Source organism: Ranitomeya imitator, chromosome 1 (genome assembly GCF_032444005.1).
Source record: "Ranitomeya imitator isolate aRanImi1 chromosome 1, aRanImi1.pri, whole genome shotgun sequence".
In the NCBI taxonomy this organism is placed as follows: Eukaryota; Metazoa; Chordata; class Amphibia; order Anura; family Dendrobatidae; genus Ranitomeya; species Ranitomeya imitator.
Window position 1 is genome coordinate 117,013,251 of NC_091282.1, and position 72,089 is coordinate 117,085,339.

At 47.5% G+C, this 72,089-nt stretch overlaps 1 protein-coding gene and 1 long non-coding RNA gene across 2 annotated transcripts; one reads left to right on the top strand and one right to left on the bottom strand.

Annotated features, from left to right (window-relative positions):
• Positions 1–3,292: 3,292 nt before the first annotated feature.
• LOC138657635 (uncharacterized) lies at positions 3,293–42,086 on the bottom strand. Its single transcript, XR_011317103.1, has 3 exons — positions 42,033–42,086; positions 38,959–39,095; positions 3,293–3,431 (listed from the first exon to the last, which is right to left on the bottom strand). It is a non-coding gene; the product is annotated as an uncharacterized lncRNA (long non-coding RNA).
• LOC138657495 (proteinase-activated receptor 1-like) lies at positions 39,557–40,514 on the top strand. The gene has a single exon (XM_069745274.1). The coding sequence runs from the start codon at positions 39,594–39,596 to the stop codon at positions 40,512–40,514; it is 921 nt and encodes a 306-aa protein (XP_069601375.1). The 5' UTR covers positions 39,557–39,593.
• Positions 42,087–72,089: the final 30,003 nt, after the last annotated feature.

Genomic DNA, 72,089 nt, shown 5'->3' on the forward strand with positions numbered 1-72,089 from the left:
GTACAGTAGGCTCATTATACTGTGCATGAGGAGGCTAATGTGGAGGAATTCACCATGGGGGTATCATACAGTGTTTGAAGGCCACATTTGTTTGCATCATACTTTATGGGGGCAATGAAAGAGGAATCTAGGACTTCAGCGGAAGGAAAATTAGTATGTAAAGGCTGGAAAGCAATTATTTAATTTTTTTTTTGGCACTCGTGTATGAGCGGATCGCAGCATGAGACTTGTAAGGACGAGCCCCCACTTCCTGCAATCCATCCTGCCTGTGTATAATATAGATGGGTCAGTCTTGACAAGAGAAATATGCTAAGGGAGCCATCGAGTGGCGATAACTTTAGAGTAATTTTTCATATAATAAATAACATTGTTGGCAATGAGGGTATAATACACTTTTCATAGTGGCTACATTGGCAATCGTGTAAGCACAAATTTCTTGCAGTAACAGTAGCCATGTAAATTGACACCAAAACATGTTAAACATTTTTACACCTTTTTCATTTAAGCTACAACATGTGAATGAAGCTTTACCAGTAAATAAGACCTTTTTATCTTGCAGCCATTACTTTTCCTAATATTTTCTGTATGTGTTATAATGTTTTGCAGGCTTTATGGACTCTTTACATTTTTTTGGAAGCGTCGCAGCAATGGATGGTATGAATAAATATGCATGGCTCCACACATTTAAAATAAAATTATATACACAATGGGTATGCTGGAGGACAGAAACTGCTTTAGTAACATGACGCATCTACTGTAGTTGAAACGTATCAACTTAGCAAGTTATTACCTATCCAATGCCCACTGCTAAGATCCCCTTTGATCCTAACAATGAGGTCTGAAGTTTCTATTAGAACTGAGTGTTGACTGTGCGCGTGCGTTACTGCACCCATCATACAATACTTATCTTGTACATTATGTATTATAGTCATTTGTCAGTTAATAATTCTGTTTGTCATAGGACAGACATCGCCTTCACATCCCATGACGGATATATCATAGAGAGCGTCTGGGACCTTAAAGCGAGCTCAGAAGCCGAGACTTCACACAGGGCAGATGTCAGCTACATTATTACAGCAGTAATTGGGTTCTTGCTGACTTGTGCTGTTAACCTCTTAAGTGCTGCAATCCACCCAGACATTAGTTCTGGTGGCCATTGGCTTCCCTGCAAAGTGATCTCAGGGAGCTGATGGATTGCAACGACATTCGGGGGCCAGTTGAATGTGCCTGTACCTGTCATTTGATCTCTTCTATGATGTCTAGCCTGTGATGTGATGTATTTTATATACAGTGATGCTGCTTACTATATTGCTGAATATAGTACAAGTGATCACAAGATCACAGGTTCAAGTCCTCTAAAGTGGACTAACAAATAACGTAAAGAAAATGTTTTTTAAAATTGTAAACAAAAAAAATAATAAAGATATAAAAATTCAAATCACACCCATTTTCCACAGTTAACAGTAAAGTGTAAAAACATTAAAAAAAAACACATATGGTATAAACATGTCCAGAAAAATCCAATTTACTGTATATACTCGAGTATAAACCGACCCGAGTATAGGCCGACCCCCCTAATTTTGCCACAAAAAACTGGGAAAACTTATTGACTCGAGTATAAGCCTAGGGTGGAAAATGGAGCAGCTACCGGTTAATGTCAAAAATAAAAATAGATACCAATAAAAGTAAAATTAATTGAGACATCAGTAGGTTAAGTGTTTTTGAATATCCATATTGAATCAGGAGCCCCATATAATGCTCCATACAGTTCATTATTGCCCCATAGATGCTCCATATAAAGCTGTGCCCCATATACAATGCTCTGCACGGTTCATTATTGCTCCATAGCTGTGCCATATAGTGCTCTGCACCGTTCATTATTGCCCCATAGCTGTGCCATATAGTGCTCTGCACCGTTCATTATTGCCCCATAGCTGTGCCATATAGTGCTCTGCACCGTTCATTATTGCCCCATAGCTGTGCCATATAGTGCTCTGCACCGTTCATTATTGCCCCATAGAAAGCTGTGCCATATAGTGCTCTGCACCGTTCATTATTGCCCCATAGCTGTGCCATATAGTGCTCTGCACCATTCATTATTGCCCCATAGCTGTGCCATATAGTGCTCTGCACCGTTCATTGTTGCCCCATAACTGTGCCATATAGTGCTCTGCACCGTTTATTATTGTCCCATAGCTGTGCCATATAGTGCCCTGCACTGTTCATTATTGCCCCATAGCTGTGCCATATAGTGCTCTGCACCATTCATTATTGCCCCATAGCTGTGCCATATAGTGCTCTGCACCGTTCATTATTGCCCCATAGCTGTGCCATATAGTGCTCTGCACCGTTCATTATTTCCCCATAGCTGTGCCATATAGTGCTCTGCACCGTTCATTATTGTCCCATAGCTGTGCCATATAGTGCTCTGCACCGTTCATTTTTGTCCCATAGCTCTGCCATATAGTGCTCTGCACCGTTCATTATTGCCCCATAGCTGTGCCATATAGTGCTCTGCACCGTTCATTATTGCCCCTTTGATGTACCATCTAGTGCTCTGCACTGTTCATTTTTGCGCCATTGATGTACCATAGAAAGCTGTGCCATTGCTGCTGCTGCAATAAAAAAAAAAAAGCCATACTCACCTTTCTTGCTTGCAGCTCCCGGCATCTCGTCCCGGTGTCTCTCCGCTCTGACTGATCAGGCAGAGGGCGCCGCGCACACTATATGCATCATCGCGCCCTCTGACCTGCACAGTCAGAGCGGAGAGACGCCGGGAAGATGGAGCCGCGGAGGGAAGATGGAGCGGCGCCCGGCGTGTGGATCATGGACAGGTAAATATGAGATACTTACCTAGTCCCGGCGCTCCTGACGCTGCCCCTGCCTGTCACACTGTCTTCGGTGCCGCAGCCTCTTCCTCTATCAGGGGTCACCGTTACCGCTGATTAGAGGAATAAATATGCGGCTCCACCCCTATGGGAGTGGAGTCCATATTCATTTTTCTAATGAGTGGTCCCACGTGACCGCTGAAGAGGGGAAGAGCTGCAGCACCAAAGACCGTGGGATGGCAGGGGGAGCGCCAGGATTGCCGGGACTAGGTAAGTATGCCTCAGCGCCCTCTCCCCCTCACCCGCCGACCCTGCCACCCACCGTGACTCGAGTATAAGCCGAGAGGGGCACTTTCAGCCCAAATATTTGGGCTGAAAATCTCGGCTTATACTCGAGTATATACGGTATCTAAATATAAAATTATTTACCATATTTTTCAGACTAGAAATTGGGGTGGAAATTGGGGGTGCGTCTTATAGTCTGAATGTAGCCTGGCTTGCTTTGGGGGGAGGCTGCGATGGAGCGTGGTCACAGGAGCAGGCGGTGTCACTGCAGCTCATGATCTGGACTGAAGACCACCCACTTCCTCCTGTCCAGCGTGGCTGCAGAGAACCAGAGAGGCAAGCATTACTAAGTTATAATAATAATAATAATAAAAAAGTAAATAAAAGCACAGTACCACTTCTGTGATGAACTATAACTCCCAGCATGCCATAGGAGCTACAGGTCATGTTGTGAGTTAATGTTCTCCTCAAAGGCAAAAGGATAATGGTCAACCACTTGACATATATGGCACCTATGGTATCTTAAAGGGGACCTGTCTGCTGATGATACAGGCAGCGTTTATCAGGTACTGACTGTATGACTTCAGCCAGGTATGTTTTTCCCTGAAACGCTGAGGCATTTCAGGGGAAAACATATGGTACATTAAAAGTCACTGGGACCAAGCTGCACTGGAGATTAGCTGGATAGCTGGTTTCACAGCGGCTTCTCCCCATCCACTCCTATTAAGTGACAATATTCTCCCTGTGTGCATGTACAGGAAGAGACCGGTAAGGGTATGTGCCCATGATCAGTAAACGCTGTGGGTTGGATGCTGTGTGCTTGTGCAGCACTCAACCCGCAGCGTCAGCTGTTACAGCATAGTGGATGGGATTTCAACAAATCCAATGTCCACTATGCGTCCAGAGGCACCCGCAGAGACGGACATGCGACGCGCCTCTCCAGACTGCAGCATGTCAATTTATCCCATAGAATGTGTTGGATGCAGTGAATCCGCATGGTTCAGTGATCACATGCGGATTCACCTGCGTTCAATAGACGGCAGCGTTTTGGATGCAGTGAACATGCGCTGCCTCCAAAGCGCTGCCACTTCCGGATCGTGGGCATATAACCTCAGTCATTTCAGTAGGAGAGCAGAAGCCAAAGCACGGTATGTTTTTCTCTGAAATGCTGCAGCATTTCAAATTGAACATATCTGGCTTATATCGTACAGCCAGTGTCTGATACTTGCTGCCCGTGAATTATGCAGCATGTATCGGTTGTCAGGTTCCCTTTAAAGTGTTTGTTCAGTGCTGCTTCCGCATTGGGAGGTAAGCAGCATTGAGACCATCAGGTCTACAGATATCTGACGGGTGCTGATTTGCAGCTATCATTCAGGTGTCTTGGTAGGTTTGCTTTGATGGCCGGAAATCAGCATCACAAACTTCCCAATCAAGCAAACGGTGCCATAAAAACCTTTTAACTCATCAAAAAATACAAGATTTCTCCAAACTGTGCACACCATGATTTATTTTTCATCCCGCTGCACAAAAAAATAAAAAAAAGTGATTTAAAAATCATACATACCACAATTTGGTGCCAATAAAAACTCCTGCTTGTTTTATTAAAAAAAACCTTCACACAGCTCTAAACAGAAAAATTAGTTAGTGGTCAATTATCATCGTACTTATTTATTATGCACTGCTTACAGTATATAGCACTATCATATTCCGCAGCGCTTTACAGACATTATCATCACTGTCCCCAATGGGGTTCGCAATCTAAATTTCCTATCAGTATGTCTTTGGAGTGTGGGAGGAAATCGGAGAACCCGGAGGAAACCCACGCAAACACTGTGAGAATATACAGAATACTTGCAGATGTTGTGCTTTGTGGGAATTGAACCCAAGACCCAGGATTGCTGTCCCAATACAAGAGTGTTTCACAATATGTGGCTCTCTAGCAGTAGATCTCCACCATAAGGGTATGTGTCCACTTTCAGGATGGCCGGCGGTATCGCCGGAGCGGCTTAGCCGCTCTGCGGTAAGCCCCGCCCCCTTTCTGGGACGCGATGATGCCGGATGTGTTCACAGCACACATCCGGCATCATCGCTCCCCACCATAGGGCCCTGTGCTATATCTTGCGGCGACGCAGCGTCGCCGCAAGATATACGGACATGCTGCGATCTGAAAAGACGCGCAGCATGTCCGGAGTCGCAGGGCCGCCGCGTGCGTGTTACCACGCATAGTGGAGACGGGATTTCATTAAATCCCCTCCACTATGCTGTAACATCTGGACGCTGCGTGTCTGACGCTGCGTCCCTATGCAGCGTCAAACACGCAGCGTTTACTGCACGTGGACACATACCCAGACAGTGTCAGCAGACCACTCTCATAACAGCACATCAGCAGCAGAACCCCCCCATATCAGTGTCAGCAGCAGATCCTCCATAACTATGAAGTCCTCATAATTCCGTCATTACTGTATTTTGTTGAAGATAGATTTGATGGCGTACCATAGTCTCCTGTTGAATCTACCATAATTGTGGATAGATGTCAAAGCAGAAAAGGATTTCATGTGAAATCCCTTTTAAACTGGAAGTAGAAAAGTATGCCAAAGAACATGGGAATAGAGGAGTGGAAAGACACTTTGGGTCACCTCAAACCAAAAAAAGATACAGAAATGGAGGAAACAGAAGGATCAGCTGCAAAAAATGAACAAACCAAAAAAATGTTTATTTGGACATGCTACAAAATTGCCACAGTTAGAAGTGGAGGTGAAAGAGTGGATCATGCTTCACAGGAACAATGGCTTTTCAGTATCTACAAAAATGATCATATATGAAGCCAAATGTCTTGCTGCTGAGAAAGGCATTGTTGAGGACTTCACTGGATCACAATCATGGCGCCACAGATTTATGAAGAGAAGTGCTGTTCGCACCAAAATTAGGATTGCACACAAAATGCCAATAAATTATGAATCTTGTCTTTTCACAAATTTGTACTGGATGCAAGAAAGAAAATGGATTTGAAATAAGCCAGATTGAGAACATGGATTAAATCCTGTTAACCTTTAATGTTCCAACAAACAAGACTGCTGATGTGAAAGGTGACAAAACCATAACTGTGAAAACCTCAGGGGATGAGAAAAACCCATTACACGGTTGTATTATCCTGCTGTTTAGATGGCACCAAACTGCCTCCAATGCTGATTTTCAAGAGAAATAACATGCCAAAAGAGGCAAAACCAAGAGGAGACAAAGAGGAGACAAAGGATGGATGAAAATGTCATGAAGATATGTATAGAAAAAGTGTGATCCAAACATCCTGGAGGGTGTAAAGCTAGTGGGTGTAGACGGGCCGAGCTTACTCTGAAGGGGTGTGTCTAAGCGACTATCTGTTTTTCACTAGAGCCTTTGATGGTGAGGATAAGCTGGGCCACAAACAGTTGCCAGGTACCTCTCCAGCGCAGTCCCCTGGTCTGCAGCAGCTGACTGGAGGGTCAGAGGCACGGGTGTGTGTCAGGTCAGGGCAGGCAGCACAGGGTTAGTGAGAATGGCCAGTGTTAGTATTGGAGAGGTCAGACAGGATGGAAATCTAGCCAGGGTCCTTAAAGAAGAACAGAATACAAAGACAAGTACAATAGTGGACTTAATGGGCAGGAACAAATGTTTGGCAGAGAGTGGTAGGGGGAGCCGCCTGATAAAGGCCCTGCTAGCACAGGATAAGCCAGGGAAGCTAATCTCTGCAGGACCCAGCAGGGTTAAATTCCTGCATAGACCATCCACATCCGCCTAAGGCTAGATAGAAACACCATGCTGTAGCAGCCCTGTGGAGGAGTGCTGCAGGAAACAGCCTCAGTGAACCGAACTGATGCAAGTAGATACCGCACGGTGATCACAGTGAGTAGGGCGGCGCCGAGGAGGCCCGCAGGTTGCTGCTGGATGTCATATCCAGGATGACAGCTGCACAGTTATTATACACAGGTTCCCAGGATCTCTCTTCAGGTCCAAGGCCCGTCCAGTCCACCAGATAAAAGGTCCTCCATTGAACCTTTTTTGTATTTAGGATGTCCTTCACCTTAAAGATGTCCATGGACCTCTCAGGAACAGTGGTATAGGTCAGAGTAAGAGGCTTGGAGAAATGGTTAAAACCACCAGTTCATGGAGAGACATGGAAGGAATTGGGAATACTTAAGCTTACTGGGAGCTTAAGAACCCAATCATCCTGATGGGCAGAGATGAACTGTCGAAGGAAGCCTTTGAGGATCTAGTTACCTCTTTCCACTTGCTCATTGGTCTGCAGATGGTACGTGGAGCAGAAGTCCAGCTGGACATTCAGCAATTTGCACAAGACTTGTCTGTGCCACATTGTGAACTTACAGTTATGAAGTCCTGAACATCCCTGACCGTCGAGGGCCACCAAAAACAGCAAGTAATCAGCATGGTGGACTTACGTATGCTCACATGATCAGCAAACTTGGACCCTGCCCCCAGGACAGATTTTTTTTTCCTTCTAACAGAGTGGACAAAAGGCTATCCTGGAGGAATGTCCTTTAAATGACGGGGGAAGCCTCAATAATCCTGACCTGGTCGATTGATATGCTGAGGCTTCTCCAAGGAATCAGTCACATCAAAGTATCGAGAAAGGGCCTCTACCTTAACATTATTCTCCACAGTGTAATAATGCTTCTCATTTGGGAGCAATCTGAGATGTCACAGGAACCGTTTTTATTTTAAGATCGGCTGGCTTAATTCAGTTCTCATAAACCACGTCACAGGAACCTCAAATACAGCCGTTGCCTGGCACAAAAATAGGGAAACTTGGTTTTAGCCACTGGCTTCCCGTTTATGAAGGTTACCTGTTATGATCCGGTGACCTTGGAGCCGCATGGAACTTTCTCTGGAGTTGGTGGAAATTATACTGACCGCAAATCCTGAACTTAACTCCGAAACTAGAAGTAGCCGTGGGGTGTGCCTAACAAATCCTAGACACCTCGACAAAGCCGGAGGACTAAATACCCCTATAGATGGAAATAGGAATTCTACCTTGCCTCAGAGCAGAACCCCAAAGGCTAGGCAGCCCCCCACAAATATTGACTGTGAGTAGTAGAGGAAAAGACACACGCAGGCAGGAAACAGGATTTAGCAAAAGAGGCCACTCTAGCTAAAATAGGAAAGGATAGGACAGGATACTAAGCGGTCAGTATTAAAACCCTTCCAAAAATATCCACAGCAGAAAATACCAAAAAACTCCACCATCTAACTAAAGATGTGGAGCGTATATCTGCAACTCCAGAGAATCCAGCAAGACTGAGAAAACACTGACACAATCTAAGCTGGACAAGAGAAAACAAATGAATAGCACAGAATTATTAAGCACACAGCATGTGTGCCACAGAAACAAAAACCAGACACTTATCTTTGCTGAAATGGCAGCAAGGCAGGAGGAACCAGACAAAGATCCAAAACCTCCCAGAACCATGGACAACTGGCAAGGACTAATGAATCCTGCAAACCTAAATACCCCAGTCAGAGCTGCAATCAGCAGATACACCTGACCAGGACTGCAACTCAGGGACAACAGCATTACCACCTACAACCACCGGAGGGAGCCCAAAAGCAGAATTCACAACAGTTACCATGTTGAATGCTTTTTTTAGAATTAGGTCCCTATCTTGGGCGGACTCAAAATTTTCTTCCGTCACCCTTACCTCAGGAATGTTGACCTCTATGGATGCTATCACCGCTGCTGTGCCTGCCATCACCGCTGTGTCTCCCCGCCGGCCTGCCATCGGTCACTTGCCTGGTCCACCGTTGTCCGCCCTCTCGCTGCAGGTTCTGGTTCCTCCGGCTTCTCTCCTGGGTCCCGGTGCGTTCTCCTTCCTCAGTCCCGCCGCGTCTTTTCCCAGCTTCTGCTTGTGCGCTCTCCATGTGTCTGCACATGCATCGGGTCCCTTAAAGGGCACCCGCACATTTCATCTCTAAATTTATACTTTTTCTTGTTTCTGCCCAGTACTCCCAGGCAGCCAATCCGGGTGAATCCTTAGGTATTTCTGGACACCTCCTCCAAGGGGAGCTGCATGGTTATTCACTTGCTACCCGCTCTGAAACCCTGGCCTGAACTTGCTGTCTTTCGCTCATGCTCTGATTGCCATACGTTTACTGTTGCTCTGCCCTGTCCACTACCGCACGCTTATGTCTTGAGTGTCATCTCCTGTTCTCCATACACTGGTACCCCAGTACTCAGTGCTTGCAGTATCCTCTTCCCTTTTTACACCGTTTCTTTTCCATTATCTCCGCTTTTGTCCTCCTGTAGTCCCGTTCTTACGTCTGCTTCTGGTTTTCATCCCTTCCCGTCTGTATCCCAGTATCCATGTTCCCCGACTCCCATTGCTCTGGATCCTCCTTCTCCTGTGACTCCATTCTGCCCCGGCTCCTGTTCTTTGCCTGAGCCGTCCCTCTTGGTATCTGTTACTGTGGTTCTAGTGACCTCTGGGCCTGCTCCTGACAATCCCTCTATAGGGTTGGTCTCCACTAGGTCAGCTCGCCCATGGGTAGGTCTGTTCCATGGTCCAGAGGGTCCACTCTTAGCATTCGCCTTCCTGCGGCGTCACAGATGCTACTAACTCACCCATATTACATAGAAGGGAAAGCCGTTGGACTCTGGGGTTGGTGAGACTTCTTTAGAGCCAACCTGTCTCTTCCCAAGCAATTGAGGTCTCTGCCACTCCTGAACAAGTCTCAAAACAACACATAATCGGGTGCAATAAATCCTGGACCATCTTATCACTCTGGCCACCGGATAGTCTTTAGCATCCCCATGAATGCAGTGGACCCTCTTCCCAGGGATCAATTAGAGAGGGAGTGTGGCTCTCACAAGAGTCACCAAACTCCCTAGTCTACTTGTCCAGTCATTTGCAGACCATTCACTGTTACAGGACAAGCTTGGGGCCTCTCGCTGGGTGGACAGTTCACACTGCAAGCCGAAAATGCGTAGAATAAACACCGGCATCCCATGCTACATTCCATTTGCTTGGTGGTCGGGGGACAATGGGAAGCTATATGACCTGGGCTGAGACAGCACATTACATAAAAACAGTGATCAAAAATATTGGTTAAAAGTAGGTGCCCCGAAAGGAAATTACAGATGTGGACACTGTTGTTTTTGTTCGTTTCACGTAACAGGAAAACGGTTACAGAATGGCCCGATTTCACACTATGTTCGATTTTATCACTTGCAGAATTAATTTCTTAGTCTATGTCCTATTTTGTCCATGTAAATAGTTTTACATTAGAAAAACGTTATTTGTGAGGTTTCGGGAACATTATAACTCTATTGGTACGGGAAAAGGAGTCCCGCGTTTAATAAAACACATGAGAGACTGTCACGGGGGAATGCAGAGGCATTGCGGTTTGCGGGTTTAGAACTGGTCGCTTTACCTGAAAAAGGCGGTGATCTTCATAAGCTGCTATTAACCCCTTCCCGACCCATGACGCCACGTAGGCGTCATGAAAGTCGGTGCCAATCCGACCGACGCCTATGTGGCGGCATGGAAAGATCGCGTCCCTGCAGATCGGGTGAAAGGGTTAACTCCCATTTCACCCGGCGTGCAGGGACAGGGGGAGTGGTAGTTTAGCCCAGGGGGGGTGGCTTCACCCCCCCGTGGCTACGATCGCTCTGATTGGCTGTTGAAAGTGAAACTGCCAATCAGAGCGATTTGTAATATTTCACCTATTATAACTGGTGAAATATTACAATCCAGCCATGGCTGATGCTGCAATATCATCGGCCATGGCTGGAAACACTAATGTGCCCCCACCCCACCCCACCGATCGCCCCCCCAAGCCACCGATCTGTCCGGTACACTGCTCCGGCTCCCCTCCGTCCTGTGCTCCGCTCCCCCCGTGCTCTTGTCCGCTCCCCCCGTGCTCCAATCACCCTCCCCGTGCTCCAATCACCCCCCCTGCACTCCGATCCACCCCCCGTGCTCCGTTCCACCCCCCGTGCTCCGTTCCACCCCTCCCGTGCTCCGTTCCACCCCCCCGTGCTCCGTTCCACCCCCCCGTGCTCCGTTCCACACCTCCCGTGCTCCGTTCCACCCCTCCTGCGCTCCGATTCACCCCCCATGCTCCGATCCCCCCTCCGTGCTCCCCCCCACCCCATCATACTTACCGATCCTGCCGGGGTCCGTCCGTCTTCTCCCTGGGCGCCGCCATCTTCCAAAATGGTGGGCGCATGCGCAGTGCGCCCGCCGAATCTGCCGGCCGGCAGATTCATTCCAAAGTGCATTTTGATCACGGAGATAGATTATATCTCAGTGATCAAAATAAAAAAAATAATAAATGACCCCCCCCCCTTTGTCACCCCCATAGGTAGGGACAATAAAAAATAAAGAATTTTTTTTTCCACTAATGTTAGAATAGGGTTAGGGTTAGGGCTAGGGTTAGGGCTAGGGGTAGGGTTAGGGCTAGGGGTAGGGTTAGGGGTGGGGTTAGGGGTAGGGCTAGGGTTAGGGTTAGGGCTAGGGTTAGGGTTAGGGTTAGGGCTAGGGTTAGGGCTAGGGTTAGGGTTAGGGCTAGGGTTAGGGCTAGGGTTAGAGGTAGGGTTAGGGGTAGGGTTAGGGCTAGGGTTAGGGCTAGGGTTAGGGTTAGGGTTTCGGTGTGTGCACACGTATTCTGGTCCTCTGCGGATTTTTCCGCTGCGGATTTGATAAATCCGCAGTGCTAAATGGCTGCGGATTTATGGAGGATTTATCGCGTTTTTTCTGCGCATTTCACTGCGGTTTTACAACTGCGATTTTTTTATTGGAGCAGTTGTAAAACCGCTGCGGAATCCGCACAAAGAAGTGACATGCTGCGGAATGTAAACCGCTGCGTTTCCGTGCAGTTTTTCCGCAGCATGTGTACAGCGATTTTTGTTTCCCATAGGTTTACATTGAACTGTAAACTCATGGGAAACTGCTGCGGATCCGCAGCGTTTTCCGCAGCGTGTGCACATACCTTTAGAATTAGGCTATGTGCACACGGTGCGGATTTGGCTGCGGATCCACAGCAGTGTTCCATCAGGTTTACAGTACCATGTAAACCTATGGAAAACCAAATCCGCTGTGCCCATGGTGCGGAAAATACCGCGCGGAAACGCTGCATTGTATTTTCCGCAGCATGTCAATTCTTTGTGCGGATTCCGCAGCGTTTTACACCTGTTCCTCAATAGGAATCCGCAGGTGAAATCCGCACAAAAAACACTGGAAATCCGCGGAAAATCCGCAGGTAAAACGCAGTGCCTTTTACCCGCGGATTTTTCAAAAATGATGCTGAAAAATCTCACACGAATCCGCAACGTGGGCACATAGCCTTAGGGTTAGGGTTGGAATTAGGGTTGGGGTTAGGGTTGTGGTTAGGGGTGTGTTGGGGTTAGGGTTGTGATTAGGGTTATGGCTACAGTTGGAATTAGAGTTAGGGGTGTGTTGGGGTTAGTGTTGGAGGTAGAATTGAGGGGTTTCCACTGTTTAGGCACTTGAGGGCCAAACGCAACATGGCGCCACCATTGATTCCAGCCAATCTCGTATTCAAAAAGTCAAATGGTGCTCCCTCAATTCCGAGCCCCGACGTGTGCCCAAACAGTGGTTTACCCCCACATATGGGGTACCAGCATACTCAGGATAAACTGCGCAACAATTACTGGGGTCCAATTTCTCCTGTTACCCTTGTGAAAATAAAAAAATTCTTGCTAAAACATCATTTTTGAGGAAAGAAAAATGATTTTTTATTTTCACGGCTCTGCGTTGTAAACGTCTGTGAAGCACTTGGGGGTTCAAAGTGCTCACCACATATCTAGATAAGTTCCTTGCGGGGTCTAGTTTCTAAAATGGGGTCACTTGTGGGGGGTTTCTACTGTTTAGGCACACCAGGGGCTCTGCAAACGCAAAGTGACGCCCGCAGGCCATTCCATCAAAGTCTGCATTTCAAAAGTCACTACTTACCTTCTGAGCCCCGACGTGTGCCCAAACAGTGGTTTACCTCCACACATGGGGTATCAGCGTACTCAGGAGAAACTGGACAACAACTTTTGGGGTCCAATTTCTCCTGTAACCCTTGGGAAAATAAAAAATTCTGGGCTAAATAATTATTTTTGAGGAAAGAAAACGTATTTATTATTTTCACGGCTCTGCATTATAAACTTCTATGAAGCACTTGGGGGTTCAAAGTGCTCACCACACATCTAGATAAGTTCCTTTCGGGGTCTAGTTTCCAAAATGGGGTCACTTGTGGGGGGTTTCTACTGTTTAGCCACATCAGGGGCTCTGCAAACGCAACGTGACGCCCGCAGAGCATTCCATCAAAGTCTGCATTTCAAAACGTCACTACTTCACTTCCGAGCCCCGGCATGTGCCCAAACAGTGGTTTACCCCCACATATGGGGTATCAACGTACTCAGGAGAAACTGGACAACAACTTTTGGGATCAAATTTCTCCTGTTACCCTTGGGAAAATTAAAAATTGCAGGCTAAAAGATCATTTTTGAGAAAATAATTTTTTTTTTTTTCATGGCTCTGCGTTATAAACTTCTGTGAAGCACTTGGGGGTTCAAAGTCCTCACCACACATCTAGATTAGTTCCTTTGGGGGTCTAGTTTCCAAAATGGGGTCATTTCTGGGGGATCTCCAATGTTTAGGCACACAGGGGCTCTCCAAACGTGACATGGTGTCCGCTAATGATTGGAGCTAATTTTCCATTTAAAAAGCCAAATGGCGTGCCTTCCCTTCCGAGCCCTGCCGTGCGCCCAAACAGTGGTTTACCCCCACATATGGGGTATCAGCGTACTCAGGACAAACTGGACAACAACATTTGGGGTCCAATTTCTCCTATTACCCTTGGCAAAATAGGAAATTCCAGGCTAAAAAATAATTTTTGAGGAAAGAAAAATTATTTTTTATTTTCATGGCTCTGCGTTATAAACTTCTGTGAAGCACCTGGGGGTTTAAAGTGCTCAATATGCATCTAGATAAGTTCCTTTGGGGGTCTAGTTTCCAAAATGGGGTCACTTGTGGGGGAGCTCCAATGTTTAGGCACACAGGGGCTCTCCAAACGCGACATGGTGTCCGCTAACAATTGGAGCTAATTTTCCATTCAAAAAGTCAAATGGCGCACCTTCCCTTCCGAGCCCTGCCGAGTGCCCAAACAGTGGTTTATTCCCACATATGAGGTATTGGCGTACTCGGGAGAAATTGTCCAACAAATTTTATGATCCATTTTATCCTATTGCCCATGTGAAAATGAAAAAATTGAGGCAAAAATAATTTTTTTGTGGAAAAAAAAGTACTTTTTCATTTTTACAGATCAATTTGTGAAGCACCTGAGGGTTTAAAGTGCTCACTAGGCATCTAGATAAGTTCCTTGGGGCGTCTAGTTTCCAAAATGGGGTCTGTTGTGAGTTCTGTTTTTGGGCTCCCTCTGGTGGTTACTGATGGTACTGGGTGACTTGTGTTCTCTGCGGTCTCTGGTGTCCACCTGTTCCATCAGGTTATGGGTGTTTCCTATTTAACCTGGATTTTTTGTCATTTCCTCACCGGCTATCAATGTAATCAGCGTGTCTTTTTACCTCTGCTCCCTGCGTCTGTTATCTTCAGGACAAGCTAAGTTTTGATTTTCCTGTTCCACGTTTTGCTTAATTTTTGTCTTAGTCCAGCTTGCAGATATGTGATTCCTTGCTGCTGGTTGCTCTAGTGGGCTGAAATTACTCCTCATGTTCCATGAGTTGGCACATGAGTTCAAGTAATTTCAGGATGGTTTTTTGAAGGGTTTTTCGCTGACCGCGCAGTTCACTTTTGTATCCTCTGCTATCAAGCTTTAGTGGGCCTCATTTTTGCTGATTCTATTTTCATAACTACGTATGTGCTTTCCTCTCATTTCACCGTTATTACATGTGGGGGGCTGCTATTTCTGTGGGGTGTTTCTCTGGAGGCAAGTGAGGTCTGTGTTTCTTCTTATAGGGGAAGTTAATCCTTCGGCTGGCGCGAGACGTCTAGGAATCATCATAGGCACGTTCCCCGGCTACTGCTAGTTGTGTGTTTAGGTTCAGGATCGCGGTCAGCTCAGGTTCCATCACCCTAGAGCTTGTTTTGTTTTTGTGCTTGTCCTTTTGTGATAACCTGCCATTGGGATCATGACAGTATAGCCGGCCACAAAAAATTGGTCATCGTTTTGGCTGAAGTAGGAGGAAAAGTAGTCTGAGGAAGTTTTTTTTTTTTTTGTTTTTTTCCCCTCCTCAGTGTTTGCTGCTTAGCCTTAATTGCAGCTTGACTGCTTCTTTCCTCCTCTTAATCCTTGAATGGCTCTGACCTCAGCTGTTTATCATGGACGTCCAGAGTTTGGCTTCCAGCCTGAATAATCTTGCTGCTAAGGTTCAAAATATACAAGATTTTGTTGTACATACGCCTATGTCTGAACCTAGAATTCCTGTCCCAGAGTTTTTTTCTGGAGATAGATCTAGTTTTCTGAATTTTAGGAACAATTGCAAGTTGTTTCTTTCCTTGAAATCTCGCTCCTCTGGAGACCCTGCTCAGCAGGTCAAGATTGTTATATCTTTCCTGCGGGGTGACCCTCAGAATTGGCCATTTGCATTGGCACCAGGGGATCCTGCGTTGCTCAATGTCGATGCGTTTTTTCTGGCATTGGGTTTGCTCTATGAGGAACCTAACCTAGAGATTCAGGCTGAAAAAGCTTTATTGGCTCTCTCTCAGGGGCAAGATGAAGCAGAAATATATTGTCAGAAATTTCGGAAATGGTCGGTGCTTACTCAGTGGAATGAGTGCGCTCTGGCTGCAAAATTCAGAGATGGCCTTTCTGAGGCCATTAAAGATGTTATGGTGGGGTTCCCGGCGCCTACAGGTCTGAATGAGTCCATGACTATGGCTATTCAGATTGATCGGCGTTTACGGGAGCGCAAACCTGTGCACCATTTGGCGGTGTCTTCTGAACAGGCACCTGAGATAATGCAATGTGATAGAATTCAGTCCAGAAGTGAACGGCAAAATTATAGGCGGAAAAATGGATTGTGTTTTTATTGTGGTGATTCAGCTCATGTTATATCAGCATGCTCTAAACGCACAAAAAAGGTTGATAAGTCTGTTGCCATTGGTACTTTACAGTCTAAGTTCATTCTGTCTGTGACGCTGATTTGTTCATTATTAGTGTTGAGCATTCCGATACCGCAAGTATCGGGTATCGGCCGATACTTGCGGTATCGGAATTCCGATACCGAGATCCGATACTTTTGTGGTATCGGGTATCGGTATCGGATACATAGAGATGTGTAAAATAAAGAATTAAAATAAAAAATATTGATATATTTACCTCTCCGGCGGCCCCTGGACTCAGCGCGGGTAACCGGCAGGCTTCGTTGTTCAAAATCAGCGCTTTTAGGACCTGAGAATCACGTCCCGGCTTCTGATTGGTCGCGGGCCGCCCATGTGACCGCCACGCGACCAATCACAAGCCGCGACGTCACCGCAAGCTATTAGCGCGCTCATTTTTGAAAAATGAGCGCGTTAATGACTTTCAAAGACGTAGCGGCTTGTGATTGGTCGCGTGGCCGCGACCAATCACAAGCCGCGACGTCACCGCAAGCTATTAACGCGCTCATTTTTAAAAATGAGCGCGTTAATGACTTTCAAAGACGTAGCGGCTTGTGATTGGTCGCGTGGCCGCGACCAATCACAAGCCGCGACGTCACCGCAAGCTATTAACGCGCTCATTTTTAAAAATGAGCGCGTTAATGACTTTCAAAGACGTAGCGGCTTGTGATTGGTCGCGTGGCCGCGACCAATCACAAGCCGCGACGTCACCGCAAGCTATTAATGCGCTCATTTTTAAAAATGAGCGCGTTAATGACTTTTTAAAGACGTAGCGGCTTGTGATTGGTCGCGTGGCCGCGACCAATCACAAGCCGCGACGTCACCGCAAGCTATTAACGCGCTCATTTTTAAAAATGAGCGCGTTAATGGCTTTCAAAGACGTCGCGGCCACGCGACCAATCACAAGCCGCTACGTCTTTGAAAGCCATTAACGCGCTCATTTTTAAAAATGAGCGTGTTAATAGCTTGCGGTGACGTCGCGGCTTGTGATTGGTCGCGGCCACGCGACCAATCACAAGCCGCTACGTCTTTGAAAGTCATTAACGCGCTCATTTTTAAAAATGAGCGCGTTAATAGCTTGCGGTGACGTCGCGGCTTGTGATTGGTCGCGTGGCCGCGACCAATCACAAGCCGCTACGTCTTTGAAAGTCATTAACGCGCTCATTTTTCAAAAATGAGCGCGCTAATAGCTTGCGGTGACGTCGCGGCTTGTGATTGGTCGCGTGGCGGTCACATGGGCGGCCCGCGACCAATCAGAAGCCGGGACGTGATTCTCAGGTCCTAAAAGCGCTGATTTTGAACAAAGAAGCCTGCCGGTTACCCGCGCTGAGTTCAGGGGCCGCCGGAGAGGTAAATATATCAATATTTTTTATTTTAATTCTTTATTTTACACATCCCTATGGATCCCAGGGCCTGAAGGAGAGTTTCCTCTCCTTCAGACCCTGGGAACCATGAGAATACCTTCCGATACTTGATGTCCCATTGACTTGTATTGGTATCGGATATCGGTATCGGCGATATCCGATATTTTTCGGGTATCGGCCGATACTATCCGATACCGATACTTTCAAGTATCGGAAGGTATCGCTCAACACTATTCATTATCATCCATTTCCGTCGATGCCTATGTGGATTCAGGCGCTGCCCTGAGTCTTATGGATTGGTCATTTGCCAATCGCTGTGGGTTTAGTCTGGAACCTCTGGAAGTTCCTATTCCTTTGAAAGGAATTGACTCTACACCTTTGGCTATGAATAAACCTCAGTACTGGACACAAGTGACCATGCGTATGACTCCCGTTCATCAGGAGGTGATTCGCTTCCTGGTACTGTATAATTTACATGATGTCTTAGTGCTTGGTCTGCCATGGTTACAAACTCATAACCCAGTCCTGGACTGGAAAACAATGTCTGTGTTAAGCTGGGGATGTCAGGGGGTTCATGATGATGCATCTCCGATTTCTATCGCTTCATCTACTCCTTCTGAGGTTCCGGTATTTTTGTCTGATTATCGGGAGGTTTTTGAGGAGCCTAAGCTCAGTTCGCTTCCTCCTCACAGGGATTGCGATTGTGCTATAGATTTGATTCCTGGCAGTAAATTCCCTAAAGGTCGTTTGTTCAATCTGTCAGTGCCAGAGCATACTGCTATGCGGAATTATGTTAAGGAGTCCTTGGAAAAGGGACATATCCATCCATCTTCGTCCCCTTTGGGAGCAGGTTTTTTTTTTGTGGCCAAAAAAGATGGTTCCTTGAGGCCTTGCATAGATTATCGTCTTTTGAATAAGATTACAGTCAAATATCAGTATCCTTTGCCATTGTTGACTGATTTGTTCGCTCGCATTAAGGGGGCTAAATGGTTCACTAAGATTGATCTTCGGGGTGCGTATAATCTTGTGCGGATAAGGCAGGGTGATGAGTGGAAAACCGCATTTAATACGCCTGAGGGCCATTTCGAGTATTTGGTGATGCCTTTTGGACTTTCTAATGCTCCTTCTGTCTTCCAGTCTTTTATGCACGATATTTTCCGTGAATATCTGGATAAATTTATTATCGTGTATTTGGATGATGTTTTGGTTTTTTCTGATGACTGGGAGTCTCATGTTCAGCAGGTCAGGAAGGTGTTTCAGGTCCTGCGGGCCAATTCTTTGTTTGTAAAGGGTTCTAAATGTCTCTTTGGAGTCCAGAAGATTTCTTTTTTGGGGTATATTTTTTCCCCTTCTACTATTGAGATGGATCCCGTCAAGGTTCAGGCTATTTGTGACTAGACGCAGCCTACATCTCTTAAGAGTCTACAGAAGTTCTTGGGCTTTGCTAATTTTTATCGTCGCTTCATAACTAATTTTTCTAGTGTTGTTAAGCCTTTGACGGATTTGACTAAAAAGGGTGCTGATGTTACTGATTGGTCTCCTGCGGCTGTGGAGGCCTTTCAGGAACTTAAGCGCCGGTTTTCTTCTGCTCCTGTGTTGCGTCAGCCAGATACGTCACTTCCTTTTCAGGTTGAGGTTGATGCTTCCGAGATCGGAGCGGGGGCGGTTTTGTCACAGAGAAGCTCCGATGGCTCAGTGATGAAGCCATGTGCGTTCTTTTCTAGAAAATTTTCGCCCGCTGAACGGAATTATGATGTTGGTAATCGGGAGCTTTTGGCCATGAAGTGGGCATTTGAGGAGTGGCGTCATTGGCTTGAGGGTGCTAGACATCGTGTGGTGGTCTTGACTGATCACAAAAATCTGATGTACCTTGAGTCTGCCAAGCGTCTGAATCCTAGACAGGCTCGTTGGTCACTGTTTTTCTCCCGTTTCAATTTTGTGGTTTCATACCTGCCAGGTTCAAAGAATGTGAAGGCGGATGCTCTTTCTAGGAGTTTTGTGCCTGACTCCCCTGGAAATTCTGAGCCCACTGGTATCCTTAGGGATGGGGTGATTTTGTCGGCTGTCTCCCCAGACTTGCGACGTGCTTTGCAGGAGTTTCAGGCGGATAAACCTGATCGTTGTCCGCCGGAAAGACTGTTTGTTCCGGATAATTGGACCAGTAGAGTCATCTCCGAGGTCCATTCTTCTGTGTTGGCTGGTCATCCTGGAATATTTGGTACTAGAGACTTGGTGGCCAGGTCTTTTTGGTGGCCTTCCTTGTCGAGGGATGTGCGTTCTTTCGTGCAGTCTTGTGGAGTTTGCGCTCGGGCTAAGCCTTGCTGTTCTCGGGCCAGTGGATTGTTGTTACCTTTGCCTATCCCGAAGAGGCCTTGGACGCACATTTCCATGGACTTTATTTCGGATCTCCCTGTCTCTCAAAAAATGTCCGTCATATGGGTTGTGTGTGACCGCTTTTCTAAGATGGTTCATCTGGTACCCTTGCCTAAGTTACCTTCCTCCTCTGAGTTGGTCCCTCTGTTTTTTCAAAACGTGGTCCGTTTGCATGGCATTCCGGAGAACATCGTTTCTGACAGGGGATCCCAGTTTGTGTCTAGATTTTGGCGTACGTTCTGTGCTAAGATGGGCATTGATTTGTCCTTTTCATCTGCATTCCATCCCCAGACGAATGGCCAGACGGAAACTTATTTAAGGTGTTTTGTTTCTGCTGATCAAGATGACTGGGTTTCCTTTTTGCCGCTTGCCGAGTTTGCCCTTAATAATCGGGCTAGTTCTGCTACCTTGGTTTCTCCTTTCTTTTGTAATTCGGGGTTTCATCCTCGTTTTTCCTCTGGTCAGGTGGAGCCTTCTGATTGTCCTGGAGTGGACATGGTGGTGGATAGGTTGCATCGGATTTGGAGTCATGTGGTGGACAATTTGAAGTTGTCCCAGGAGAGGGCTCAGCAGTTTGCTAATCACCGTCACCGCGTGGGTCCTCGACTTCTTGTTGGGGACTTGGTGTGGTTGTCTTCTCGTTTTGTTCCTATGAAGGTCTCTTCTCCTAAGTTCAAGCCTCGGTTCATCGGTCCCTATAGGATCTTGGAAATTCTTAACCCTGTGTCGTTTGGTTTGGATCTCCCGGCATCGTTTGCTATTCATAATGTGTTCCATCGGTCGTTGTTGCGGAAGTATGAGGTACCTGTCGTTCCTTCGCTTGAGCCTCCTGCTCCGGTGCTGGTGGAGGGTGAATTGGAGTATGTTGTGGAGAAGATCTTGGATTCTCGTGTTTCCAGACGGAAACTCCAGTATTTGGTCAAGTGGAAGGGTTATGGTCAGGAGGATAATTCTTGGGTGATTGCCTCTGATGTTCATGCTGCCGATTTGGTCCGTGCTTTTCATAGGGCTCATCCTGGTCGCCCTGGTGGTTCTCGTGAGGGTTCGGTGACCCCTCCTCAAGGGGGGGGTACTGTTGTGAGTTCTGTTTTTGGGCTCCCTCTGGTGGTTACTGATGGTACTGGGTGACTTGTGTTCTCTGCGGTCTCTGGTGTCCACCTGTTCCATCAGGTTATGGGTGTTTCCTATTTAACCTGGCTTTTTTGTCATTTCCTCGCCGGCTATCAATGTAATCAGCATGTCTTTTTACCTCTGCTCCCTGCGTCTGTTATCTTCAGGACAAGCTAAGTTTTGATTTTCCTGTTCCACGTTTTGCTTAATTTTTGTCTTAGTCCAGCTTGCAGATATGTGATTCCTTGCTGCTGGTTGCTCTAGTGGGCTGAAATTACTCCTCATGTTCCATGAGTTGGCACATGAGTTCAAGTAATTTCAGGATGGTTTTTTGAAGGGTTTTTCGCTGACCGCGCAGTTCACTTTTGTATCCTCTGCTATCAAGCTTTAGCGGGCCTCATTTTTGCTGATTCTATTTTCATAACTACGTATGTGCTTTCCTCTCATTTCACCGTTATTACATGTGGGGGGCTGCTATTTCTGTGGGGTGTTTCTCTGGAGGCAAGTGAGGTCTGTGTTTCTTCTTATAGGGGAAGTTAATCCTTCGGCTGGCGCGAGACGTCTAGGAATCATCGTAGGCACGTTCCCCGGCTACTGCTAGTTGTGTGTTTAGGTTCAGGATCGTGGTCAGCTCAGGTTCCATCACCCTAGAGCTTGTTTTGTTTTTGTGCTTGTCCTTTTGTGATCCCCTGCCATTGGGATCATGACAGGGGTCACTTGTGGGGGAGCTCCAATTTTTAGGCACACGGGGGCTCTCGAAATGTGACATGGTGTCCGCTAAAGAGTGGAGCCAATTTTTCATTCAAAAAGTCATATGGCGCTCCTTCCCTTCCAAGCCCTGCCGTGCGCCCAAACAGTGGTTTACCCCCACATATGAGGTATCAGCGTACTCAGGACAAATTGGACAACAACTTTCGTTGTTCAGTTTCTCCTTTTACCATTGGGAAAATAAAAAAAATTGTTGCTGAAAAATCATTTTTGTGACTAAAAAGTTAAATGTTCATTTTTTCCTTCCATGTTGCTTCTGCTGCTGTGAAGCACCTGAAGGGTTAATAAACTTCTTGAATGTGGTTTTGAGTACCTTGAGGGGTGCAGTTTTTAGAATGGTGTCACTTTTGGGTATTTTCAGCCATATAGACCCCTCAAACTGACTTCAAATGTGAGGTGGTCCCTAAAAAAAATGGTTTTGTAAATTTCGATGTAAAAATGAGAAATCGCTGGTCAAATTTTAACCCTTATAACTTCCTAGCAAAAAAAAATTTTGTTTCCAAAATTGTGCTGATGTAAAGTATACATGTGGGAAATGTTATTTATTAACTATTTTGTGTCACATAACTCTCTGGTTTAACAGAATAAAAATTCAAAATGTGAAAATTGCAAAATTTTCTAAATTTTCACCAAATTTCCGTTTTTATCACAAATAAACGCAGAATTTATTGACCTAAATTTACCACTATCATGAAGCCCAATATGTCACGAAAAAACAATCTCAGAACCGCTAGGATCCGTTGAAGCGTTCCTGAGTTATTACCTCATAAAGGGACACTGGTCAGAATTGCAAAAAACGGCAAGGTCTTTAAGGTCAAAATAGGCTGGGTCATGAAGGGGTTAAGAAGAGAGCTCAGATGGATTATGTGCACTGTCACACTGGGAACAACGGGATTTAACGATAGAATCACCATGACAGTCTTTTTGTAATAGTCCTCTGATATTCTTCCCTATGGTGTCTTTTGTAAATTCGGATTTTAATTGTCTTGCTTTGCATTTGTAATTGTCTTTTATCCATTCAGGTGTATTTGACTCAGCCCCTATTGTGGGTTGGAAGGCGGTGTGGCAGGTGTTTTCCACTCGTGGCAGATATATACCTCGCCACTTCCTTCCATAGAACCTGTTGAATCGCCTGTGCACGAACTGATTGTCGTACAGTTCTTGGTTCTACCGATCACTCTCCTGGCCTGGATGTTTTAAAATTGCCGAAATAAAGTGAAATTTTAGGACAATGAGTGCCACTCTTTCCTCACTTGCTGCATGGACATTTGTATTGTTTTTTCATTAGTGGGCACCCAGGAGTCTGATTTGGGCAGCCATTAAGCAGATTGGATGTTCAATAATAGCTGTGTATATGTGTTGCAGTGGTGCAGATCATTTTGTCTGAATTGGAATCCTCAGTATGGAGTGGGTTGACTCCCCAAGGACCTGTCAACCCTGTGCTACCTTTTGATTAGTCATACCAAGTCTGTTGTGAATTCAGCTTTTTGGCTCCCTCCGGTGGTTGTAGAGGGTAATGCAGTTGTGCCTGGACTGCAGGAGTGGACAGGTGTATCTACTAATTGCAAAACTGACTGGGGTATATAGCTTTGCAGGATCCTTTAGTCAGTGCCAGTTGTCCATTGTTCTGGAAGGATTCACTTCCCTGCTGGTCTCTCCAGTTTGCTGTGCTTTTCTACAAAGTTAAGTCCTGGCTTGGTTTTTGCTGTCCACCTGCAGTGGACTTTATAGTTCTGTGCATTTTCATGTTTTTTTGTCCAGCTTAGTCTGTGAAGGATTTTTTGCAGCCTAGATTTTCTCTGGAGATGCAGATATACCCCCCATGTCTTTAGTCAGATGTGGTGATCCGTATTTTCTGCGGTGGATATTTTCTAGTGTTTTTATACTGACCGCATAGTACTCTGTTCTATTCTTTCTTTTTAGCTAGTATGGCCTCCTATGCTAAAATCTGATTTCATATCTGCGTATGTTATTTCCCTCTCCTCTCACAGTCAATATTTGTGGGGGGCTATCTATCCTTTGGGGATTTTCTCTGAGGCAAGATAGGTTTCCTGTTTCTGTCTTTAGGGGTAGTTAGATCTTAGGCTGTGCCGAGGGATCTATGGAGTGTTAGGTACCCCCCACGGCTACTTCTAGTTGCGCTGCTAGGTTCAGGGTTTGCGGTCAGTACAGGGACCACTTTCTCCAGAGTCCGTCTCATGCTGCTCCTAGGCCACCAGATCATAACACAAGTCATCAGCGTTCTGGGGATCTCCCTGTGCAACCAAAGTCTGCGTCGAGCTTGAAAGGGAGTCCATTATAACTTGCTCTACCATCTGTGATGGGGTAGAGGACTCCGGCTGCAACCACAGTTGGACAAGGTGTGGCAGATCAAACATTTGGGAGCAAGGGTGTTTGTCATGGTGATATGCCCAGCGGTGGACAAGTTTTGCCCTGGCAGACATTGTGACCCCCAAGCGTGCCAAAATTTCCATTTTCAATTTTGCATATTTTTTGGCGTCCTGCAAGGTTAAATCATAGCAGGCCTTTTGTAGTTCCCTTGTTAAGTATGGCATCAGGACTTCCGCCCACTGCATTGGCAGGGGTTTCTACCTTTCAGCAACCCTTTCAAAAACCACTCCAAAGACCTATATGTCATCTCCTGGAATTATTTTCTGTAATTCTCTTCTCACCGTCTTCAGGACAGAAAAATGATCAGCTGACCCCAGAGTTGGAGCCGCCACAAACCGCCTCTGTGAGTAATTCAATCAGTTGCTGCCCTTGTCGGTGCTGGTTTTATTGCTGGTGCTGCTGCTGTTGGAGTTGTGGCTGAATATTTTGCTGATGCTGATGGAGCTGTTGCATAAACAGCTTATTTGACTCATGTTGTGCCAACTATTGTTGTTGCTGCTGGTGGACGTGCTGCTGCTGGTGCTGTTGTATAAGCAGCTTACTTGTCTCTTGTTGAGCTTGCATCCGGTGTTTAATTAGGTCCTCTATGCTGTTTGGCGTTCTTCCCTGGCTTATAGTTGCCTTCACCCATGACATGCAATACCCCTGTAGCAGTCACACGTGTTCCCTAGGAACGCTGCCTTCACTCCTAAAGGTATCTAGACAACGATCCCGATCGCTGCAGCGTCGCTGTGTGGTCGCTGGAGAGCTGTCACACAGACAGCTCTCCAGCGACCAACTATGCGAAGTCCCCTGGTAACCGCGCTTAGTAACCCGATATTTACCCTGGTTACCAGTGCTAATGTAAAAACAAACAAACACTGCAGACTTACATTCCGGTGTCTGTCCCCCATCGCTGTGCTTTCCTGCACTGACTGTGAGCGCCGGCTGGCCGTAAAGCACAGCGGTGACGTCAATCTGCTTTACGGCTGGCCGGCGCTGACAGTGCAGGAAAGCACAGCACCGAGGGATGCGACAGACACCGGAATGTAAGTATATAGTGTTTTTTTTTTTTAACATTTACACTGGTAACCAGGGTAAACATCGGGTTACTAAGCGCGGCCCTGCGCTTAGTAATCCGATGTTTACCCTGGTTACCAGTGAAGACATCGCTGAATCGGCGTCACACACGCCGATTCAGCGATGTCTGCGGGAGATCCTGCGACGAAATAAAGTTCTGGACTTTCTGCTCCGACCAACAAGGATGAAAAAGAAAAAATAATCTCCAGCATGGATCTTCTAAAAAGTCAATTTATTGAAAACACTTTAAAATGCAAACATTTGCATTTGTATTTTGTGGACCAACAACGATGTCACAGCAGGATCCAGATCGCTGTTGCGTGTCAAACACAACGATATCGCTATCCAGGATGCTGCAACATCACGGATCGCTAGCGATATCGTTGTGAAGTTGGTCAGTGTGAAGGTACCTTAACACCAAATGTAACAATGCTACTCACTTGGGAGCGATCTGAGGTATCACAGAAACCATTCTATTTAAATCTGGCTAGAGGGGGGGCTGTAGGAACGCAGTTAAACGAAAGCCCCCCATGACTGTGTTACCAAGGGAACGCAGGGGAGCAATTTTTAAAAATAGTGCAGGGAAAGGGGATTGGTTTAAGGGATGGGGAGGAGTAGGGGGGTGGTCCAGAGTTATGGGGCGGGTTATGGGAAAAGTGCGGGAAAAGGGGCCATTACCTTTAGATATCCGTCCTGAGAAGACCTGCAGGATGTCCTCCGTCGACGAAATTCTGGGGCAGCTGAGGGAGATGGCGAGGTCGCGGCGTGGAGGCTGGCTGGAGGATCAGCTGGCGTCATTGCTGGGCAGTCCGGGAGCCCAGGGGACCAGATCCAGGAGGACCCATCCCCCGGAGCGCTTGTCACCGGAGCTTGGAGGGCGCGGCAACCGCCGGCCACGGAGCCCCTCTCGGGACCCTGCTTAGTGTGCGGGCCTGCGGTCACCTACCCTCCCCGGTCCGTCCTCCGGCAGGAATCCACAGGCCGGCGCTGTTGGCGCTGGACGACGGCCGGGAGCAGCGGCGGCGCAGGCCCGGAGAGACGCGCAGGCCGCACCGGAAGTGCCTGGAGGAGTTCCAGGTCAAAGCTCCAATATGGCGGCGGTGAGCAGGAGCGGTACCCGGCGAGCAGCGGCGAGGAGCAGAGCGCAGGGAGCGGCGGCGGGGCAAGTGAGCAGCAGCGGGGTGGCGGCGGGTACCTTGGGGTTTGAATCACCCCGGGTGCCTGGCAGAGGCGACGCGGCAAGAGGCAGAGCGACGGGCAGGCGTACCTCAACCCCACAGCCTGGCCCAGCACGGTGGGGGCGAACGTTGGCAGTGGCTGGGGCTCGCGGCAGAGCCCAGCAAGAAGACAGGTCCGGAGTCGGGCTGGCGGCGGCCAGGTCCAGGTCACCCAGAAGGTCCAGGGAGAGTTCCTGTTTGCCTGCTCCGGTCCCCCCTGGTGACGAGGAGGCCAGGGGCGCGGGCCTGGAGCAACACAGCGGCGCAGAGGATTCCGGTTCCAGGAGCGACCCGCGGGAGTTCGGTGATCGCACGGCTGGCGGGGACACAGCACCTGCGCAGCTTAGTGAGTATGAGAACAATTCTGTTGTGGGGTGGGATAGTGGTGCTCGGGCTGGGGATAGTTGGTGCGGGGGGGGTTGATTTGGCAGGGAGTGGAGGGCCCAGCACTGGGGGGTCCCGGGGGTCAGGGAGCTTTTGGCGGGCATGTCCCAGATTTTGAGGAGATTGGATGGGGAGGGCCGGGATAGTGTGCGGTCGTCTCCGCTAGGCGCCTGGGTGCCGGCTTCTGGTACTGGTTCGGGAGTGGTAGCCGGGTCCGATAGGGCGAGTGGGGTAGAGTAGGCGTCGACGGCCGGGGTGTCGGTGTCGGTACAGACTGATAAGGATAAAGGGGATAGGATTAACCCCTTCATGACCCAGCCTATTTTGACCTTAAAGACCTTGCCGTTTTTTGCAATTCTGACCAGTGTCCCTTTATGAGGTAATAACTCAGGAACGCTTCAATGGATCCTAGCGGTTCTGAGATTGTTTTTTCGTGACATATTGGGCTTCATGTTAGTGGTAAATTTAGGTCAATAAATTCTGTGTTTATTTGTGATAAAAACGGAAATTTGGCGAAAATTTTGAAAATTTCGCAATTTTCACATTTTGAATTTTTATTCTGTTAAACCAGAGAGTTATGTGACACAAAATAGTTAATAAATAACATTTCCCACACGTCTACTTTACATCAGCACAATTTTGGAAACAAAATTTTTTTTTTGCTAGGAAGCTATAAGGGTTAAAATTTGACCAGCGATTTCTCATTTTTACAACGAAATTTACAAAACCATTTTTTTTAGGGACCACCTCACATTTGAAGTCAGTTTGAGGGGTCTATATGGCTGAAAATACCCAAAAGTGACACCATTCTAAAAAACTGCACCTCTCAAGGTGCACAAAACCACATTCAAGAAGTTTATTAACCCTTCAGGTGCTTCACAGCAGCAGAAGCAACATGGAAGGAAAAAATGAACATTTAACTTTTTAGTCACAAAAATGATTTTTCAGCAACAATTTTTTTTATTTTCCCAATGGTAAAAGGAGAAACTGAACAACGAAAGTTGTTGTCCAATTTGTCCTGAGTACACTGATTCCTCATATGTGGGGGTAAACCACTGTTTGGGCGCACGGCAGGGCTTGGAAGGGAAGGAGCGCCATTTGACTTTTTGAATGAAAAATTGGTTGCACTCTTTAGCGGACACCATGTCACGTTTGGAGAGCCCCCGTGTGCCTAAAAATTGGAGCCCCCCCACAAGTGACCCCATTTTGGAAACTAGACGCCCCAAGGAACTTATCTAGATGCATAGTGAGCCCTTTAAACCCCCAGGAGCTTCACAAATTGATCCGTAAAAATGAAAAAGTACTTTTTTTTCACAAAAAAATTCTTTTAGCCTCAATTTTTTCATTTTCACATGGACAACAGGATAAAATGGATCCTAAAATTTGTTGGGCAATTTCTCCTGAGTACACTGATACCTCACATGTGGGGGTAAACCACTGTTTGGGCACATGGTAAGGCTCGGAAGGGAAGGAGCGCCATTTGACATTTTGAATGAAAAATTATCTCCATCGTTAGCGGACACCATGTCGCGTTTGGAGAGACCCTGTGTGCCTAAACATTGGAGCTCCCCCACAAGTGACCCCATTTTGGAAACTGGACCCCTCAAGGAACTTATCTAGATGCCTAGTGAGCACTTTAAACCCTCAGGTATTTCACAAATTGATCCGTAAAAATGAAAAAGTACTTTTTTTTCACAAAAAATTTCTTTTCGCCTCAATTTTTTCATTTTCACATGGGCAATAGCATAAAATGGATCCTAAAATTTGTTGAGCAATTTCTCCCGAGTACGCCGATACCTCATATATGGGGGTAAACCACTGTTTGGGCACACAGCAGGGCTCGGAAGGGAAGGCGCGCCATTTGACTTTTTGAATGGAAAATTAGCTCCAATTGTTAGCGGACACCATGTCGCGTTTGGAGAGCCCCTGTGTGCCTATGCATTGGAGCTCCCCCACAAGTGACCCCATTTTGGAAACTAGACCCCCCAATGAACTTACCTAGATGCATACTGAGCACTTTAAACCCCCAGGTGCTTCACAGAAGTTTATAATGCAGAGCCATGAAAATAAAAAATAATTTTTCTTTTCTCAAAAATGAATTTTAGCCTGGAATTTCCTATTTTGCCAATGGTAATAGGAGAAATTGGACCCCAAATGTTGTTGTTCAGTTTGTCCTGAGTATGCTGATACCCCATATGTGGGGGTAAACCACTGTTTGGGCGCACGGCAGGGCTCAGAAGGGAAGGCACGCCATTTGGCTTTTTAAATGGAAAATTAGCTCCAATCATTAGCGGACACCATGTCGCTTTTGGAGAGCCCCTGTGTGCCTAAACATTGGAGATCCCCCACAAATGACCCCATTTTGGAAACTAGACCCCCAAAGGAACTAATCTAGATGTGTGGTGAGCACTTTGAACCCCCAAGTGCTTCACAGAAGTTTAGAACGCAGAGCCATGAAAATAAAAAAAAAATTTCTTTTCTCAAAAATGATTTTTTAGCCCGCAATTTTTAATTTTCCCAAGGGTAACAGGAGAAATTTGACCCCAAAATTTGTTGTCCAGTTTCTCCTGAGTACGCTGATACCCCATATGTGGGGGTAAACCACTGTTTAGGCACATGCTGGGGCTCGGAAGTGAAGTAGTGACGTTTTGAAATGCAGACTTTGATGGAATGCTCTGCGGGCGTCACGTTGCGTTTGCAGAGCCCCTGATGTGGCTAAACAGTAGAAACCCCCCCAAGTGACCCCATTTTGGAAACTAGACCCCGAAAGGAACTTATCTAGATGTGAGGTGAGCACTTTGAACCCCCAAGTGCTTCACAGAAGTTCATAACACAGAGCAGTGAAAATAATAAATACGTTTTCTTTCCTCAAAAATAATTTTTTAGCCCAGAATTTTTTAATTTTCCCAAGGGTAACAGGAGAAATTTGACCCCAATATTTGTTGTCCAGTTTCTCCTGAGTACGGTGATACCCCATATGTGGGGGTAAACTACTATTTGGGCACTTGCCGGGGCTCGGAAGTGAAGTAGTGACGTTTTGAAATACAGACTTTGATGGAATGCTCTAAGGGGCGTCACGCTGCGTTTGCAGAGCCCCTGATGTGACTAAATAGTAGAAACCCCCCACAAGTGACCTCATTTTGGAAACTAGACCCCGAAATGAAATTATCTAGATATGTGGTGAGCACTTTCAACCCCCAAGTGCTTCACAGAAGTTTATAACACAGAGCCGTGAAAATAATCAATACGTTTTCTTTCCTCAAAAATAATTTTTTAGCCCAGAATTTTTTATTTTCCCAAGGGTTACAGGAGAAATTGGACCACAAAAGTTGTTGTTCAGTTTCTCCTGAGTACGCTGATACCCCATGTGTGGGGGTAAACCACTGTTTGGGCACATGCTGGGGCTCGGAAGTGAAGTAGTGACTTTTGAAATGCAGACTTTGATGGAATGCTCTAAGGGGCGTCACGCTGCGTTTGCAGAGCCCCTGATGTGACTAAATAGTAGAAACCCCCCACAAGTGACCTCATTTTGGAAACTAGACCCCGAAATGAAATTATCTAGATATGTGGTGAGTACTTTCAACCCCCAAGTGCTTCACAGAAGTTTATAACACAGAGCCGTGAAAATAATCAATACGTTTTCTTTCCTCAAAAATAATTTTTTAGCCCAGAATTTTTTATTTTCCCAAGGGTTACAGGAGAAATTGGACCACAAAAGTTGTTGTTCAGTTTCTCCTGAGTACGCTGATACCCCATGTGTGGAGGTAAACCACTGTTTGGGCACATGCTGGGGCTCGGAAGTGAAGTAGTGACTTTTGAAATGCAGACTTTGATGGAATGCTCTAAGGGGCGTCATGCTGCGTTTGCAGAGCCCCTGATGTGACTAAATAGTAGAAACCCCCCACAAGTGACCTCATTTTGGAAACTAGACCCCGAAATGAAATTATCTAGATATGTGGTGAGCACTTTCAACCCCCAAGTGCTTCACAGAAGTTTATAACACAGAGCCGTGAAAATAATCAATACGTTTTCTTTCCTCAAAAATAATTTTTTAGCCCAGAATTTTTTATTTTCCCAAGGGTTACAGGAGAAATTGGACCACAAAAGTTGTTGTTCAGTTTCTCCTGAGTACGCTGATACCCCATGTGTGGGGGTAAACCACTGTTTGGGCACATGCTGGGGCTCGGAAGTGAAGTAGTGACTTTTGAAATGCAGACTTTGATGGAATGGTCTGCGGGCGTCACATTGCGTTTGCAGAGCCCCTGGTGTGCCTAAACAGTAGAATCCCCCCACAAGTGACCCCATTTTGGAAACTAGACCCCCAAAGGAACTTATCTAGATATGTGGTGAGCACTTTCAACCCCCAAGTGCTTTACAGAAGTTTATAACGCTGAGCCGTGAAAATAATAAATACGTTTTCTTTCCTCAAAAATAATTTTTTAGCCCAGAATTTTTTATTTTCCCAAGGGTTACAGGAGAAATTGGACCACAAACGTTGTTGTCCAGTTTCTCCTGAGTACGCTGATACCCCATGTGTGGGGGTAAACCACTGTTTGGGCACACATCGGGGCTCAGAATGGAAGTAGTGACTTTTGAAATGCAGAATTTGATGGAATGGTCTGCGGACGTCACGTTGCGTTTGCAGAGCCCCTGGTGTGCCTAAACAGTAGAAACCCCCCACAAGTGACCCCATTTTGGAAACTAGACCCCCCAAAGGAACTTATCTAGATATGTGGTGAGCACTTTGAACCCCCAAGTGCTTCACAGACGTTTAAAACGCAGAGCCGTGAAAATAAAAAATAATTTTTCTTTCTTCAAAAATGATGTTTTAGCAAGCAATTTTTTATTTTCTCAAGGGTAACAGGAGAAATTGGACCCCAGTAATTGTTGCGCAGTTTGTCCTGAGTATGCTGGTACCCCATATGTGGGGGTAAACCACTGTTTGGGCACACGTCGGGGCTCGGAAGTGAGGGAGCACCATTTGACTTTTTGAATACAAGATTGGCTGGAATCAATGGTGGCGCCATGTTGCGTTTGGAGACCCCCTGATGTGCCTAAACAGTGGAAACCCCTCAATTCTGACGCCAACACACCCCTAACCCTTATCCCAACTGTAGCCGTAACCCTAATCACAACCCTAACCCCAACACACCCCTAACGACAACCCTAACCCCAACACACCCCTAACCCTAACCACAACCCTAATTCCCACCCTAACCCTAAGGCTATGTGCCAACGTTGCGGATTCGTGTGAGATATTTCCGCACCATTTTTGAAAAATCCGCGGGTAAAAGGCACTGCATTTTACCTGCGGATTTACCGCGGATTGCCAGTGTTTTTTGTGCAGATTTCACCTGTGGATTCCTATTGAGGAACAGGTGTAAAACGCTGCGGAATCCGCACAAACAATTGACATGCTGCGGAAAATACAACGCAGCGTTTCCGCGTGGTATTTTCCGCACCATGGGCACAGCGGATTTGGTTTTCCATATGTTTACATGGTACTGTAAACCTGATGGAACACTGCTGCGAATCCGCAGCGGCCAATCCGCTGCGGATCCGCAGCCAAATCCGCACCGTGTGCACATAGCCTAATTCTAAAGGTATGTGCACACACTGCGGAAAACGCTGCGGATCCGCAGCAGTTTCCCATGAGTTTACAGTTCAATGTAAACCTATGGGAAACAAAAATCTCTGTACACATGCTGAAGAAAAACTGCACGGAAACGCAGCGGTTTACATTCCGCAGCATGTCACTTCTTTCTGCGGATTCCGCAGCGGTTTTACAACTGCTCCAATAGAAAATCGCAGTTGTAAAACCGCAGTGAAATGCGCAGAAAAACCGCGGTAAATCCACAGCGGTTTAGCACTGCGGATTTATCAAATCCTCTGCGGAAAAATCCACAGAGGACCAGAATACGTGTGCACATCCCGAACTCTAACCCTACCCCTAACCCTAACCCTACCCCTAACCCTACCCCTAACCCTACCCCTAACCCTACCCCTAACCCTAACCCTACCCCTAACCCTACCCCTAACCCTAGTTCTTACCCCAACCTTAGTGGAAAAAAAAATTCTTTATTTTTTTTATTGTCCCTACCTATGGGGGTGACAAAGTGGGGGGGGGGGTCATTTACTATTTTTTTATTTTGATCACTGAGATAGGTTATATCTCAGTGATCAAAATTCACTCTGGAACGAATCTGCCGGCCGGCAGATTCGGCGGGCGCACTGCACATGCGCCCGCCATTTTGGAAGATGGCGGCGCCCAGGAAAGAAGACGGACGGACCCCGGGAGGCTAGGTAAGTATAAGGGGGGGGAAGATCAGGGCACGGGGGGGGCGTCGGAGCACTGGGGGGGTGGATCGGAACATGGGGGTGTGGATCGGTGTGCGGGCGGGTGGATTGGAGCACGGGGTGGGGGATCGCTGTGCGGGGGGGGTGGATCGGAGCATGGGGGGGGATCGCTGTGCGGGGGGGGGAATCAGAGTGCGGGGGGGTTTGATTGGAGCATGGGGGTGTGATTGGATCACGGGGGGAGCGGACAGGAGGACGAGGAGCGGAGCACAGGACGGAGGGGAGCGGACCACAGATCGGAGAGCTGGGGGGGCGATCGGTGGGGTGGGTGCACATAAGTGTTTCCAGCCATGGCCGATGATATTGCAGCATCGGCCATGGCTGGATTGTAATATTTCACCAGTTTTTTAGGTGAAATATTACAAATCGCTCTGATTGGCAGTTTCACTTTCAACAGCCAATCAGAGCGATCGTAGCCACGGGGGGGTGAAGCCACCCCCCTTGGCTAAACTACCACTCCCCCTGTCCCTGCAGATCGGGTGAAATGGGAGTTAACCCTTTCACCGGATCTGCAGGGACGCGATCATTCTGTGACACAGCATATGCGTCACAGGTCGGATTGGCACCGACTTTCATGACGCATACGCTGTGTCACAGGTCGGGAAGGGGTTAAATTGGATGATAGAGCTAAGGGGGAGGTTTATGTGTGTTTCGAAGGGCCGTTGGGGGCCCATTTAAAGAAAGAGGTTAAAGAAAAAATATGGAAAGATGAATACGTAGAGATTTTCTCCCTGTTGCCCCTGGAGAAGTTTAATTTGGACAAGGGTAAGAAGGAGGATAGTAAAAAGGAGGAGGAGTAGAAGAGGCGTTGGCGACTGATACCGCAGACGTTTGCGAATTGGCAACAGGCGTTTTTCATTTTGGCAGGTGTTATAAGGGAAAAGTTTCCGGAGAACTGTGCAGGTTTGTTCTGCTATGTGGATGCGATAGGGGAAGCATACAGGGCGTACGGGGGCCAGGCGTGGTTACGCTATGATGAGCAGTTTCGGCAAAGGAAGGCGATTAGACCAGAGATAAAATGGGAGCAGAAGGACATAGGGTTGTGGTTGAAGGTGATGGCTCCGACGCGGTTCGGGCAGTCCTTTCATGGGGGCGGAGGGAGTAGTGGTCAGCAGTCAGGGCAAGGAAGTGGCAGGCAGGGGTCACAGGGGGCTAAGGACAAAACAGGGACGTGTTGGCAGTTTAATGACGGCCAATGCAAATACGGCAGTACATGCAAGTTCAAGCATGTCTGTTCCCACTGTGGAGGGGCCTCACATGGAGTGGCCAAGTGTTTCGAGAAAGCAAGGGGCAAACCAGCAGTGGGAGGTGGTCATGGGGGTGACACCGGTGAGGGTTCTAAAGATGGCCCCTTATCTAAGTAGGTATCCGGATAAAGAAAAGGCTAAGTTGTTGTGGGATTGTTTTTCGGAGGGTTTTAGGATTCCTCATCCGGCTCATACTATCCCCTTTTCTAAAAAGAATTTGAGGTCGGCTAACCTTCAGGCAGATGTGGTTTCGGCTAAATTGGCGAAGGAGGTTGAGTTAGGGCGCATGGCGGGGCCGTTTAGTGATTTACCTGTGGAGGGGGTGGTTGTTTCGCCTCTGGGGGTTGTCCCTAAAAAAGAGCCTAATAAGTTTCACCTTATTCAACATCTGTCGTATCCAAAGGGCCAGTCAGTTAATGACGGTATAGCGGAGGAGCTTTGCTCTGTGGTTTATACCTCCTTCGATGCTGCGGTGCAATGGGTGCGTAGGTATGGCACAGGTGCATTAATGGCTAAGACAGATGTTGAATCGGCTTTTCGTTTACTTCCGGTTCACCCCGATAGTATCCCGCTGTTAGGATGTTTTTGGAACGGGGGGTTCTATTTGGATAGGTGTTTGCCTATGGGTTGTTCGATTTCCTGCTCGCTGTTTGAAGCCTTTAGTACTTTTTTAGAGTGGGTCGTTCGAGACGTTTCTCAGGTTCCGTCTGTTATCCATTACTTAGACGATTTTTTGTTTGTTGGCCCCCCGGATTCTTTGTTGTGCGGTAATTTGTTGGCTACGATGGAATGGGTGGCAGGACAGTTTGGTGTGCCCTTAGCGCGAGATAAAACAGAGGGACTTGTCACGGTGCTGAGTTTTTTAGGTATTCTCATAGACTCGGAGAAGATGGAGTGTCGCTTGCCTGAGGAGAAGCTGTTGGCCTTACGGCAAGAGGTGATGAGATGCGAGAAGTTGCGCAAGGTTACGCTGAAAGAGCTACAGTCGTTGTTGGGGCGGTTGAACTTTGCGTGCCGTATTATGCCTATGGGCAGGATATTTTGTAGGAGATTGTCAAGGGCTACGGCAGGAGTGCGTTCAGCACATCATTTTGTACGCTTGAATAAAGAGCACAGGGAGGATTTGGCGGTTTGGAGGCGTTTTTTTGGACAACTATAATGGTAGGGCCTTGATCCAACAGGAGGATTTGAATGATTTTGATTGCGAAATTTTTACGGATGCGGCTGGTAGTGTTGGATACGGGGCTTATTGTGCTGGAAAATGGAGTGTTGGGGGATGGCCTGATTGGTGGCGCGAAGCGGGTTTTACAAAAAACTTGGCGTTGTTGGAGCTGTTTCCAATTGTGGTTTCGGTGTTCATTTGGGGCAGTACTTTTAAGGATAGGCGGATACGTTTTCATTGTGACAATTCGAGTGTGGTGTCGGTGATCAATAGTCTGTCTTCATCATCTCCTCCGGTAATCAAATTGGTTCGGGAGTTAGTTTTGCGGTGCCTGGAGTTGAATACATGGATTTCGGCTGTACATGTCCCCGGCATTCAAAATTCTATAGCCGATGCTCTGTCTTGTTTACAGTGGGAACGTTTCCGGGAGTTGGCTCCAGAAGCGGAAGATGCAGGAATGACATGCCCTTTTCATTTGTGGCAGATTGTTGCGGACGAGGAGGTCGGCTGATACAGTCTTCGGTGCCTGGAAGGACGTGGTCAGGTTATGAGGCGTCATGGCATTTGTGGGAAGGGTGGTTGGAGCAGTTGGGTTCAGTTGAATCGGATGGTGACAGGGTGATGGCGATTTTGCTTTTGATTGGATCGGCGGAAGAATGGGGTTGGTCTGTGTCGAAATTGAATAAATTTATAGCTGGCGTGGCTTTTGGCTTTAAGCTCCAGGGTTCCGTTGATGTCACTAAGGATTTCTTGATTCGGCAGGCATTAAAAGGTTTTCGGAAGGGTTTTTCAACTTGCGATACTCGAAGGCCCATATCTTTTGGCATGTTGGAGCATCTGGGGGTAGCATTGGGGGAAGTTTGTAGTTCTGACTTCGAGGCTGTTCTGTTTCGATTGGCGTTTTCGTTGGCCTTTTTTGGGGCGTTGAGAATAGGGGAGCTGGTTTCCCCTAGCAGGTTTACAGCCGGGGGTTTGTTGGCGGAGGATATTGAATTTTGGTCAGGCTTGATTGCCTTTTGGATTCGGCGGTCGAAGACTGATCAGTTTGGGAAAGGAAGACGTGTGGTTTTGGGAAAAGTGGTTGGGGGGGAGATGTGCCCTCATCGGTGTTTGGAAGATTATTGGGGTTTGTATCCAGATAGGTCTGGGCCACTTTTACGGCATCGTCAGGGTGAATTTTTATCGCGGTTCCAGTTCACGGCAGTATTGAGACAAGCGTTGACAATTTTAGGCCTGGATCCCTTGTCGTTTGGGACACATTCATTTCGAATTGGGGCAGCATCTGAGGCTGCTGGTTTGGGGCTGGGACCGGAGGTTATTCGTCGTGTTGGCAGGTGGTCGTCAAATCGTTATTTATCTTATGTGCGTAATTGATTTGTTAATTGTTTAGTGGGGGTATTAATTATCGTTGTATTTTGCAGGTCGGACCCCACTTCTGGCGTGGATTTTCGGACATTCTTTTGTGCATTGGGGGGCGATTTATGCCGATGTTAGACAAGATGGTAGGCAATTGGGTTTTCAGAGGGATGTGGTGGTGGTCCGATGGTTGGGTTTTCGGGGCATGTCGTGGCGCGGGTTTTTGACCGAGTTTTCCCGATCGGCTAGTTTGGATCGTTCCCCGGACATTGTAGTTGTACATTTGGGCGGTAACGATTTGGGGTCTAAGCCGGTGAGGGAGTTAATTAGGGATATCCGGTACGATTTTTTACGATTATGGGTATCCTTCCCAGGGATGGTTACGGTGTGGTCCGACATAGTGCCCAGAAAAACGTGGAGGGCAGTACGCTCTATGAAGGGTATCAATAGGGCCCAGGTTAAGCTAAACCGGGCTGTGGCGAGTTCTGTTTCTGTAACGGGGGGGGGGTGGCGGTTCGCCACTTTGAGTTGGAAGCTGGTGTTGGAAATTACTGGAGGAGCGATGGCATTCATTTGAACGATATTGGCTTGGATTTGTGGATGTTGTCAATACAAGAAGGGGTGGAGAGGGCCATGGCGGTGGTGGGGCACTCGCGAGCCTGAGGTGTTCAGTGCTGCTCGTGATTGGCGGGGGGCGGGGTTCTTGGAGTTGGTTTTATGGGGCTGATCTGGCTTTGGTTTACTGGCTCTGGACGGGGATTTTACCTCGGGAGCTTTGGGGTTGGTTTGCCCGGTAAACGGGTTACATGGTGCCCTCGAGCTGGTGGCTACGGCTGAGGGTAAAGAAGGGGTTTTCAAGTTGGTTTGGGCTTTTGCCTATTAGGTGCCAGACTTATTAGCTCCAAGAACCCTCCCCTCAAGTTTTTATACAAATGTATAAATGGTTGTTTATGTTTGTTATTAATAAAATGGCCGCTGTGGCCAAATTATCCAAAAGAAATAATTGTCGTGTTTTTAATTTAGGGGTAGTAATATTTCTTTGGTATAAGGATCAAGGGAGTAAGAGAGGCCTGGTATCTCGGAGGTCCCATCTTGGAATACGCAGTCATGTTTGTTTCAGTCCTCATAAACCACATCACAGGAATCTCAAATACAGCCACAGCCCTTGATTGGCACAAGATAAAACATAAAGCAAAAAGTCCATACAATAGTGCTGGGTTTGCCTACCTGACTTACAGCTTTTTAGTCCTTTAGCAAAGACAATCAATTCAGGAGATCTGCTTACCTCCATAAACACAGTCATGTGTGAGACAAACAAGTCTCATTTTACAAAGTGAGCCACACGCAGGGGTGGAGATATGGTGAGCAGCAACTCTTCAGCTGCTCATAATCAACCTGTCATGGGCAATTAGCCCCTTTTAGATCTATATGTGCTAAAGCATTACTCCAGGTTTATTTCCCATCCACTATGTGTCTAACAGTCACCTTACAGCAGGAAGTGCAATTCGAAGTTAGCACAGGCGAAGAAGAGTGCCCACCTAGCTGGTAGGAATTCAACCACTGGGTAGACTGCAGGAAGTTTAGATTCTTATGGTCCATGTAAATTATCACCGGAGAGCTGGCACCCTCCAATAGATGTTTTCACTCCTCAATTGCCCTCTAGATAGCTAGAAGTGCGCGATCGCCAAAAGTGTAATCTCGCTCAGCTGGTGAAAACAGTTTGGAGAAAAAATCGCTAGAGACTGACTTCCCCAAAGTAGTTTTTTGCAGAAGCACTGACAGATGAGGCATTTACCTCCAAGACAAACTGTTGGGATCTGGGTTAGATAGTGCCGGAGCACTTGCAAAGGCCTCTTCCAAATGCTGGAACACTGTCGACTCAGGTCAGTCTCTGGTATTGGTCCTCTTCTTGGTTAACAGAAGAGAACTGAAGAGACCTTACCTGGATCCATTTCCAGACCTTGATTGGAGTGAGTGCAGCCAAGGAAAGTCAAGGAGGTTTTTTCAAAGACACATTTGGATAATTTGGCAAAGAAATTGTTCTCCCAGAGGTCCTACAGAACTTGTCGGACGTGCTGCCTGTGGGAAGAAAGGTCACCAGAGAATATCAGGATATCATCCAAATATACAACCACAGAAACATAGAGGAGATCCTGGACGATTTCATTAATAAACTCTTGAAAGAGATTGGTGTATTACACAACTCAAAGGGCATGACGAGTTACTCGTATTTGCTGTCACAAGTATTAAAGGCCGTTTCCCATTTGTCATTCTTGCATATAAAAATAGGTATAAAAATGATAAGATGAGTTTCATAAGATATGTCATACTTGTAAGAGTCTGATCTACGAAAATATTCATTTTTTAACCCATATGTTAAATGGTATATAGAAAAAGAAAACTTTTAAACAACAAAATTGCTGTTTTATTAGTTGCTAGATGGCTTAGGAGGGTTGAGCCTACTGACAGATTCCATATTAATATTTATTTGTTTTCTTCTCTCCAGGCACACACGGTGAAAATTCCAGTGATGCAAACATGACTTATGTAATAAAAGGCTATCTCGTAGGCCAGGTGATGACTAGACTTGTACCCTCAGTGTTTACCCTGGTATTTTGCGTGGCACTCCCTCTAAATGTAATAGCTATTGTCATATTACTCTTCAAGATAAAAGTCAGGAAGCCAGCGGTGGTGTACATGCTGAACCTAGCTGTCGCTGATGTGCTGTTTGTTCTTTTTCTTCCTTTCAAAATAATATATCGTTTTGCTGGCAACAACTGGCGCATTGGAGAAGCAATGTGCCGAATTGTCACTGCATCATTTTACTGTAACATGTACTGCTCCATCCTCATCATGACCAGCATCAGCGTGGACAGGTTCCTGGCCGTGGTCTATCCAATACAATCCCTCTACTGGCGGACTACTACCCGGGCATGGGTGGCCTGTATATTCATTTGGTTCCTATCCATGTCGAGCACCATGCCTCTTCTCATAACTCAGCAAACCGTTGTTACTGAGGATCTGAACATCACGACCTGCTATGATGTGCTGTCATGGGAACTTCTGCGGGGTTTTTATCTTTACTATTTTACCACTTATATCTCGCTGTTCTTCTTCTTACCTCTCATTATTACGACCTTCTGCTACATTTCTATTATCAGAAAGTTAAGCTCGTCTGTAATTGACAGCACATTCAATCGATCTCAAGCTGTGGTACTGACTGTAATTGTACTGTGTGTGTTTGTACTCTGCTTTGGCCCAACCAATATCATCTTTTTAATTCACTATCTGGGTTATTATAAGGGAACCAGTGGAATTTTATATTTTACTTATGTCACTTGTGCTTCTTTCAGCAGCATCAGTTGCTGTCTTGATCCTCTTATCTATTATTATGGATCATCGAAGTGTCGGATGTTTCTGCACAATTTGCTCTGCTGCAAAACGAAAAATTATTCAGAAGATAAAATAACCGTCAGTACTAAAAGTACCGGTACATAATGCACTATGGCAAGTATAAAGTTGAAAATGCTATAAGGCTTAAGTGCACCCACGCAACCAGTGTTTTTAAGCTTTAGTGTACCTAAAAAAATATATTACAAAAAATATTTTGTGTTCACAGCTCCTAACCAGACATTTGTGTTCTCATTGTTATAGTCTACAAACAAACGCTGACCCTGCAGTCATCTTCCTTTCCAGCTCTCACTATTTTCTCGCTAACCTCCATGGGATTATATTTGCAGGATCAGACTACATGTGTTTATTGTTTGTAGTCTGTTACCAGGGGCAAAACTATTGCTATAACACGCACAGTCTCAGGTCGGCCAGGGACAAGAAGCAGCGCACAGTGATTCTCCTGCATTCAGTACATATCTACAGAGCAGCAAACTCCATCCATCTGCAGTGATGCGTTGTTGCGTTGGCACACTGCTTCCCTAGCTGTGCTCCAGGCCCCATCTCACTGTCCCTCTCTGGTACTGCAACTCCATAGTCAGCACTGACAGAAGAGGAAGGGGAACCACAAAGTGTGATAGAGCAACATAAGAAGAAAATTCTAAAGTTTCCTTCTATACTCACTCCAGCTGCATTTTCCTAGACTATCTCCCCAACCGCCGAAATTGCTCCCTGTTATTATTCTACAGCTGCCCCTTCCTGTCCTCCCCCCATATGCAATTTTCTCATGTCCTCTCTGCCACCCCTCATAGCTACCCTCTCCCCCATAATTTGCTTTTGTCTGTCCCTCCAGCACCTGTTCTCCATGTCCTCTCCACCACAAAGTTACTCACTTCTGTCTTCTACCACACCAGCTCTCTAGCTCTTGATTTTTAAATGGCCCTCTCTCCTTGTGTCTTGGGATAGTACAGGAAGGTAATGGCCGTAATTCTTCAAGCTACATGAGATGTGAGATCGAGACATAATATTAATATGTGCAATCTGTTTATTAATACTGTACAATTGTGTGCATGATATGTATCCGAACATTTAATGTAAAATCAGTCGATATAAAAAGTCTACACACTTCTGTTAATATGCCACTGGTCTCCGTCATTTAAAAAAATTCATACCAAGCAGAATCATTTCAGAAATAGTTCCACTTTTAATATCGGCCATAATCTACACAATTCTACTGAAAAATAAACTGAAATCTTTTTTAATAATGTGGTTGCATAAATATGCACAGTCTTAAACTAATACTTTGTTGATGTACTCTTTAAATTTATGACATCATTTTATCTTGTTTGGGTGGGAATCTACAGTTATATGAAAAAGTTTGGGCACCTCTATTAATCTTAAGCTTAATGTTTTATAAAAATATTTTTTTTTTGCCACAGCTATTTCAGTTTCATATATCTAATAACTGTTGGACACAGTAATGTTTCTGCCTTGAAATGAGGTTTATTGTACAACAGAAAATGTGCAATCTGCATTCAAACAAAATTTGACAGGTGCGTAAGTATGGGTAAATACTCCTACCTACTTTTTACTGACTTACTAAAACACTTTTTTTGGTTTTCTAACCTCATTGAGCTTTGAACTTCATAGCCAGGTGTATGCAATCATGAGAAAAGCTACTTAAAGTGGCCACTTGCAAGTTGTTCTCCTGTTTGAATCTCCTCTGAAGAGTGGCATCATGGGCTCCTCAAAACAACTGTCAAATGATCTGAAAACAAAGATTATTCAATATAGTTGTTCAGTGGAAGGATACAAAATGCTGTCTCAGAGATTTAACCTGTCAATTTCCACTGTGAGGAACATAGTAAGGAAATGGAAGAACACAGGTACAGTTCTTGTTAAGGCCAGAAGTGGCAGGCCAAGAAAAACATCAGAAAGGCAGAGAAGGAGAATGGTGAGATCAGTCAAGGACAATCCTCAGACCACCTCCAGACTCCAGAGAGCTGCAGCATCAACTTGCTGCAGATGGTGTCACTGTGCATCAGTCAACTATACAATGAACTTTACACAAGGAGAAGCTGTATGGGAGAGTGATGCGAAAGAAGCCGTCTCTGCAAGCACGCCACAACAGAGTTGGCTGAGGTATGCAAAAGCACATTTGGAGAAGCCAATTTCTTTTTGGAAGAAGGTCCTGTGGACTGATGAAACCAAGATTGAGTTGTTTGGTCATACAAAAAGGCGTTATGCATGGCGGCCAAAAAACACAGCATTCCAAGAAAAACACTTGCTACCCACAGTAAAATTTGGTGGAGGTTCCAAGATGCTTTGGGGTTGTGTGGCCAATGCCGGCACCGGGAATCTTGTTAAAGTTGAGGGACGCATGGATTCCTCTCAGTATTAGCAGATTCTTGACAATAATGTTCATGAATCAGTGACAAAGTTGAAGTTACACAGGGGATGGATCTTTCAGCAAGACAATGATCCAAAACACCGCTCCAAATCTACTCAGGCATTCATGCAGAGGAACAATTACACTGTTCTGGAATGGCCATCCCAGTCCCCAGACCTGAATATCATTGAACATCTGTGGGATCATTAGAAGAGGGTTGTCCATGCTCGGCGACCATCAAACTTAACTGAACTGGAATTGTTTTGTAAAGAGGAATGGTCAAAAATACCTTCATCCAGGATCTAGGAACTCATTAAAAGCTACAGGAAGCGACTAGAGGCTGTTATTTTTGCAAAAGGAGGATCTACTAAATATTAATGTCACTTTTCTGGTGAGGTGCCCATACGTATGCACCTGTCAAATTTTGTTTGAATGCAGATTGCACATTTTCTGTTAGTACAATAAACCTCATTTCAAGGCAGAAACATTACTGTGTCCAACAGTTATTAGATATATGAAACTGAAATAGCTGTTGCAAAAAAGCAATTTTTATAAAACATTAAGCTTAAGATTAATAGAGGTGCCCAAACTTTTTCATATAACTCTATCAGCATGGCCCATCTAGAAGTGTCAATCTTTGCCTACTCTTCCTTGAAGTCATGTTGCAAATCTGTTTGATTGTGAGGGCATCTCCTGCAGTGGCGTATCCAGGGGGGGGCAGATGGGGCATTTGCCCCGGGCGCAGCTGACAGGGGGCGCCAGCGGGGCCGCCTGAATTGATGATGTGATGCGGCATTGCAGCCGGCGCCGGCGGCAGCTGTCAAAAGCCAGAACCTCCTCGTCAGCGCCCGGCACATTCTGCCGCCCGCGGCCCGCCCCGGTCGCCCCCCGCAGTGAGATAATCCCGTGTTGTTGTCATGTGTGCCTGTGCGTGGTGCGTGCTGCCTGCTGTGCTCGCCGCTACTAGTACAGTGATGTGCTTCAAGGAAGGAGCCCCTTCCTTCTCAGTCTAAGTGCCTGGCCGGCTGCGCCCCGCCCCCTGACAACCGCTGAGAGAGGCACAGTGCTGCTGGCTGGCACTTCCGCATCAGGGAAGCGCCAGCAGCGGCTACGGCTGACGTCAGTCTGAGTCTGACTGAGCGTGTGACACATCACACAGGCTGCAGCCTTCGTTGGTCGTTCGTTGCGCCCCAGCGCCGGTGACTGTCTGAGACTCGGTTCGTTCGTTCGGGGTTCGTTCGGCCAGGGTGTCGTCGTGCAGTGCTCGTGTAGAGTAGTCACTCACTGTAGGAGGAGGGGGAGCCCGAGCCGGGGAGGGAGCGCTCAACAGTGGCCAGGGCAGGGGCAAGTTGCAAACTGAGTTTGTGACGAGAGTCGAGACTGTCAGACTCACTCACTCACTGTTGTGAGAATGAGTCTAACGACTGTAATGGGGGCACAGATCAGGACAGTTAGTATGGGGGCACAGATCTGGACATTATGGGGGCACAAATCTGGACAGTATGGGCCAACCCATAATGTCCAGATTTGTGCCCCCATACTGTCCAGATTTGTGCCCCTGGGCCCCATATGTCCAGATTTGTGCCCCCATACTGTCCAGATTTGTGCCCCCATATGTCCAGATCTGTGCCCCCATACTGTCCAGATCTGTGCCCCCCATAGGGGGCACAAATCTGGATTGTATGGGTAGGGGGCACAAATCTGGACAGTATGGGGGCAGAAATCTGGACATATGGGGGCACAAATCTGGACAGTATGGGCCATAATGTCCAGATGTGTGCCCCCATACTGTCCAGATTTGTGCCCCCATATGTCCAGATTTGTGCCCCCATACTGTCCAGATTTGTGCCCCCATATGTCCAGATTTGTGCCCCCATACTGTCCAGATCTGTGCCCCCATACTGTCCAGATCTGTGCCCCCATAGGGGGCACAAATCTGGATAGTATGGGTATGGGGGCACAAATATGGACAGTATGGGCCATAATGTCCAGATGTGTGCCCCCATACTGTCCAGATTTGTGCCCCCATATGTCCAGATTTGTGCCCCCATACTGTCCAGATTTGTGCCCCCATATGTCCAGATTTGTGCCCCCATATGTCCAGATCTGTGCCCCCATACTGTCCAGATCTGTGCCCCCCATAGGGGGCACAAATCTGGATAGTATGGGTATGGGGGCACAAATCTGGACAGTATGGGGGCAGAAATCTGGACATATGGGGGCACAAATCTGGACAGTATGGGCCATAATGTCCAGATGTGTGCCCCCATACTGTCCAGATTTGTGCCCCCATATGTCCAGATTTGTGCCCCCATACTGTCCAGATTTGTGCCCCCATATGTCCAGATTTGTGCCCCCATACTGTCCAGATCTGTGCCCCCATACTGTCCAGATCTGTGCCCCCATAGGGGGCACAGATCTGGATAGTATGGGTATGGGGGCACAAATATGGACAGTATGGGCCATAATGTCCAGATTTGTGCCCCCATACTGTCCAGATTTGTGCCCCCATATGTCCAGATTTGTGCCCCCATACTGTCCAGATTTGTGCCCCCATATGTCCAGATTTGTGCCCCCATATGTCCAGATCTGTGCCCCCATACTGTCCAGATCTGTGCCCCCATAGGGGGCACAAATCTGGATAGTATGGGTATGGGGGCACAAATCTGGACAGTATGGGGGCAGAAATCTGGACATATGGGGGCACAAATCTGGACAGTATGGGCCATAATGTCCAGATTTGTGCCCCCATACTGTTCAGATTTGTGCCCCCATATGTCCAGATTTGTGCCCCTATACTGTCCAGATTTGTGCCCCCATACTGTCCAGATCTGTGCCCCCATACTGTCTTGTCATACAGTTTCAATAGACTTAATGTTCAAATGGGGGACGGGGGGGGGGGCGCCGAACTGATCCTTTGCCCCGGGTGCAGGAAAGGCTAGATACACCTCTGATCTCCTGTCTACAGCTTTCAAGACTACTTTTGCCTTCTAAACATGATGAAGCTACCAGAGTAGTTTCTAAAGCTTGTTTTTACCCTCTTTTCAGTTATTAGACATTAAAAGGTATCAACTGCTGAGGATTTTCAATTTTAACATTTTTATATATGTGGTATGTAATCTATGTGTATTACTTTTATATGTATTGCTGGAACATACATTTATGGGTGTGTAATGTGTATAAATTTGTGTAGTGAATGTACAGGGTGGCCTAAAAAGTAAGTATATGTTACATTGTTGATGGAAGACATTTCGAGCATTAACAAGATTAAACAGTGTTAAACAACTGTAAATGTAATCAACAAAGTAATAAAATGCAAACTTATTTTGTTGTGTGTCAGTGTGTATGTTTACCCATATAATCGTTATGTCACGTGAGCCCTGCAGCCAATAAGCGGATGTAGCTGTCACGGCAGTGACTTGTAGGTCTTCCCAGTCCCTCTTTGCTCACCATCTGGTTTTTCCTCGTGTCTGGCCATCCCGCTGAAGCTGCTTCATGCAGCACTGCTGCACCTGCATGTGGCTTCCATCTATCCTTAGGGGGCGTGGTCGGTCGCTGCAGGAATATAACCCTGCTGTGTCCTGCAGAGATTAGCTTCCCCAGTCTATCCCATGAAAGCAGGACATATATAAAGCATCTTCACCCAACACTCTTTGGCCCAATATTGGTTCCTAGCCCGTTAGCTCAGCTAGAGTAATGTTTTTGCATTGCCTGTTTGTTTCTCACGTTAGTGACCTGGCTCATGTACCTGTCCTTTCTCAACTCTCATCTCCTGACCTCAGCTATGCTGCCTATTCCAACCTTGGACAGTCTATCCATGTTTTTGTCTTTGTCCTCCTATACCGTGTTCCTGTGTCTCTGACCTTCTGGTCAGCTGCTGCATTCCCAGGGCCTGCCCTAGTATGGTACCTGGTGACTACCTGCGGCCAAACCTAACCTCACCACCACAGTGAATTGCTTAGTCACGCCCATCCAGGGTGAGCCCGGCCCATGGCACAGTGGGTCCACATCCACCAGCGTTACCTTTAGCCATTCAGCATAATATTATGTTCAGATCCAGGAATCCCAAGTCAACAGAACAAGTGTTGTATGATGAGGTCCACTCTCAGTGTGAGCATCAGGACCAGCTGATGCAGCCGATTAACCCCTTCACCACCTTGAGTTTTTTTCCATTTTAGAGTTTCCATTTTTTGCTCCCCTTGTTCCTAGAGCCATAACTTTTTTATTTTTTTCGTCAAGATGGCCATGTACGAGCTTGTTTTTTGCAGAACGAGTTGTACTTTTGTTTTTTTTACCATTTAAGTGTGTCCAAATTGTGTAGGTGCACATAGAATCATAGTGTGCCAGAAGAACAGGGGAACACGAAACGCAGATATACAAAATTAATTTAAAAAATTCAAGCACATTCTACCTATTGTGCCCCCCTTATTTCCTTACAGATTGTTTGCAAGCAGGGCCCTCACTTCACCTCTGTTGAACTATGTGTTACTTTGTGATGTTCTTGTTGTCAGTTCATTTCCCACTTAGTTGTAAAGTGCTGTGTAATATGTTATTCGCTAGATAAATAAAATTATTGCTGTTATTATTCCTCCACACAAACGCTTCAAATCCTGAAGATACCGTTGGCTACTATAAACTCTGAGCTTTAGCTCCGTCCATACATTTTCTGGTGGATTCAGGTCAGGTGATTGGCTCGGCCATTCTAGCTTTATTTTCTTTCTCTGAAACCAGTTGAGAGTTTCCTTGGCGGTGTGTTTGGGATTATTGTATTGCTGAAATGTCCACCCTCGTTTCTTCATCATCCTGGTAGATGGCAGCAGATTTTTATCAAGAATGTCTCGTTAAATTTGTCCATTCATCCTTCCTTCAATTAAATGAAGTTTGCCAGTGCAGTATGCTGAAAAACAGCCCCACACCATGATGTTCACACATCCAAACTTCACTGTTTTATGGTGTTTCTGTGGTGATATGCCGTGCCTTTGGACCTCCAAACATGGTGTATATTATGGCATCGAAAGAGTGAGTTCAATTTTGGTCTCATCTGACCAGACTATATTCTTCCAGTACTTCACAATCTTGTCTAAATGTTGTTAAGTAAACTTTACACGTGCTTGAACATACTTTTTGTTCAACAATGGAGTCTTGTGTGGTAGGCGAGCATACAGGCAGAGGCGTAGCTAGAGCTTTTGCCGCCCGGGGCTGTTCCCGAGTTTGGCGCCCCCCCCCCCCCCCGGCTCAATACACACAAAGGTTACCAAAAACGGTTTTCCTGTTTTGTAGAACTTAAACTGGGCCTAATGGTGTCACCCCCACATGCCACACCTGTGACTTAATACCACCACACCATGACCAGGCCACATAGTGACCGAATAATACTACATACAAGGGACAAATACCACAACACCATTTCCAGACCACATATTACCACCACATAGTGACTGAATACTACAATACTGATCAGTAATAAAAAAAAAAACACAATACTATCACCATAAGTGCCAGTATTCACAGGAGATCTGTACTTAGTATGCAGTGTCTGTGTAGAGGTAATACAGAGATCACTGGTGACATTATACACAGGACCTCTATATAGTATACAGTGTATAGTGTCAGTGTGTTTGGGTAACACTGACTCACCAGTGACGTCTCTAGGTGAAGTCCTTCATCTTTCATCCAGCACAGACCGCCATCATTCCTTCCAGCCAGGACTCGTTTCTGCAGGAAATAACACAGTTATCTCGAGCTCCGCTTGCAGAACACATTACTTAATTTTTCACAACTTCTACATTACATCACATGAAGAAAAAAAGGTGATATAGTGTCACTCTGCACAGTAACAGGCCTGCCCCCCATTTAAAACAGTATACTCAAAAAATAAAATAAATACATCACTGCAGTAATAATATCCCTTAATTAGCCCCTATGGTAATAATATTCCCCACCCTGGCCCCGTTTCTCATTCCTGGCTCCAGCCATATGTTCTCGCATCCTGCCCTCATGAGTATCCATTCTACCCCATATGATCTCCCCATCCTGCCCCACCAGCCTCCATCGTATCCGTCCTGCCCCATGATCCAATCCTGCCCCGTGTCTCCAATCATGCCCCGTATCTACATTCTGCCCATGCCTCAAGTCCTGCCCCCAGTGTGTCCAGCATATTACCCCCATGTTGTCCAGCAATCTGCCCCAGTGTGTCCAGCATATTACCCCCAGTGTGTCCAGCAATCTGCCCCAGTATGTCCAGCACTGCCCCCAGTGTGTCCAGCAATCTGCCCCAGTGTCCAGCCTTTCCCCAGTGTGTCCAGCAGTCTGCCCCAGTGTGTCCAGCATATTACCCCCAGTGTCCAGCATTGCCCCAGTGTGTCCAGCATATTACCCCCAGTGTGTCCAGCAATCTGCCCCAGTGTCCAGCATTGCCCCAGTGTGTCCAGAAGTCTGCCCCAGGGTCTCCAGCATTGCCTCAATGTGTCCAGAAATCTGCCCCAGGGTCTCCAGTATTGCCCCAGTGTGTCCAGCAATCTGCCCCATGGTCTCCTGTATTGCCCCAGTGTGTCCAGCATTCTGCCCCATGGTCTCCAGTATTGCCCCGGTGTATCCAGCAATCTGCCCCATGGTCTCCTGTATTGCCCCAGTGTGTCCAGCATTCTGCCCCATGGTCTCCAGTATTGCCCCGGTGTGTCCAGCAATCTGCCCCATGGTCTCCAGTATTGCCCCAGTATGTCCAGAAGTCTGCCCAGGGTCTCCAGCATTGCCTCAATGTGTCCTGAAATCTGCCCCATGGTCTCCAGTATTCAGTGTGTCCAGCAATCTGCCCCATAGTCTCCTGTATTGCCCCAGTGTGTCCAGCATTCTGCCCCATGGTCTCCAGTATTTCCCCAGTGTGTCCAGCATTCTGCCCCATGGTCTCCAGTATTGCCCCAGTGTGTCCAGCAATCTGCCCCATGGTCTCCTGTATTGCCCCAGTGTGTCCAGCATTCTGCCACATGGTCTCCTGTATTGCCCCAGTGTGTCCAGCATTCTGCCCCATGGTCTCCAGTATTGCCCCAGTGTGTCCAGCAATCTGCCCCATGGTCTCCTGTATTGCCCCAGTGTGTCCAGCAATCTGCCCCATGGTCTCCTGTATTGCCCCAGTGTGTCCAGCATTCTGCCACATGGTCTCCTGTATTGCCCCAGTGTGTCCAGCAATCTGCCCCATGGTCTCCTGTATTGCCCCAGTGTGTCCAGCATTCTGCCACATGGTCTCCTGTATTGCCCCAGTGTGTCCAGCATTCTGCCCCATGGTCTCCAGTATTGCCCCAGTGTGTCCAGCAATCTGCCCCATGGTCTCCTGTATTGCCCCAGTGTGTCCAGCATTCTGCCACATGGTCTCCTGTATTGCCCCAGTGTGTCCAGCAATCTGCCCCATGGTCTCCTGTATTGCCCCAGTGTGTCCAGCATTCTGCCACATGGTCTCCTGTATTGCCCCAGTGTGTCCAGCAATCTGCCCCATGGTCTCATGTATTGCCCCAGTGTGTCCAGCAATCTGCCCCATGGTCTCATGTATTGCCCCAGTGTGTCCAGCAATCTGCCCCATGGTCTCCTGTATTGCCCCAGTGTGTCCAGCATTCTGCCACATGGTCTCCTGTATTGCCCCAGTGTGTCCAGCAATCTGCCCCATGGTCTCCTGTATTGCCCCAGTGTGTCCAGCATTCTGCCACATGGTCTCCTGTATTGCCCCAGTGTGTCCAGCATTCTGCCCCATGGTCTCCAGTATTGCCCCAGTGTGTCCAGCAATCTGCCCCATGGTCTCCTGTATTGCCCCAGTGTGTCCAGCATTCTGCCACATGGTCTCCTGTATTGCCCCAGTGTGTCCAGCAATCTGCCCCATGGTCTCCTGTATTGCCCCAGTGTGTCCAGCATTCTGCCACATGGTCTCCTGTATTGCCCCAGTGTGTCCAGCAATCTGCCCCATGGTCTCATGTATTGCCCCAGTGTGTCCAGCAATCTGCCCCATGGTCTCATGTATTGCCCCAGTGTGTCCAGCAATCTGCCCCATGGTCTCCAGTATTGCCCCAGCCCCAGACAGTGAGACATAAAGAAAAAAAAAAAAAAAGTAAAATCCTCACCTCTCCCGTTCCTAGCGCAGGTCCGGTGCAGTCAGCGTCTCTCCGGCTCTGCGACGCTCAGGACAGAGAGGCAGAGCGCCGCGCACAGTAGTGACGTCATCGCGCCCTCTGCTCTGAGACGTCGCAGAGTCAGAGGACGCTGAAGCTGCCGGCGCCGCAGGAACCAGGAGAGGTGAGTATAGAGCGGGGGGCGGGGTCCGGTGGTGGGGGGAGCTGGCCCTGGTCGTGGCGGCGGACGGCGCCGCTCGAAGATTTAAAGGGGCGTCTTTTTTTTTTTTTTTTTTCTTCTGCAGCGCCGGCCGCCCCCCGCATTGTGCCGCCCGGGGCGGACCGCCCCCCCCGCACCCCCCTTCCTACGCCACTGCATACAGGTCATGGGGGATGAGTGCATTACTTATAGTTTTCTTTGAAACACTTGTACCTGCTGATTCCAGGTCTTTCTGTAGCTCTCCACCTAAACGTCTTACCCTTTATTTCCTTACTTTCTGTTTACTTTCATAAAATGTTTCTGTAAATCAATGAATAATAATGCATGCACAAAATGTAGGACATTTAACTGAAGATTTTTTCAGCAAGAACTTGTAAAATATATACAGTAGAACCACTAATGCATGTAAGCTTGTATCTGTGATGTAAGACATCATAATTACAAGTAACATTCAATCTGATTTAACCACAATATCCTTCTTAGAACCAATTGTAAATGGAAATGGAGAAAATTAACGTAATTACGAGAAGTATTTCGAAAATGTAAAAAAAAAAATGTAATTACTGCAAAAAATTCAAGTGTTTTTGTTTAAAATAAATATGTTAAAATTGATACAGCAAGAACAGAATCCAGCAAGGCTAATAATATTGGAAACACAATCTATACAGAATCCACAAAAACATTTTTGTAAGAGGTTAAATCTATGAGCTGAATTTATCTATCTACCTATCTACAAGACAGGGGAAAATTCAAGTACTCAGCATAAAAAGAAATCCCATAAAACCAATCAAAGCAAGGATATGGTTATAAAAATAGCTTTATTAATACAATTAAGACTATACCATACAATAGAGCGAAAAAAATGCATATGTATAAAAAATATAGTATAAAAATGTATATAAGTATATATATAAAAGTGCCTGTAGTCTAACTGGTGTCCATTTATGTAAATCCTGTGTCAATCATATTATACCATATGGCCCATAAAAACACACACACACACAAAAAAAAAAAAAGGGGGCGGGAATACAAATCGCAATCTAAAAAAACACACAAATGTGTCAAATAAAAGCAGAAATCTGCAAGAATGAGGGTGTAAATATTACTCAATTTAACTGTGCAAATAGTGCATACATGTGAAGCAAGAGGATACCGCATTAGCGGCAACAAACAATATAGTGATGGGCCAATAGGAAAAATAAGGGGACACTTACTAATGATGTGTAAATCCGATTCCAGGGACCACCAGTCACTGTCCAGGGCACCCCGACGCGCGTTTCGGACGCACGATCCTTCGTCCATCCTTCGTCCATTTTTTTCGCTCTATTGTATGGTATAGTCTTAATTGTATTACTAAAGCTATTTTTATAACCATATCCTTGCTTTGATTGGTTTTATGGGATTTCTTTTTATGCTGAGTACTTGAATTTTCCCCTTCAGTATATGTAGTGTTTCACTACAATACTTGCACACTGGGTATTTTTAGGGTGTTTTATTTATTAATTTATATAGTGATATTGATATATATAGATACTTTGTTTAAATTTTACCCTGTGTACATTAGTGTGTTTTTTAATTGCTATCTACAAGACAAAAAATGGAGGCAGCACACCAGTTAAAGGTGAAAAAAAAATGCTATTTAATGTCCCAAAGTGGAGACGCTTTTCAAGCAATAAACAAATGACAGTTTCCACCTTTTATATGTGTATATATTTACATAATTAATATATTAGATATACCGTATATACTCGAGTATATGGGCTGCTACATATAGGGTTCAATATTTAGGCAGTAAGCTGGTAAATGTCCATTTTACATGTACGCTAGCACTTTTTAGTGATTTGCAGCTCCATTGAGACTGCTTTTCTTTAGCACTGAGCACTTTATTTGTGACTTTGGTACATGTTCATAAATTGGTTGTATAAAAAATATTTTTCCCAGCGCCTTTGTTTCATAGCCCATGCCATTGTATGGCAATTTTTCCATTGTTTTTCATGCTGGTCCGTTGCTGTTTGTTTGTTTTTATTGAGTTTTTTTGTTTCTATATATCCGTTGGGCTTATCAAATTTTGTTCTTTATTGTTTCTTTAATAAAATTTTGTTATACAATTTTTATCTTTGTATGCCTCGGTTTTTCTCCTTTCTTTTCTGGGGAAATGAGTATATTATTAAACGTTTTTGAGGTTTATTTGTGCTAATTTTGGATTGTGGTTGATTATACTCGAGTATAAGCCTACCCGAGTATAAGCCGACTCCCCTAATTTTGCCACAAAAAACTGGGAAAACGTATTGACTCGAGTATAAGCCTAGGGTGGAAAATGCAGCAGCTACCGGTCAATTTCAAAAATAAAAATAGATGCTCCATACCGTTCATTATGGCCCCATAGCTGTGCCATATAGTGCTCTGCACCGTTCATTATTGCCCCATAGATGTACCATAGAAAGGTGTGCCATATAGTGCTCTGCACTATCATCCCAAAGTTTACATGATATTCGGACATTAGTGACAATGTGTGATAAACCATCTATATAGAATACAGATAAAGTGCATATAGTGCCATTGATAGTGTAAACAGTGTATGAAATATAACAAAAATAGTTAATTATCTAACAGTACACATATGCGGATTATCTACTATATAATTGTCTAAGGGTCACTTCCGTCTGTCTGTCCTTCTGTCATGGTTATTCATTCGCTGATTGGTCTCACCAGCTGCCTGTCATGGCTGCTGCGACCAATCAGCGACGGGCACAGTCCAGAAGAAAATGGCCGCTCCTTACTCCCCGCAGTCGGTGCCTGACGCCCGCATACTCCCCTTCAGTCACCGCTAACACAGGGTTAATGCCGGCGGTAACAGACCGCGTTATGCCGCGGGTAACGCACTCCATTACCGCCGCTATTAACCCTGTGTGTCCCCAACTTTTTACTATTGACGCTGCCTATGCGGCATCAATAGCAAAAAATGTATTGCTAAAAATAATTTAAAAAAAAACCTGTTACACTCACCCTCCGTAGTCGCTCGCGCCGACCGCCATCTTCCGTTGCAGGTTCCGGTGGCAAAGAAGGTATAGGAGATGGACCTGCCATGACGTAACGGTCATGTGACCGCGACATCATCACAGGTCCTGCGCTCATACGAACCCTGGGACGGAAAGCTGCCGTGGACTACAAGGGCTCCCTCGGAAAGGTGAGTACAGTTATATGAAAAAGTTTGGGCACCCCTATTAATCTTAAGCTTAATGTTTTATAAAAATTGTTTTTTTTGCAACAGCTATTTCAGTTTCATATATCTAATAACTGTTGGACACAGTAATGTTTCTGCCTTGAAATGAGGTTTATTGTACTAACAGAAAATGTGCAATCTGCATTCAAACAAAATTTGACAGGTGCATAAGTATGGGCACCTCACCAGAAAAGTGACATTAATATTTAGTAGATCCTCCTTTTGCAAAATTAACAGCCTCTAGTCGCTTCCTGTAGCTTTTAGTGAGTTCCTGGATCCTGGATGAAGGTATTTTTGACCATTCCTCTTTACAAAACAATTCCAGTTCAGTTAAGTTTCATGGTCACCGAGCATGGACAGCCTTCTTCAAATGATCCCACAGATGTTCAATGATATTCAGGTCTGGGGACTGGGATGGCCATTCCAGAACAGTGTAATTGTTCCTCTGCATGAATGCCTGAGTAGATTTGGAGCGGTGTTTTGGATCATTGTCTTGCTGAAAGATCCATCCCCTGCGTGTTAGGAGTCGAGTTTCCTCTGCTGCACAGGGGGAATCTCGATCCGTGTCTGCTGCGGTCTCCCATTCTGCTTCAGCTGCAGTGGGCTCTGCTCAGCGGAGGCGCCGCTCCCAGCGTCTTGCTGGGACTGATTCTGTGCAGGGGGTTACTGCTGCCTTTTCTGGCTCTCCTGTTGTACCCTGCACTGATCTGCGGCGAGCGGGCTTCTCTGGGACTAAGTCCTTATTTGCACACACTGAGCATGCCCAGGGCAAGATCTCCCGTTGGAGATCGAGGGTCACATGCTCAGGCACTGCAGCACATCCCATTGGTCCTCTTGGCAGGTCCTGAAAGGGCAAAACTTCTGTAGCTGCTTCTTGTGCTGCAACTATATAAACTGCGCATGACCGCACGGCCATGCGCTAGTATTGTCTTGATAATGTGTGTGTGTAGATGGATGTATGTCGATGGATGAAAGCTCCTAAGTATCCCTCCCTAGTGTTGTTGACTGCTCGCGGATGATGGTAGCTATCTAGCGTTCGACTAGCTATCTGCACGTAACACACATCACAGCGTCCAGTTGCTGTGTCCGCCAGTACGGCGCCGTGCGCTTGACCGCGTATCGCCAAAACAGGGTCTTTCCCGTACTCAATCTTCCTGACCCCCACCCCATCCCCAGGGGGCCATTCTCCCCTTCTCCTGTAAATTTAAATTAAACACCAACACGTAAATTTCTTTGGATAATTTTGGCCACAGCGGCCATTTTATTAAACAAACAATAACATAAATAACAACATATATACCATATGTAAAAACCTGGAGGGGAGGGTTCTTGGGGGTAAGAAATCTGGCTCAAAAATAGGCATAAAGCCACCACCAACTTTAAAACCAAACACTTCTTTACCCTCAGCCGTGACCACCAGCTCAAGGGCACCATGTAACCCATTTCGGGCAAACCAAAACCCCAAAGCTCCCGAGGTAAATTCCCCGTCCAGAGCCCGTAAACAAAAGCCAGATCAACCCCGTAAAAACGTCATCACCACCTCCAAGAACCCCACCCCCCGCCAAAACTGCCACTGTGACAATGATAACGAAAACTCCCCTCTGGCAATAACTGATTAAAAAACCGAGATGAGAAAAAACCCAACTCCCCGGCTACCCCTCCATCAAACTGTTCACTTAAACTAATCCACAATAAAGGGAGGGAGGGTGGGCTTCTCTCCTGATGATTCACCTCACAAGTGATCCTTCCCGCACTTCTCCAGCCCCTGCCTCCTTTCCCCACTAGGTCCACCCCTTATTCAAAAATTTCCACCAATCACCTATAAGATCCCTTTTTTTATTCAAAACTCTAAAACTCCCTTCTTGGCAACGCAGTCATGTGGGGGCTTTCATCCAGCTGCGCCCATTACAGCCCCCCTTCTTGACCGCGTATCGCCAAAACAGGGTCTTTCCCGTACTCAATCTTCCTGACCCCCACCCCATCCCCAGGGGGCCATTCTCCCCTTCTCCTGTAAATTTAAATTAAACACCAACACGTAAATTTCTTTGGATAATTTTGGCCACAGCGGCCATTTTATTAAACAAACAATAACATAAATAACAACATATATACCATATGTAAAAACCTGGAGGGGAGGGTTCTTGGGGGTAAGAAATCTGGCTCAAAAATAGGCATAAAGCCACCACCAACTTTAAAACCAAACACTTCTTTACCCTCAGCCGTGACCACCAGCTCAAGGGCACCATGTAACCCATTTCGGGCAAACCAAAACCCCAAAGCTCCCGAGGTAAATTCCCCGTCCAGAGCCCGTAAACAAAAGCCAGATCAACCCCGTAAAAACGTCATCACCACCTCCAAGAACCCCACCCCCCGCCACACACGAACAGCCCTGACCACCTCAGGCTCGTGAGTGCCCCACCGCCACCAAAGCTCTCTCGACTCCTTCCTGTAGCCCGAGTGCCCATAAATCCATACCAACATCATTAAGATGCACTCCATCATCCCTCCAATAATTGCCAATCCCATCCTCCAGCTCCAAATGTCTAACGGCAATACCCCCGTTCCGAGACACAAATCCTGCCACCGCCCTATTCAGCTTCACCCGGGCTCTATTGATCCCTCTATGGGACCGTACATCACGCCACTTCCGCCTTGGTACAATGTCCGACCACACCATCACAACACCCGGGAAAGATACCCACAACCGTAAAAAATCAAAACGAATGTCTCTGATCAACTCCCTCACTGGCCTAACTCCCAAATCATTTCCTCCAAGGTGAACCACCAAAATGTCCGGGGGTCGATCCAATCTAGCGGCGTTGGCAACTGCCGGCAACAAACTCCGCCATAACATACCCCGGAATCCCAACCATCTAATAACCACCGAATCCCTTACAAAGCCTAATTGCCTACCATTTCGCCTGACATCCGCACGAAGCGCACCCCAATGAACAAATGAATGTCCGATAATCCATGCCAGGAGGGAGGTTCGACCTGAAAAAACACAACAATGATTAACACCATAACAAGGCTCTCTCCCCCACAGACCTAATTCCTAATATAAGACAGATATCGATCCGAACTCCATCTGCCTATTCTTTTGATAACATCAACGCCTAGGCCCAGACCATCCGCCTCGGACGCAGCACCAATTCGAAATGAATGCGACCCGAAATTCTTCGGGTCAACACCCAACGATCCCAAACCCCTCTTCAACAGCGCCGTAAATTGGTAGCGCGACAAAATTCCCCGTTCTGATGTCGTAACAAAGGGCCTGCCCTCAGTGCCGACAGACGCCAATAAGATTCCAAACAGTGCTGCGGGCACATCCCGCTACCGTCAACTCTCCCCAGCACCACTCGCCTACCCCTACCAAGCTGATCAGTCTTAGAACGCCTGATCCAAAATACAATACCTCCTGCCCAAAAGTCAACATCTTCCGCTAACAGACCACCCACCTTATTTTTATTTGGGGACACCAGCTCCCCCAGGCGCAAAGCGCCAAAGAACGCTAAAGAGAAGGCTAACCTAAACAATACAACCTCAAACTGCGAACTACAAATACCGCCCAAAGCCTCCCCAAGCCGTTCCAGCATACCAAAAGAAATCGGCCTACGCTTATCAAAAGACACATTGCCCTTCCGAAAACCCTTCAAAGCCTGCCTTATCAAAAAATCTTTTGTCAGATCAGCTGAACCTTGCAACCGAAAACCAAAGGCCAGACCCGCAACAACTTTGTTTAACCTCGAAACGGACCATCCCCATTCGGCCGCCTTACCCATCAAAGCCAGCAGAGCCATAATCTTATCGCCGTCGGATTCCACTGGGCCGCATTGGACCAACCAACCTTCCCACATCTCCCACGCCGCTGCATAATCCGACCATGTCCTGCTCGACAGTGAGGCCTGTATCAAGCGACCTCCCCTTCCGCAACAATCTGCCACAGATGCGAAGGACATCCCGCTCCTGTAGGTTCCGAATCTGGCGCCAGTTCCCGGAATCGGTCCCACTGAAAACGAGATAAAGCATCAGCTATATTGTTTTGGACACCTGGTACATGCACCGCCGAAATCCACGAATTCAATTCCAAACACCTCAACACCAATTCCCTAACCAACCTAATCACGGGGGGAGAAGAGGAAGATAAACTGTTGATAACTGACACGACACTCAAGTTATCACAATGGAATCGTACCCGACGATCCTTAAAATTCTCGCCCCAAATAAACGCTGCCACTACAATTGGGAACAACTCCAACAATGCCAAATTTTTGGTTAGCCCGTTTTGCCGCCATTCTTCCGGCCACACTCCGACACTCCATTTGCCTGCACAGTAGGCGCCATAACCGGCTCCCCCTGCTGCGTCCGTATAAATTTCACAATCAAAGGCGTTCAAATCCTCCTGCTGAATCAATGATCTGCCATTATAATTTTCCAAGAAACGCTGCCAACCAACAGATCGTCCTTGTGCTCCCGGCTCAAACGTATGAAATGATGAGCTGCACGGACTCCCGCCGTAGCTCTGGACAACCTTCGGCAAAAAATCCGGCCCATAGGCATGATCCGGCACGCAAAATTTAAGCGCCCTAGCAACGACTGTAACTCCTTCAACGTCACTTTCCTCAATTTTCCGATTCTGGACACCTCCTGCTTCAGCAACAACAATTTGTCGTCGGGCAACCTGCATTCCATCTTTCTAGAATCGATAAGAATCCCGAGAAAACTTAAGACCGTACAGGGACCCTCTGTTTTCTCCTGCGCCAAAGGGACCCCGAAATGCCCGGACACCCATTCCATGGTGGCCAATAAATTACCGCAAACCGCAGAGTCCGGGGGGCCCACAAACATGAAGTCATCCAAATAATGAATGACCGAAGCAACATCAGAAACGTCTCTAACAACCCATTCCAAAAAAGTACTGAAAGTTTCAAACAACGAGCAAGAAATGGAACAGCCCATCGGCAAACACCTGTCTAAATAAAATTCTCCATTCCAAAAACAACCTAGTAACGGAATGCTCTCCGGATGTACCGGCAGAAGCCGAAAGGCAGACTCGATGTCTGTCTTCGCCATCAAGGCCCCCGCTCCGTACATACGAACCCATTGCACTGCCGCATCGAACGACGTGTATACAACCGAGCATAATTCCTCCGCAATGCCATCGTTAACAGAACAACCTTTTGGGTACGATAGGTGCTGGATTAAACGAAACTTATTTGGCTCCTTCTTGGGCACCACCCCCAATGGAGAAACGATCACCCCTTCCATAGGCAGCGAACTAAACGGGCCCGCCATTCTTCCTAACTCCACCTCTTTTGCTAACTTACTCGAAACAACATCCGCATGTAAACTTGCTGACCTCAGATTTTTTGTAGAAAAGGGGACCGTATGATTCGGGTGAGGAATCCTAAAACCTTCAGCAAAACCGTCCCTAATCACCACCGCCTTCAACCGGTCCGGATATCTACTTAGATAAGGGGCCATCTTTTGAAGCCTCACCGGCGTCACCCCCATGACCGCTACCCCCTGCTGGCTTGCCCCTTGCTTTTCTGAAACATTTTGAAGCCCCGTGTGAAGCTCCGCTACAATGGGAACACACGTGCTTAAACCTGCAGGTATTGCCATACTTGCACTGGCCGTCATTGAACTGCCAGCACGTTCCCGTTTTTTCCTTCGCCCCTTGATACCCCTGTCCTCCTCCTCCCCCTTGTCCTGATTGCTGACTACTACTCCCCGCGCCCCCTTGAAAGGACTGCCCGTACCTCACAGGGGCCATCACCTTCAGCCACAATCCAATGTCCTTATGCTCCCATTTTATCTCAGGCCTAACCGCCTTCCGCTGCCTGAATTGTTCATCGTAACGCTGCCAAGCCTGGCCCCCATACGTACGATGTGCCTCACCAATAGAATCAAAGTAACAGAAAAGACCCGAGCAATTTTCCGGGAATTTTTCTCCTATCACACTGGCCAAGATAGCAAAAGCCTGTTGCCAATTAACAAACGTTTGCGGAATCAGGCGCCAACGCCTTTTTTCCTCCTCTTCCTTTTTGCTATCATCTTTTTTCCCTTTGTCCAGATTAAATTTTTCCAAAGGGAGGAGGGAGAAAATCTCGACAAATTCATCCTTCCAGATCTTCTCCTTCACCTCCTTCTTTAAATGGGCACCGAGGGGACCCTCAAAGCACACAAAGACCTCCCCTTTTGCCCGATCATCCAACTTTATCTCATCCTTCTTACCCGTCTCCGTTTGAACCGACACTGACACCCCAGCTGCCTGGGCCGACGCGGCCGCCCCAGACCTCACTAATTCACCGGAGCCCCCTCCCCCGGCTGTACTAACAGGATCCACCAACCAAGCCCCAGCAGGTGACCCTCCCATATTACTTGCTGGCCCCGCGTCCAATCGCCTCAAAATATGCGACATACCTGCCAAAAGCTCTCTAACGCCAGGAAGCCCAGAACCAGCGTCCCCTACCCCCTCCACTAACCCCACCGTACCCGGCACCGAAATAGGAATAGACATGTACTCACGAGGCTGCGCAGGTGCTGTGTCCCCACCAGCCGTGTCTCCGGAATCCCGCTGTTCGCCATCTTCTGGATGTTCGCTCTCAGATCCGGGGTCGTCGCTGCCGCTGAATTGCCCCAGGCCCGCGCCCCTGGCCTCCACGTCACCAGGGGGGACCGAGACTGGCGATACACTCCTGTCGCTGGACCTCCTGGCGGATCTTGACCTGACGGCTGTTTGCAATCCACCTCGGCCTCCTGGCCTACTTGCCCGACCGGCACCTGCCCCACGACCAACGCGTCCCGGGCCCAGCTGAACCACCGATGCCAGCCTGCCCGTCGCCCTACTCTGTCGTCTCGTGCCGCTGCCAGGCCCACCTAGGGGAGGTGAGCCCGCCGCTGTCACCGCTGCTCCATAGCTCCCCCTCACTGCTGCCGTCGCTGGACTCCTGGCTCCTCCTGTTGTCGCCGCCGCTGACTGTGCTGTAAGTCTGCTGTTCCTGGCGCCGCTGGGGGGCGCCGCACTTCCCCTCGATCCCGGACTAGGCCGCACTACCTGTGCGGCCCTCACCGCTGACGTCGCTGTGCTCCCTTCTCCTCCTGACTCTGCCGCAGCTGCCCGCGCTGTGCTCCGGCTGCTTCTGGCACCGCTAGAGGGCGCCGCACCGCCGCTCGCTCCCGGACTAGGCCGCACTTCCGTTGCGGCCCTGGCTTCCGCTGCGGCCCTGGCATCGGGCCGTGCCTGGCTGGTCGCCGCTCCACGTCGCCGCCTCGCGCCGGCAGAGCCGCCGGGTGGATTCCTGCCGGAGGGGGGGACGGGCAGGATGGTCGCGCCGCGTCCCGCAGCCCCCGCAGGGTCCCCGGAGGGGCTCCGCGGCCTGCGCCTGCCGCGCGGTGACATGTCGGGGGACAATCTTTCTGGGGGCCGGGTTCTCCTGGTCCTGCTGCCCCGGCTCCCGCAGTCGCCCAGCAGCCTGGTGAGCTGCTCTTCCAGCCATCCATCGCTCCTGGACCTGGATTCCCTGCGCAGCTGCTCCACGAGGCTGTCTATGGAGGCCATGGTGAGTAGCTGCACACTTCTTCTCTCCTGATGATTCACCTCACAAGTGATCCTTCCCGCACTTCTCCAGCCCCTGCCTCCTTTCCCCACTAGGTCCACCCCTTATTCAAAAATTTCCACCAATCACCTATAAGATCCCTTTTTTTATTCAAAACTCTAAAACTCCCTTCTTGGCAACGCAGTCATGTGGGGGCTTTCATCCAGCTGCGCCCATTACAGCCCCCCTTCTTCCTCTGCGCTTTCCTTACCCAAGCCTGGGTGGTTAGTGGCGTCCGTCAGTGCGGCACCGCACGCACTCTAGTGCCTTTATATTCTATTTATTAGTTTCCTTACACACCCAGTTGCGGTGTTGTGCCAGCAAGTGTCTAATCGGACTTCAATCCTGAGTAGGGGTTGATTTCGCTGACTTCTTGCTCGCGCTCTATGTGTGGTACTGCGGTCCTGTGATGCAACAGGATCGCTTCCTTCACGCAGGGTGAAGTTAACCCATGTGTGTATACTTAGTACCGCCATATAGTCCGTCTTACTAGCAGCAGGGTCTTTACCTGCACGGTGGACCTCGGACTGCGAACGCACCTAGTTTCATATCATCTATACTTGGTGCGTTCCGCCGGTCCTTAACATAATACTAGCGCCAAGGTCTGGCTAGTAAATGGCGGACATTCAGCAATCTTGGCGGTATATCCAGCAGCTGGAGGGTAGGTTGTCGGCTCTCGAGAGCTCGACCTCAGCTGTGGATGTTACCGCAGTTGCTGTACAGGCTGCTAGTGTGGCTGCAGCAACCTTGTCCACTGCCACCCCTGTTCCGACATTATCTCACCTCCCGTTGCCAGAAAAATTTTCTGGAGATTGCAAAACTTGTAGGGGATTCGTGAGTCAGTGCTCTGTCCACCTCGAGCTCCTGGCTGCACGTTTTCCTACAGAGCGGGCTAAGGTGGGATTTATTGTCTCTCTCTTGTCGGACAGGGCGTTGGAGTGGGCTACGCCGCTGCGGGAGCGTGATGATCATGTGGTGCAGAGTGCTCCGTTGTTTCTGAGCACTCTGAAAAAGGTCTTTTTAGGACCTCAAGTCACCCATGACACAGCGCTCCAACTACTGGCATTAACTCAGGGTGAGTCCTTGGTCAGCCATTTTTCCGTCCGCTTCCGTACTTTAGCTTCTGAGCTGGAGTGGTCGGATAAAGCCCTTATCCCCATATTTTGGAGGGGCCTGGCTGATCACGTTAAGGACGCTCTGGCCACTAGGGAGATTCCTGCCACACTGGAGGAGTTAATAACTGTCTCTACTCGTATTGACCTCCGTTTTAACGAGCGGAGGTTAGAGCGAGCCCAGTGTAGGCAGAGGTTTCGGCTGGCTCCCACCTTCGCCAAACCTTTGGAATCTCCAATCCAGGCATCTGAGTCACATGAGGCCTTAGAGGTGACACGAGCGGGATCCAAATCTCAGTCCGCCCGTGCACATAGGGTCCGTCATGTTTGCCAGCAGTCAGGACATCTTGCCTCCAAGGGTCCTCAGCGGTCGGGGAAACGTCAGCGTCTAGTGGCAGTTGGAGGAGGTACACTAGACACGGCGACGTTTGCCTCAAAGTTGTCCTTCAAGGGGACAATTACCATAGGTCCATCCACTCTTATGGTCGAGCTATGCGTGGATTCTGGGGCAGAGGGTAATTTTATGTCTTCCTCTTTTGCCCAGCGTCACGCAATACCCTTGGTGATGCTCACCAAGCCTATAACCGTTCGAGTGGTAAATGGGTCAACACTACCCTCACAGATTACCCACCAAACCATTCCTTTCACGCTTTCTGTGTCTCCATCACATCGGGAGATAATCTCCCTATTAGTCATTCCTGAGGGAATTGATGAGGTCCTGTTGGGGATACCATGGCTTCGCTACCATTCTCCTCATATTGAGTGGTCCTCTGGGAGAATTTTGGGATGGAGTAAATCCTGCGTGGGTAGATGTCAGAGGGAGTGCGTTCAGGTTGCTACTACACAGGTACCCGCAGATCTTTCCTCTCTCCCCAAGCACTATTGGCCCTATACAGACGTGTTCTCCAAAAGAGCTGCGGAGACCCTTCCGCCTCACCGCCCGTATGACTGTCCTATTGACCTCTTGCCTGGTGCTGAGCCTCCCCGGGGTCGAGTCTATCCGTTATCTCTCCCGGAGACGGAGGCAATGTCTCAGTACATCCAAGAGAATCTGGCAAGAGGATTCATTAGGAAGTCAGTGTCACCGGCAGGGGCTGGGTTCTTCTTCGTACAGAAGAAGACTGGAGACTTACGTCCATGCATAGACTACAGGGGTCTTAACGCCATCACCGTTAAGAACAAATACCCATTACCCCTGATATCTGAGCTGTTTGATAGGCTACGGGGAGCGAGGGTATTTACAAAGTTAGATCTGCGGGGTGCTTACAAGCTGATTCGCATCCGTGAGGGGGATGAATGGAAGACGGCTTTTAACACCAGGGATGGGCACTATGAATATCTGGTGATGCCCTTCAGGCTCTGTAATGCCCCAGCCGTTTTCCAAGACTTTGTGAACGACATCTTCCGGGATATGCTCACCACCTCGGTCGTAGTCTATCTGGATGATATTCTCATCTTCTCTCCAGATATTGACTCTCATCGGAGAGATGTTCGCAAAGTCTTCGACCTCTTACGGGCAAACTCCCTCTACGCCAAGTTGGAGAAGTGTGTGTTTGAGCAGGAGTCCTTGCCTTTCCTTGGTTATATCATCTCTGCCCAGGGTTTGGCTATGGATCCTGCCAAGCTACAGGCTGTAATGGACTGGCAGGAACCCCATTCTCTTAAAGCGGTGCAGCGCTTTATGGGGTTCATTAATTACTATCGCCAGTTCATTCCACACTTCTCAACTTTGGTAGCTCCCTTGGTTGCCCTCACCAAGAAGGGAGCAAATCCCAAGTTGTGGTCAGAGGAGGTCTCCAAAGCCTTTCTCTCGATCAAGTCACACTTCGCTAGCGCTCCCATCCTACATCGCCCCGATGTTGATAAACTATTCATCTTGGAGGTGGATGCCTCATCCGTTGGTGCTGGAGCAGTCCTTTTCCAAAAGGATGCTCAAGGTCGGAAGCATCCTTGCTTCTTCTCCTCCAAGACCTTCACACCAACGGAGAGGAATTATTCCATCGGGGACAGGGAGTTGCTAGCCATGAAGTTGGCTTTTTCTGAGTGGAGACATCTCTTGGAGGGAGCTCGCTTTCCCTTCCAAGTCTTCACTGACCACAAGAACTCGGTATATCTACAAATGGCCCAGCGGCTGAATTCTCGCCAGGCTAGACGGTCCCTGTTCTTCTCCCGGTTTCATTTTACTCTCCATTTCCTCTCCGGGGAGAAGAACGTTCGTGCTGACGCTCTCTCCCGCTCCGTAGTGTCATCGGAGGAGGAGGAGGAGCCTCGGCTTATTGTCCCTTCTGAGAGCCTGAGAACTGTAGCTCCGGTTTCGCTAGAGTCTGTGCCCCCGGGCAAGACTTTCGTACCAGCTAACTTGCAACCGGAGGTTCTCTCTTGGGCTCACTCCTCCAGAGTGGGTGGGCATTTTGGGACCAAGAGGACATCTGAGCTTTTGGCGAGAACATACTGGTGGCCGCATATGGCCCGAGATGTCAGAATCGGTCTCCTCGGCAACGGCCTGCTGGGTTGCTTTACCCTCTACCGGTGGCAGACAGGCCCTGGGAGATGGTCGGGATGGACTTTGTGGTGGGCTTACCCAAGTCGCGTGGCTGCTCCATTATTTGGGTTGTCACCGACCATTTCTCTAAGATGGTGCATTTGGTGCCGCTTCCTCGGTTACCCTCTGCACGGGCCTTGGCGGTGTTGTTCATTAGGCACGTTTTCCGATTGCATGGTATGCCTGATAAGATTGTCAGCGATCGGGGTCCCCAGTTCGCGTCTCTATTTTGGAGAGAGCTCTGCCGTTTACTCAGCATAGAGTTAAACCTCTCCTCTGCATACCATCCCGAGATGAATGGGTTGGTGGAGAGAACCAACCAGACTCTGGTGACATATTTGCGACATTTCGTCTCTGCTAGGCAGGATGACTGGGCATCTTTGCTACCTTGGGCGGAATTTGCCTTGAACAACGCCGTAGCCGATTCCACTTGTCAGACTCCTTTTCTCCTTAATTACGGCCAGCATCCGCGTGTCCCTGTGCCCATGCCCGTGTCATCCACCGATTCTAGGGTGGCAGACTGGGCGGTGGAGGCACGTGACATCTGGGACCGCACACAGGATGCCATCCGGGCCTCCAAGGAGAGAATGAGGGTTTCGGATGATACACACCGGCGCCCCGCTCCGGTCTTTGCTCCTGGCGACTTAGTGTGGCTCTCCGCCCGTAACATCAGGCTGCGAGTTGAGTCCACTAAGTTTGCTCCTCACTACATTGGCCCGTTTAAGGTTCTGGAACAGGTCAACCCTGTGGTCTACCGTTTGGCTATTCCTCCACGCCTTGGTATCACCGATACTTTTCACGTTTCCCTCTTAAAGCCCATTCATTTGTCCCGGTTTTCTGAGTCATCTGCTGGGACATCGGGTTCATCCACGGATGAGTTTGAGGTGAATGCTATTGTGGGGTGCAAGGTGGTACGTGGCAAGAAATTTTATCTGGTGGACTGGAAGGGTCATGGCCCAGAGGATAGAACCTGGGAGCCTGTGGAGCACATTTGGGCTCCGCTGCTTATTGCAGCTTTTGAGCGTAGTGAGGCTCAAGGAAGGGGGGGCCCTAGGAGGGGGGGTAATGTTAGGAGTCGAGTTTCCTCTGCTGCACAGGGGGAATCTCGATCCGTGTCTGCTGCGGTCTCCCATTCTGCTTCGACCGCAGTGGGCTCTGCTCAGCGGAGGCGCCGCTCCCAGCGTCTTGCTGGGACTGATTCTGTGCAGGGGGTTACTGCTGCCTTTTCTGGCTCTCCTGTTGTACCCTGCACTGATCTGCGGCGAGCGGGCTTCTCTGGGACTAAGTCCTTATTTGCACACACTGAGCATGCCCAGGGCAAGATCTCCCGTTGGAGATCGAGGGTCACATGCTCAGGCACTGCAGCACATCCCATTGGTCCTCTTGGCAGGTCCTGAAAGGGCAAAACTTCTGTAGCTGCTTCCTGTGCTGCAACTTTATAAACTGCGCATGACCGCACGGCCATGCGCTAGTATTGTCTTGATAATGTGTGTGTGTAGATGGATGTATGTCTGTTGTGAATTCTGTGGCTGAGTTCACTTCTGTGGTCACAAGTGGTATTGCAGTCTCTGGGCTTCCTCCCTCAGGTGTTTTGGTGAGCTCGTTGGCTGCCTTGCTATTTAGCTCCACCTGAGTCTGTCTTCCTTGCTCCTTGTCAATGTTCCAGTGTTGGATCTGAGCTACTGCATCTTTCCTTGGGCCTGCTGCTCTGCTAGATAAGTGCTTCTAGTTTGTTTTCTGTTTTTTTCTGCCCAGCTTGCTATTGTCTTTTGCTGGAAGCTCTGAGAAGCAGAGGGGTGCACCGCCGTGCTGTTAGTTCGGCACGGTGGGTCTTTTTGCCCCTTTGCGTGGTTTTCGTTTTAGGGTTTTTTGTAGACTGCATAGTTCTCTTTGCTATCCTTGCTCTGTCTAGAATATCGGGCCTCACTTTGCTGAATCTATTTCATTCCTACGTTTGTCTTTTCATCTTGCTAACAGTCATTATATGTGGGGGGCTGCCTATTCCTTTGGGGTATTTCTCTGAGGTAAGTCAGGCTTGTATTTCTATCTTCAGGCTAGTCAGCTCCTCAGGCAGTGCCGAGTTGCATAGGTAGTTGTTAGGCGCAATCCACTGCTGCTTATAGTTGTGTGAGGATAGATCAGGTACTGCAGTCTACAGAGATTCCACGTCTCAGAGCTCGTCCTATTGTTTTTGGTTATTGCCAGATCTCTGTATGTGCGCTGATTACTGCACGCTGTGTTGCCTGATTGCCAGCCATAACAGTACAAGGAGCCCCACCAATGATTCCCAATAGAGGGAAAAAAGAAATCCTGACATCATTTTTTTTTCTTAGCTCTGTCTTCAGTCTTTTTTTTCCCCTAGACATTAGAGTGCTTCAGGACACAGCTGTGGACATGGATATTCAGGCTCTGTGCTCCTCAATGGATAATCTCGTTGTAAATGTACAAAAGATTCAAGATACTATTGATCAGAAATCGATGCTAGAACCAAGAATTCCGATTCCTGATTTGTTTTTTGGTGACAGAACTAAGTTCCTGAGCTTCAGAAATAATTGTAAGCTATTTTTGGCCTTGAAACCTCATTCTTCTGGTAATCCTATTCAACAGGTTTTGATTATTATTTCTTTTTTGCGCGGCGACCCACAGGACTGGGCGTTTTCTCTTGCACCAGGAGATTCTGCATTGAGTAATGTTGATGCATTTTTCCTGGCGCTCGGATTGCTTTACGATGAGCCTAATTCAGTGGATCAGGCTGAGAAAAATCTGCTGGCTTTATGCCAGGGTCAGGATGATGTAGAAGTATATTGTCAGAAATTTAGGAAATGGTCAGTACTCACTCTGTGGAATGAATCTGCACTAGCGTCTTTGTTCAGAAAGGGTCTCTCTGAAGCTCTTAAGGATGTAATGGTGGGATTTCCTATGCCTGCTGGTTTGAATGAGTCTATGTCCTTGGCCATTCAGATCGGTCGTCGCTTGCGCGAGCGTAAATCTGTGCACCATCTGGCGGTACTGCCTGAGAGTAAACCTGAGCCTATGCAGTGCGACAGGACTATGACTAAAGTAGAACGGCAAGAACACAGACGTCTGAACAGACTGTGTTTCTATTGTGGTGATTCTACTCATGCTATTTCTAATTGTCCTAAACGCACTAGGCGGTTCGATAGCTCTGCCGTTATTGGTACTGTACAGTCCAAATTCCTTTTGTCCATTACCTTAATGTGCTCTTTGTCATCGTATTCTGTCATGGCGTTTGTGGATTCAGGCGCTGCCCTGAATCTGATGGATTTGGATTATGCTAAACGTTGTGGATTTTTCTTGGAGCCTTTGCGGTGTCCTATTCCGTTGAGAGGAATTGATGCTACACCTTTGGCCAAGAATAAGCCTCAGTACTGGGCCCAGCTGACCATGTGCATGGCTCCTGCACATCAGGAAGTTATTCGCTTTCTGGTACTGCATAATTTGCATGATGTGGTCGTGTTGGGGTTGCCATGGCTACAAACCCATAATCCAGTATTGGATTGGAACTCTATGTCGGTAACCAGCTGGGGTTGTCAGGGAGTACATGGTGATGTTCCATTTTTGTCTATTTCGTCATCCATTCCTTCTGACATCCCAGAGTTCTTGTCGGACTTTCAGGATGTATTTGAAGAGTCCAAGTCTGATGCCCTACCTCCGCATAGGAATTGTGATTGTGCTATCGATTTGATTCCTGGTAGTAAATTCCCTAAGGGTCGTTTATTTAATTTGTCCATACCTGAACACACCGCTATGCGCAGTTATGTGAAGGAGTCCCTGGAGAAGGGACATATTCGCCCATCGTCGTCACCATTGGGAGCAGGGTTCTTTTTTGTAGCCAAGAAGGATGGTTCGCTAAGACCGTGTATTGATTACCGCCTTCTTAATAAGATCACTGTTAAGTTTCAGTATCCCTTGCCATTGATTTCTGACTTGTTTGCTCGGATTAAAGGGGCTAGTTGGTTTACTAAGATTGATCTTCGTGGTGCGTATAATCTGGTGAGAATCAGGCAGGGAGATGAATGGAAAACGGCATTTAATACGCCCGAGGGTCATTTTGAGTATCTGGTGATGCCGTTCGGACTTGCCAATGCTCCATCTGTTTTTCAGTCTTTTATGCATGACATTTTCCGTGAGTATCTGGATAAATTCTTGATTGTTTACTTGGATGACATTTTGATCTTCTCAGATGATTGGGAGTCTCATGTGAAGCAAGTCAGAATGGTTTTCCAGGTACTGCGTGCTAATTCCTTGTTCGTGAAGGGATCAAAGTGTCTCTTCGGTGTGCAGAAAGTTTCATTTTTGGGGTTCATCTTTTCCCCTTCTACTATCGAGATGGATCCGGTTAAGGTTCAGGCCATCCAGGATTGGACTCAGCCGACATCTCTAAAAAGTCTGCAGAAATTCCTGGGCTTTGCTAATTTTTATCGTCGCTTCATCTGTAATTTTTCTAGCATTGCCAGACCATTGACCGATTTGACCAAGAAGGGTGCTGATTTGGTTAATTGGTCTTCTGCTGCCGTGGAAGCTTTTCAGGAGTTGAAGCGTCGTTTTTGCTGTGCCCCTGTGTTGTGTCAACCTGATGTTTCTCTTCCGTTCCAGGTCGAGGTTGATGCTTCTGAGATTGGTGCAGGGGCGGTTTTGTCACAGAGAGGTTCTGGTTGCTCAGTGTTCAAACCATGTGCTTTCTTTTCCAGGAAATTTTCTGCTGCTGAGCGTAATTATGATGTGGGCAACCGAGAGTTGCTGGCCATGAAGTGGGCATTCGAGGAGTGGCGTCATTGGCTTGAGGGTGCTAAGCATCGCGTGGTGGTATTGACTGATCATAAGAACTTGACTTATCTCGAGTCTGCCAAGCGCTTGAATCCTAGACAGGCCCGTTGGTCGTTATTTTTTGCTCGTTTTGATTTTGTGATTTCATACCTTCCGGGCTCTAAAAATGTGAAGGCGGATGCTCTGTCTAGGAGTTTTGTGCCCGACTCTCCGGGGTTATCTGAGCCGGCGAGTATCCTCAAGGAAGGAGTCATTGTGTCTGCCATCTCCCCTGATTTGCGGAGAGTGTTGCAGAAATTTCAGGCTAATAAACCTGATCGTTGTCCGGCCGAGAAACTGTTCGTCCCTGATAGGTGGACTAGTAAAGTTATCTCTGAACTTCATTGTTCGGTGCTGGCCGGTCATCCAGGAATCTTTGGTACCAGGGAGTTGGTTGCTAGATCCTTCTGGTGGCCATCTCTGTCACGGGATGTGCGTGCTTTTGTGCAGTCCTGTGGAATTTGTGCTAGGGCTAAGCCCTGCTGTTCACGTGCCAGTGGGTTGCTTTTGCCCTTGCCGGTCCCGAAGAGGCCTTGGACACATATTTCGATGGATTTCATTTCTGACCTTCCCGTTTCTCAAAAAATGTCGGTCATTTGGGTGGTCTGTGATCGCTTTTCTAAAATGGTCCATCTGGTGCCCTTGGTTAAATTGCCTTCCTCCTCTGATTTGGTGCCTTTGTTCTTCCAGCATGTGGTTCGTTTACATGGCATTCCTGAGAATATTGTTTCTGACAGAGGTTCCCAGTTTGTCTCGAGGTTCTGGCGAGCCTTTTGTGGTAGGATGGGCATTGACCTATCTTTCTCCTCGGCCTTCCATCCTCAGACTAATGGCCAGACCGAACGAACCAATCAGACCTTGGAAACATATCTGAGATGTTTTGTTTCCGCTGACCAGGATGATTGGGTGTCATTTTTGCCGTTGGCTGAGTTCGCCCTTAATAATCGGGCCAGCTCGGCTACCTTGGTCTCTCCATTTTTCTGCAATTCTGGGTTCCATCCTCGTTTCTCTTCAGGACAGGTTGAGTCTTCGGACTGTCCTGGTGTGGATTCTGTGGTGGACAGGTTGCAGCAGATCTGGACTCAGGTAGTGGACAATTTGACCTTGTCCCAGGAGAAGGCTCAGCTTTTCGCTAATCGCAGACGCCGTGTGGGACCCCGACTTCGTGTTGGGGATTTGGTTTGGTTATCTTCTCGTCATATTCCTATGAAGGTTTCCTCTCCTAAATTTAAACCTCGTTTTATTGGTCCGTATAGGATTTCTGAGATTCTCAATCCGGTGTCTTTTCGTCTGACCCTCCCAGACTCCTTTTCCATACATAATGTATTCCATAGGTCGTTGTTGAGGAGATACGTGGCACCTATGGTTCCATCTGTGGAGCCTCCTGCCCCTGTTTTGGTGGAGGGGGAATTGGAGTATATTGTGGAGAAGATTTTGGATTCTCGTGTCTCTAGACGGAAACTCCAGTATCTGGTCAAATGGAAGGGTTATGCTCAGGAAGATAATTCCTGGGTTTTTGCCTCTGATGTCCATGCCCCAGATCTTGTTCGTGCCTTTCATGTGGCTCATCCTGGTCGGCCTGGGGGTTCTGGTGAGGGTTCGGTGACCCCTCCTCAAGGGGGGGGTACTGTTGTGAATTCTGTGGCTGAGTTCACTTCTGTGGTCACAAGTGGTAT

Coding starts and splice junctions, on each gene's coding strand:
- LOC138657495 (XM_069745274.1), top strand. CDS start 39,594: ATGACTAGACTTGTACCCTCAGTGTTTACCCTGGTATTTTGCGTGGCA.